Raw genomic sequence first — 72,089 nt, 5'->3', positions numbered from 1 at the left:
GTAAATCTAAAAAAATCATCAACAACTGTATATGCATACCTTTTTCCACCAAGAATTTCAACTTGCATAGGTCCCATCAGATCCATATGAAGAAGTTCTAGGACTTTTGTAATGGTATGATGTTGAAGATTTTGGTGTGACATCTTGGTTTGCTTTCCTATCTGAAATTCTCTACAGATTCTACCTTCTTCAATATTAAGACCAGGGATGCCTCTGATAGCTTCTTTTGACATAATTTTCTTCATACCCTTCAAGTGTAAGTGGCCAAGTTTTTGATGCCATAAGTTGATTTCATCTTGTTTAGTCATCATACAGGTAGAGGCATTAATGATTCCATGAGGTGTCCATAGATAGAAATTATCCTTAGATCTATCTCCTTTCATTAGTATTTCATTGTCTTTATCGGTGAACAAACGTTCAGAATTAGTAAAGTTTACCTTAAGACCTTGATCACATAGGTGACTGATGCTTATTAGGTTGACATCAAGACCTTCTACAAATAGAACTCTATCAAGCTTAGGAGATCCTTCACAAACTATTTGAAAATTCTAGTAACTCGCACTGGATGTCTTACCGGATGTTATGACATCCACAATTACACAACACAAAACGTTAAAATAGAAATGCGTAAAAACAATAAAGAACACACAAAATTGTTTACCCAGTTCGATTCAAACAACCTACTCTGGGGGCTACCAAGCCAGAAAGGGAATCTAATATAAGCAGAATTAATTTGGAGTTAAACTCCCCCGTTTACAACTCCTCACTTAAAACCTACCCAATGTAATTCCAATCTATTCCGAGACTTGAGTATCTCCACTCACTCCCCCTCAATCACAACAGTGATTACAAATACAGATTAAACAAATTCAGAGAGAAGACACACTTCAAAAACACACCTTGATCTTCTTAAAAGCTTCAATCAAGAGACACACACTCGTGCTTAAAAGCTTAGAGTGAAAATTAACAAATACAACCTATTCCAACGCAATCATCAAAGACAATTGCTTGGAGTACAAGAGACAGCTACAGAACTATGGTTCTTCATAATTAACAATCTTTCTCTCTGCGTTCCAAATTAGGATTGCAGACTTTTTATATGCAGCTCTTGGGCCTTGGGTTTTTTTTAGAAACACATTAGGGTTAACCAAGTTAACCTAATTTACATGCCATCTGGTTGTTAAAGTATGTGCTGTCAGCGAAATCTTTTGGACGAAATATTCAGCACACAATAAAAGGTTTCCTAAATTGTAGATTGAGAGAAATCAGGAAACACAATTAATAAGATATAACAGCTCCTGCTGTCACACAAGGATGTCATGACATCGGTCATGACATTCACTACAGAACATGTATTAACTCAACACATATGCAGCCTGCATAACACAATATCAAACATGTCATGACATCAGTCAAGACATTAAACACTCAGGTATGTTTTACCACAAATACAGCCAACATGAAAAACATCTTCAATCTCCCCCTTTGGCAAATTTTTGGCTAAAACAACCTGTCACACCATATTAGAGAAACACTTGCAGCAGAAACAAAGCAAACACAAAAAGAGCTAATACAATACAGACAACATACACCACCAGTATGCACACAGTGCTCAAACAAATCAAAACCAACCACACCACAAGAGCAGCACAAGCACAAACAGATCAACACAGAAATAAGCACATCAGATTTGTTGATCACACAACCACCATACTTGTTGTGCTGGGGTGACATTACTACTTCTCCCCCTGTTTGGCCACAAAAGTTGCCAAAGCAAACTATTGTCTTCTCCCCAAAATTCAAATAGGTTCAAACAAAACTTAAACAGAACTGAATCGAATAAAATGAAAACAAAACTAAACGAAAGAAAGCAAAACAAAACAAAAAAACAAAAGAAACAAACAGAACTCTAGCTTCATTTACTGCCCAGAGTCAGACCCACTTGAAGTGTTTGCATAACTTCTTTTCTCAGAGCCATCAGTAGGACTGGTACCCTCTTCTTCCATATCTTCTTCAGGTTCTACTTCCTTCTCTTGTTCATCTTCATCTGCCATCTCTACAGCATCTGCAAATTCCTCATTCTCATCCATTTCCAGAGTGCTTATCATCTTTTCAAGGGATATCTTCCTAGCTTCTAGCTCTTTGCATGTCTCTTTTAACATTGTTATGACTTCTGCTTTGATGGTTGATGCTCCAGACTTTGATGTTTCAGCCGATGTCATGACAATGTATGGAACATGCGTACCCTGAAACAATTTATAGTGGAAAGCCAAGGGGCTTTCTCTTTTGCATACTACATCATGTTCATTGAGAATGCTGGGATACTGAGTCAGAATTATGCCACACAGGAGGGATGGAAAGGCAATTGGACCCTTAACACTGAAGTTTCCAGCATGCTTCACAGTTTGGTCGAAAATATATGTTCTATAGTCAAACTTTGCCTTTGTTCCTACAGCATACAGAAATCTTCCAAGAACAGTTGAAATAGTGGACTTGTGATTCGTTGGTACCCAATTAGCTACTCCTATCTTGTGAAGCATTGCATACTTGATGCTCAGCTTACTTGCAGTTAGTTTCTCTTTTAAGGGCCATCTTTTTACCTTCTTGGTTGTGATCACTTGACAAACCTTGTTGTCTGTCACTTCAAGCTCAGGTTGAGCTTGATTTGTTCTTGCCAAGAAGTTATTAATCACATAAGGAGAGAACGAAACACACTTACCTCTCACAAACACTTTTCTGAAGTCCACACTCTTGATATTTCCACAATATTCAGTTAGGTTCACCACAAATTCTTTGACCAGCCTCTCATAACATTTGGGAAGGTTGCACACAGTTTTTAATAGTCCAGCTTCCTGAATTAGCTCTAAGATTTCCTTGTTCTCAAGAGCATTTGGAGCCAACTCCCTTTCAACAGCTAGTCTCTTTTGGAGCACATATTTCCACCTGCTGGAACTGGAGGCATAGTGGAATGACACATTATCAATAGGTATTTCAGGAATACTTGCAGCAAGCTTGCTAGTTGTAGGCGTCTTCATTGATGGAATGTTAGGGACATCCCCTTCAACATCAGACTCAGATTCAACAATTTCCCTCTCCTTTCTTTTCTTTGGAACAACCTTGCTCCAGGACTTTGAGGGACAAACCCCTACACTCTTAGCCACAACTCTGCTCTTGATAGGACCAGCAGAAGTACTCTTCTTCTTGATAGAGTATTTGACAGTGCTCTTAGCTTCTGCATTCTTTTCAGGGGAACTTTGGGAAATAACTTTGCCTTTTCTTCTAGTCATCAGCCTGTTGGCTACACTAGGATTCAATGAGGCAAGCAACTCGTCATCAGAATGCTCATCTAAGTCTACCATATTGGTACCTGTTTCAGTATTGACCTTAGTGTGCTTATTCTCTTCGATGTCATTGACATCCTCAGTAACATTGGTATTCTCAGCACCTCATTATCCATTCTTAATGATCTCCTCTTCAGCTGGGTCACAACCAGAGGTGTGAGCAACTTCAGCCTTACTGGTGTTCTTGAGGGGATCGGGCATTATGGTTTGAAGAGGGACAGATATCCCAGGCACTTGATGATTTCCCTTCAGAATGCGTGTAACAATTCTGGTAATTGCTTCATCGACATATCTGGTTCCTTCTTTAGTAAGTTCCTCTATGGTATTAGATGCAGAAGGTTTGGCGCCCTTGTTACGAATACCCTCCTTGGGCCGTTTTGCATGTGCTGTTTTAGGCTTTGTGGCCTTTACATCGTCATTGCTAATCGTCCTTAAAGGTACAACCTGCAGACTCCTATTAGGGTTAGAGGACTCATCTGGTGTTGCCGAGTCAGATACGGGAGATGCATCATACGATTGCTGAGACATTCTGAAACTCTTTGAGACAGAACTTGTGTCACGCTTGTGAGAAGAATCCGAGCAGTTCAACCTGAATAAGTAGCGAGAAGGACCAACAGGGATGTTTGCCGTTTATAGAATAATAGGAGAGCGACGAAGCTTTATATGCATACTGAGTGATGGAAGTTTCAAATTGTGGATATTTAAAAAGCCCAAAAAGTATCCCCCATATAGGTTAATTGCTATAATATGTTTTGGTTACAAATACCTAACATACCCTTTACCTTCATTATGTCTTCAGATGTTGTTAAAATATTCTCTGTGACATTAGTTTCAGATAGACTTTTAGAATCATTGCTCACATTTGACTTATCTAGTTTTCTTTCCCAATAAGTAATGTCTATCATAAGGCTTACTCTTTCTTCTAGCAGGAATCTATTGATACTTTTGCACTCCCTTACTTTTGCACACAGTTTCTCATTCATTAGACAGGTCTCAGTAAAACCAGCAGCTAGTTCACTTATGGTGAGCTCTCCAACATATGATTCTTCATCAGATTCTTCAGATTCATCAGATTCTTGGCAGTCAACTTTTATTTCCTCTCTGATCATGGAGTAGTCTGAGGGGTAGTTTGGGGTGTTAGGCTTCCATAGGTAGCAATTATCTTTAGACCTAAATCCCTTCATGACTTCTTAATTTGCTTCATTAGTGACAATACACTCCTCTTTAGTGAACCTGACATTGAATCCTTCATCACATAGCTGGCTGATGCTTATAAGATTTGCAGCCAGTCCTTGTACAAGTAAGACATTATTTAGATTAGGAACACCCTGACCTTCTGTCTTGACAACATCTTTGACTTCTCTTATTTCTCCATCACCAAGAGTCACATAGTTGGTTCCCTCAAGTTTGAGGTATGCTAGTGAATTCTTTCTCCCAGTCATATGATTTGAGCAACCACTGTCAAGGTACCAATCTTCTTTGGCAGGCATTCTTAGAGAAGTGTATGCTACTAGAGCAACATTCTTAGCCACCCACCGTTGCTTTCTGTTACAGGTATCATATTCAGGTTTGGCTTGATGAATTTGATTTGGATATCCAAATAGTCTGAAACAGAATGGCTTTATGTGACCAAATCTTCCACAGTGATGACACCTCCATTTTTGGAATTTCTTCTTTGAATGGCTCCTTCTTCTGTTTCCTTGATGTTCTGACATTGGAGCTGACATCTGGTTAGTCACGCAAGTTTTGGGCTTTGCTCTCCTGAACCCAAAGGTGAATTCCTCTTTAGCCACAAATCCTACCCCGGACATATCTCCCGTTCTTTGTCCAGACTCCAGAATTTCCTCTAGAGTATCAGTTCCATTATTCAGCATTTTGAAGGACTTGGTCATTTGATCAAGTTTGTAGTTCAACATGCTTACTTCACTACTGAGAGAGTCTATGGTTGCAAGAGTCTATTCTTATCAATTTCTAACTTTCTTATGATTATCTCTTGCTTCTCCACTTGTTTGCACACTTCAGCATTCTTGACACACAACTTCTTGCATGAGGCAGCAAGTTCATCAAATGTTAGCTCATCATCACTGGAATCATCATCAGATGCATAGACTCTTGTTGGAATTGTGACATGTCTTGCAGTTTCTTCTTCAGAATCGGAGTCTTCATCAGACCAAGTGACCGACAGTCCTTTCTTTTGCTCCTTGTGGTAGGTAGGACATTCAGCTCTAATGTGTCCAAATCCTTCACATCCATGACACTGAACCCCTTTCCCATGATTGGGCCTCTCTTCAGCTTTGAGTCTTCTGCTTGGATCATAGGTATTGTTGATGTCATTGGAAGTGTTCTTGACATTAGGTCTGGACTTCTGATCAACCCTTTTAATAAGTCTGTTGAATTGTTCTCCAAGCATGGCTATGGCTTCTGATAGATTTTCATCACTTCCACCATTGCTTTCTCTTGAATTATCATCTGTGTTGGAAACAAAAGCTATGCTTTTGTTCTTCTTTTCAACAGGCTCACAGATACTCAACTCAAAGGTTTGTAGAGAGCCAATGAGTTCGTCCAGCTTCATGTTGCTGATGTCTTGGGCTTCCTCTATGGCCGTCACCTTCATATCAGATCTCTTAGGCAGTGATCTGAGGATCTTTCTTACCAATTTTTCTTCAAACATTTTTTCTCCTAAGGCTCCTGAGTTATTTGAAATCTCAAGGGCATTCATATAGAATTCATAAATGGTTTCATCCTCTTTCATCTTGAGATTTTCAAACTTAGTGGTAAGCATTTAAAGTCTCGACATCTTTACCTTGGATGTGCCTTCATGTGCTGTTTTGAGAATATCCCAAGCTTCTTTAGCTAGTTCACAGTGTTGCACAAGCCTGAATATGTTCTTGTCTATTCCATTAAACAAGGCACTTAGGGCCTTGGAATTTCCCAAAGGTAGCTCTTCTTCAGTTTTGTTCCATTGTGCTTCAGGAAATAGAACAGTGGTTCCATCTTCCACAACCTTCTCAGGATGTTTCCATCCGCTTTCCACAGCTCTCTAGGCCTTGCTGTCCACAGACTTTATGACTGCTACCATACGAGGTTTTCAGTAGTCATAGTTAGAGCCATCCAAGATGGGTGGTCTATTCCCAAATACTAACAGTTCCTTCTCTGTAGTATAAGAATTTTGTTGTCCCTAGATCTCACCCAGACGTAAACAGGCAGGGTGCCTGCTCTGATGCCAATTGAAAATTCTAGTAACTCACGCTGGATGTCTTAAAGGATGTTATGACATCCACAATTACATAACACAAAATGTTAAAACAGAAACGCGTAAAAATAATAAAGAACACACAAAATTGTTTACCCAGTTCGGTTCAAACAACCTACTCTGGGGGCTACCAAGCCAGGGAGGGAATCCAATATAAGATGAATTAATTCGGAGTTAAACTCCCCCGTTTACAACTCCTCACTTAAAACCTACCCAATGTAATTCAAATCTATTCCTAGACCTGAGTATCTCCACTCACTCCCCCTCAATCACAGCAGTGATTGCAAATACACATTAAACAAATTTAGAGAGAAGAAACACTTCAAAAACACACCTTGATCTACTTAAAAGCTTCAATCATGAGACACACACTCGTGCTTAAAAGCTTAGAGTGACAATTAACAAACACAACCTATTCCAACGCAATCATCAAAGACAATTGCTTGGAGTACAAGAGACAGCTACAAAACTATGGTTCTTCACAATTAACAATTTTTCTCTCTGCGTTCCAAATTAGGATTGCAGACTTTTTATATGCAGCTCTTGGGCCTTGGGCTTTTTTTAGAAACACATTAGGGTTAACCAAGTTAACCTAATTTACACGCCATCTGGTTGTTACAGTATGTGCTGTCAGCGAAATCTTTTGGATGAAATATTCAGCACACAATAAAAGGTTTCCTAAATTGTAGATTGAGAGAAATCAGGAAACACAATTAATAAGATATAACAGCTCCTGCTGTCACACAAGGATGTCATGACATCGGTCATGACATTCACTACAGAACCCATATTAGCTTAACACATATGCAGTCTGCATAACACAATATCAAACATGTCATGATATCAGTTAAGACATTAAACACTCAGGTATGTTTTACCACAAATGTAGCCAACATGAAAAACATCTTCACTAGTCTTCTAATACCTTTGATTACACCCTTTACACCATCTCCAAAAGTAACATAGCTAGTAGCGTGAGGTTTCACATCTTCTAACAGATTTATTACTCCTGTCATGTGCCTGAAGCATCCATTGTCAAAACACCAATCTTCATTTGAGGAGACCTTAAGAGAGGTATGAGTAATAAGATTTCTTGCTCTCCAGATATAATTAGGATTAATCTACAATGAGCTTGCACTAGATTGAGATGAATATTTAGGATATCCATGAAGCTTGTGACAGATTTGCTCTGAGTGACCATTTCTACCACAAAACTGACATTTCAAGGACTGAAATTTGACTCTGATATGAGATCTGTCACAATGTTGTGACATTGGATGAGACATCTCTTGTCTTGTAGCTGGAACAAATTTTATTTCAGAGGTTATCTCTTTATTTTTCGAGAGTTGATGACTAAACCCAATTCTAGTATGTCTTTTTCCTTTCTTACATCTTGAAAATTTCATCCAACATATTAGATCCATTATTCAACATCCTTACACTCTTGATAATCTTGGGACAAAGATCTTCAAAAGGTATCCAACTACAGTCTCCATCACCAGAAGCATATGGAGGCGAATTGTGATCACACTAGAAAGAGATATACTTTCACAAAAACTCTTGAGATCTTGATGTTTATGAAGCTGCGTCAATAGGAGAATCCATATGGATAGCTCAAGAGTGACCACATTGCAATTTCTCTAACTTTTTTGTTACCTCGATTGTAATCTTCTCTTGAATGTGTTCCACGCCAAGGAGTCTTATGTTATGTTGTTATAGCAGATTTAAAATGTTCAATGAGAGTACGCCCATATTTAGCGTGTTGGAAATTTTTTGAAGTTGTTAGAGATCATGTAACAAGTGAAAAACTGAAGCACGATAAGGAGAAATGTGATGTTGCATTGGAGTTAGCAAAATGTGAGGTGGAGGAGAAATCTAGTAATGGGATGAAGTAAGTGGATGAGATATTTGAAATGTGAGGTGGAGGCGAAATCTAGTAATGGGATGAATAAGGGTGGAGGAATCATCATAAAAGCTTGAGGAATCACATCCACACGGGAAAGAATTGGTGGAGCATTATCTTGAAGAATCTGAATAATGGACCGGGATTATTAGTGCCGCTTCGAGTGAGAGTTGATTTTGAACCAACCTTCACGTCAATATATGAATGAGGTGAAAATTTGCAAGTGTAAGTGAAAGCTATATAGGTGTGACTCATAGTCACACACATATATATAGATGACCATTATAATAGTCTTTGGTCTATTTGGCATGTTACGCAGACAACTATTAAAGGAAAATCAACAATCTTGATGAAAATAGAGTAGTGTTCCTATGTGTTGTCTAGGGATGAGACACTACTACAGAAAACTCTTTTCACAATCGTTGGAAAAGAGGTACCATCATACAGGTTATATCATTGTTAAGTAAGGTGTGGTTGTAAGTTTGTTGTTTCTATCACGGTCTAAAAACCGTTATTGAAAGGCAGGGGACACGCCCCTTATCACAACAATTATAAGTATAAACCGTTATGATACTTACACATAGATACTCTTGAAAACCAACTTAAACAAACCATTTTTTTATTGCATGTGTCTCATCGTTCACTTCATGCTCTTTTACATATATATTGTGGTTTATTGGTCTAACTCCTTAGATTCATCGTTGTTTTTTATTATAGTTACATTTCTTGTAGTTAATGAAACTTAACTATAATCTAAGACAACGATGCATCTGAGGAGCCAGGCATTATACCATAATCTATATGTAAAAGAACATCAAATGAACGATGAGATGCATGTAATTCGAAAACAATAATTTGTTTAAGTTGGTTTTCAAATACAATTTAATTTTCAGATTATAGTATCTATGTCAATTTAAATGAATGTATTTTAAGTGAGGTGTATGGAAAACAAGCCATCTACATATTATATAATAAACTCAAACAACATACAACATAACCTTATATTATAAATTTGTAAGCAATGAAAAAGATATATTATAAATTTCTAGGACAAACCTTTTATTGAAACTACCGTGGAACAAGAATCAATTCTGAAGTTCATCTAGTTTGTGAAGCAATGAAGAAGAAATATAAGGAGGGAGAAGCCTACACAACAACTTCATACTTCTAATATTTCTTCTCATTGTATCTCAAACTAGATGAAGTTTGTTGCCGCTGTTGTTTCTTCATTAACTAAAATGTGTTGTTCTTGTTGAGTCCTACAATAACCATGAAAAACATCTTGTTTGTGAAGCTATAAAAAAATACAAGGTGGATGAAGTTTCCATCATAGCTTCATGCTTCTTCTACTTTTTACATAGCTACACAAGCAATATGTACCATAGCCAAAGTATGGTCTTTGTTAAGATAGTGAAGACGAATATGAAAAAATGAGAACAATTAATCAACAAAAACAACATGCAACAAATGAGATAATGGGGAACAATCTAACAATAAGATGTAAGAAGAAGAATACCTTAACGTATGAAGCACAAGATTTACGGCTAATGACGAAGAAAAAGAGAATAAAATGGTGCTAGAGTTTCACTGTGAAGGAAAGGACGCTACTGTCAATAAGTGAGAGTTAATTCGCTTATATATGGGTAAATTATTTCACAACGGTTGTCTACCAATCGTATTGATAGGTATTTATTTATTATAAATGTATCAAAATGGTGGAACGTACCAACCGTAGTCATATCCCTTTAAGTTTTTATATAAAAATAAATAAAAAAGAAAAGACGCGTCTTAACATGAAAGGAATAATATATATGATGGCGTTGTGGTTCAAACCCATGAAAGCTTGATGGTTTTGCCATGGTTGACTGCTCAAGCATTGTTATATACAATTAATTTTTAATCAAAAATAAAAAGTAATATGATAGCGCCTTATTTTTAGAGTTGTCACCACGGTGTAGTGAAGAACCATGGTGACCATGGCGTTGTTGCTTACGCGTTTTGTAGTAGTGAGAGTCTACTTTACATCCCTTATTACCTTGATTGATTTTGACCGATATATATGGGTCATTAACAAGCCCGAAACATCAAGTACAAGATATTTTTATATTCTTATAATTTAGTCGAAACCTTCTCTTTTTCAAGTGAAATTTGTCCGGATAGATTTATAATTTTGTTGGAATGTAAGTAAATTTTTATTAAAAAATTTTCAATTAAAGTTTACAATTGTTTAATTTTCACTAAATCTATTTAACCATGAATATAATCACTCGATTATTGGCTATTGTTATTTTTGAAAATTGGCTTAATTACAGTTTTGATCCCTCTATTTTCTCTAATTCACGAAATTGGTGCCCTTATTTTAAATTTAAACAGTTTTGGTTCCCCTATTTTAGATTTAGACAGTTTTGCCCCCTCTCTCATTCTTTTACACTTAAAATTAACTATGTCTTCACTTTTTAAATGACAAATTACTTGTAAAACATGACAAATCATCATATATAAACCTATTATTGAACTTTGTAGATAAAAATATAAATTAAAAAATGAAAAATCTCATCTATTTTCTATGAAAAACATGTGAGAGAGAGACTAAAGCTATTTGAATTTAAAATGGGGGACTAATTTCGTGAATCAAATAAAATAGGGGGACCAAAATTATTATTTAGCCTTGAGAATTTTATGCAAATAACCATCTTTTTCAATTTTATTTTCATAGTAACCATCATTTTCACCTATTTCCCAAAGTAACCCACTTTCAAACAGCAAAAAGAACTAAAAGGTGTCGCCAATTAAATTGGCGACTGTATGTGGTGTAGTCAATCTAATTGACGACTGCATGAAAGGTGTTGTCAATCGAATTGGCGACAGTGTACAAGATCTAAGTGGTGACCCATCTTATTTTTTAAATGGAGGCGCCAATTGAATTGACGACACGTCTTATGAAATACATACAGACGCTGATTAGATTGATTAAACTACATGTAATCGCCAATTCAATTGACAACATCTTTTAGCTCTTATTTTTTATTTAAAAGTGGGTTTCTCTAAAAAATAAATGAAAATGGTGATGATTATTATTATTATTATTATTATAAAAATAAAATTGAAAAAATGGTTATTTTTATAAAATTTTCGTTATTTTTCTTCCAGAAGAGATATCTAATTAAGAAAATATTATATTATATCTTTATTCTAGTACAAGTGGGTCACCAATATGACTTAGTCATGGTCATGTAAAAGTATTATGATTATGATTACATTATGAAGTGAATTTAACGCAAAGAAGAAAAATAAGATTGAGTTAATTACTTTATATTTACTAATATTATATTTGCATGATGTCATATATCACGGTAAGAAAAATAATTATTTTGTTTGACATGATGTACCTAAAGTTTGAAACACATGAGTATTATTTTTCCATTTGTTTTGACCTTTTTTGTCATAAAAGAACAACAGAGAAAGGAATAATTGCAGAGAAAAAAGGGTGAAAAATAATATTGACCCTACTCTATTTCATTGTGATGAGACGGTTCATTTAAAGCTTTCAGGATATATCCATTCTTTACCTTTATGAATATTTACACTCTTTTGCCTTTCACTAAGAATGATACTCTCTCTGTCACAGTGGTTTATTTATAAAATAAAAATATTTTAAAATTAATTAATTTTTTTAAAATATTTGATATAATATTAATTATGTTTTAAAATTTTACTATCTAATTAATATTACTTTCATTTTTTTTAACAATGAATAAAATATATCTTACTAAAAATAATATTCTCTCATTCATTTATAGATAGAAAGAGTAGTAAAATCTATGATAATCAAAATCAAATTGGATTGGCCACTTCGACCGGTCGAATTGAGAACAAAAACCATCTATTTGAACTTGAAAAATTGACATGCAGAAGAATTGATATTTAAACGGAAAACGAGTCAAAAACCGTTTAAAAAAAAATATAATTAAGGATTTTGTTTTGAATCAAAATGACACCTAATTTAATTTCTTTTTTCTTCTCCAATCACTCAAGTGCACATTAACGTAAAAAAAACAAGATAAAATTTATTCTTAATTCATTTGTTGTTTTCTATTTATTAAGTGTAATTATTATGAAATTATTAATAAAAATTTATACTATTTAAAAAATATAATTACTCTTTTATATATATATATATATATATATATATATATATATATATATATATATATATATATATATATATATATATATATATATATATATATATATATATATATATATATATATAACCGGTTCAACGGTTCAAATTCAGTAAACTATGAACCTATAGATGCACTTGTTCGATTTCTAGTGCAATTTTAGTTATCTTGGTAAAATTTTAATATCAACAAATAAATGTTCTTGACAAATACAAATTAATAAAGCTAATATTATTAATAACATAAATTCTAAATTGTTATTAGATGTATAGTTGGATGAGATGAGAAATATTTTTTTTTAAAAAAAATTAATGAGAAGTTTTGCGTTTGAATTCAATTTGAAAGTCATTGTTAAAAATTTCGAGTGAGAGGTTTATTGCTCATTAAGAAATTATTCTTAGTTGCACCTAAATTAATAATAATAAGTAGTGTAATGTATAGGGGTGTACATAAGTCGATTTAGGTTGAATTTAACCTAAACTATAATTCAATTTGTGCTGGTTTGAGTAAGGTAAAATAATCATATATTGTTGGAATAAAATCACAAATTTGTAGGTTGGATTGGTTTTAATAATGGGTCATCCAATTTTTTGTATCACATTTTTTCTCCATCAATAGTTTAACATATTACCGTTATTTTTAAAAAAAAAACATCAAATGTCTAAATACACGATAAAATTCATCATAAACATATTTGCAAAAACTCAAGTTACATTATAGTAATATTCTAGAGTTGCATAAAATACTTGCAATCTATAAGAATTAACATCAAAATAATCAAATAGTGACATCCTTAATAAATTAAAATCATTACTCACAAAATAAAAGAGGTTCAAAAGGTTGAAATTGAAGCAACCAAGATCAAAAACACCAAAATCATCATTTATCAAATTACAAAAAGAGTAAAAAAATAGTCACTCAATAATCCATGAATTAAAAACATCAAAATCATTACTCGTAACCAAATTATTTTGAATGAGTTTTAATTTATTAAAATCATATTTATCTAGTAACCTGATCCAACCCACTTTTTTGTGTCGGTTTGGGTGGGTTTATTGGGTTTATCCAACCCATGTACATGAATACATAACACATACCTGCAATTTAAAAAAATCTTCGTATCCGAATCCATATCTGCGTCGACACCAACATTTATACCCGTACCCATACTTAATGGGTAGTTAAGTACCCATACACATACATGTTTATCCATATTTCTAATATAAAATTATCGATCATTTATAATTTATCATATCATGTTAAGTTTTTAACAACAATAATATAAAAATGTCTGCAAGTTTATTATTGAGTTAAAAAATAAACAAACATTTATATTAAAATGCGCACAAATTTAACGGTGATGTATTTAATAAAATTGATAAATATACGTGAATATATAATAAAAAAAATAAAAATATATATACATATAGTACTTGTATGGGGTGGAGTGGATACTAAAGTACCCGTACATACACTCATACCAACATACACTCATACCCGCCTATTTTTATGGACAATTGCTTATGAATAACTAACATTTGTGTATGTAGTTTATGAGTAACTAAGTACTCATTCCCATATCTATTTAATCGTATTTTTAATACAAAATTATCAATTAATTATATTTTATCATGTCATTTTAATTTTTTAACGGCATTAAAAAATTCAAAGTGTTATTATTTAGTTAAAAATAAATAAACATTTACATTAAAATGCGTTTATGTTCAATAAATAATTTATTTAATAAAATTGATAATGTATATATTTATAAATATAATATATATATATATATATATATATATATATATATATATATATATATATATATATATATATATATATATATATATATATATATATATATATATATATATATATATATATATATATATATATATATATATATATATATATATATATATATATATATATATATATATATATATATATAGAGGAGGGATCAAATTACACCCGAAGAGTTACACCACGAGTTACACTCGTTCAAAAACTACATTTCAAATTAATATTTTTTAAATTCAACCGTTGGATTGAAATATAATATCATATAGATCATACCTATAAAGTTTGAGCTTAATCTATAATGATTTACTATATGATCAAGATATCCAAAGATCAACGTCAAAATGAGCTTTCATATAACGTTAATTTTGATGTAATTAAATGACATAGTAAATCATTATAGATTAAGCTCAAACTTTATAGGTATGATCTATATGATATTATGTTTCAATCCAACGGTTGAATTTAAAAAATATTAATTCAAAATGTAGTTATTGAATGAGTGTAACTCGTGGTGTAACTTTTCGGGTGTAATTTGATCCCTCCTCATATATATATATATATATATATATATATATATATATATATATATATATATATATATATATATATATATATATATATATATATATATATATATATATATATATATAGCATATATGAGACATAATGAATATTAAAATTGTATCCGTATCTGCATTCACACTCATTTATTTAGTGGATAATTATTCATGTCGATATTCATATTTATTTTTGCAGATTTCAATCATATCTATTATATATTTATTATGGATAATTTTTTAGGATAATCCATTTAAAAATGGGTCAAATTGTCAAATTTCACTCCCTATTTATAAAAGGAGACTGATGTTTAGAATTCAAGTCATAAGAATAGCGTAAATATATTAAGGAAATCAGATGTTGCAAACTTGCTTCCCAAAGAGAGACTCATCCAACAGTCAACTTTTGATAGTGATTTACATGCTTTGCTTTCACTATTCCTTTCTCTCATTTAAGGTTATTTTTTTTCATCCACAAGTATTCTTCTTATAATATTAATAAGACTATTCTTTTTAATTGAGATATAATATACTAAAATAGTTGAATTTTTTTTCACATAGAAAGTTAGTCCAATATCCAACAAAAATAGCTTCTAACTCATAAATGATAAGAAAATTGATTAAATTTTAAATATTTTATAAAATTAACAGTTGAGTTAACTAGTTGATATGTTAAATTATATAAAAATTATTTTTTATTAATATTTTATCCAACTAATATAATAAACATAAAATTTACAATAAAAAAATCAAATAAATTAATAAAAAATAATATAAACTCGTGAACAAAATTAATTCAAAAACATTTCTTTTTATCATATAAATTTATAAATTATAAATTATTTATTATAAGTTTGAAAATTGGTTTGTCCAACAAAGAAATATATTGAAGTTGAACTCAGTGCTTCCCATTCACTCTCTACATTAGTTAAAAATACCAAGAATCAAATTCAAAAATCTCAGTTTCTATTTTCCATTAGGCCCTAAATCACTTTTTTTAAAAATAATTATTTTGTTTATTTTTACCATGAAGGTGAACATAATTTTATTCTAAATAATTCAAGCTAAAAAAAAATATAGATCCACACACTCAAAATGACTAAAAAATATATACTAATCCTATGCATATAACCTATATGTGAAAGTACATAAATGCAGATCATAAATATGATATGGCATTTCAATCCATTCAAACTCAAACTTTTGAGACATGTACTAGCTAATAAAAAATCAACCACTTTTTTGCAGAAATTAACCAGCCTTTGTTGATGAGCATGACCACTCTTGAACCTATATGCACTTTCTTTGTTTAAAGACTGACCAAAATATGAAGCATTCATATCAATCTATACTTTACTTTCACCTTTTCATATAGATATAGATATACACACGTCACACAAACATATACTATCAAAATTAACCGACAAGAATAATAGAATAATATCATTACTTTGTTCTATCTTTCTAATATAAAAATAAAAATGTTGAACCAAATTGATGAAAAAAAGCACTGTTTTAAAATACATGCTTTATACAATTTTGGGTGTATTTGATGCAGGCGTGATGTAAGCCATGGAAGACAAGAATTTACAAGTTGTTGTATGATTAGAAATAGTAACTTTTGTAATCTCTGTGTCTTTTTTTTTTCTTCTGAAAAAAGAAGTTAGTGAGCCACAAAAAAAATATGGAGAATTATTTATCTACCTAGAAAGGAGACAATAGTAATTATAAGGATAATTTTTATACAAATTTTTGGTTAATAAGAAAGAAAAAAAAAAGTCTTTCCAAATGATATTCACCAAGGGTGGCTAACAGACATGTTCGTCCCGTTTAGATCAGATCCGTCCTACAAAAGTTTGCGAAAAAACGTGACGGACAGACATATTTAATTGTGCGGATCTATAACCTTGTCCCGTCCCGAAAAAAAATTGAGGGCGGAAAAAACACGCAGTAAAATTGTATGAAAAAACTAATGCTTACAAAAGCCCGCAAAAAACGGGGCAGAGCGAGACAGACACATTAAAGAAAGCGGACTTAAAAGTTAAAACCTTACCCTACCTGCGTAAAAGTGAGGGTAAAATGGATTTTTTCTGCGGGACGGACCTGTTTTGCGATAGTCACCGATATTCAACTCAACAAAATATTTAGTATGAGAATAATTAAAATGTGAAGCAATTTATATATATTCATAAGCAAGAATTTTAGGTATCTCTTTTTCTGGTAAGGAATATTATTTACCAATTAATTAATAGAATAGTATCTTAAGGTTGGCAATCAAATTAGTAATTATTCTCAGCAAAAGTTGTTTAAGTTCAATTCATGAAGGCCCCTATAAAAACAATACAGATTGTTAAGGAATATATGCTAGCATTAGTAATATTTAGTACATTTTTTTTATCAAACATATGAGAGAATTTTTAAGATCTTGTGTTGATATGGCAGATTTGGATTAGGTAACATTTTGTAACTGGGACAAGGATCCTCGGCAATTATATTTGCAGCCTAATAATAATCGGGGTGTTTGCGGTGCGTTTTGCATCGATTTTGAGTCAAAAACTAATTCGATTTAAAAAATAAATTTATTTACGATTTGATTCAGTTTTAGATGATGATTAAAAAAACTGATTCAATTCAATTTAATTTTATATGATTTAATTTGTATTTGTTTTTGAATATCCGAATTATGAATCATATTTTTATTAAGATTATAAAAATATAAATAATTAATATATTTGATAAACAAATGAAATAATAAAATAAATATACTAAACTAATATTTAAAAAATAAGTATCATCAAATAATAAATTAATACAACATATCATATTAACAAAAAATAAACAAGTACAAAAATATATATTGATTTTGAAAAATCAATATTAACGGAGCGGTTTTTATGAAATGACATCTAAACATATTCAATAATGATCAATTTTTTGTGATTTTTAATTTTCTTGATTTGATTTAAGATTTTTATTTGAATCAGTTTGGATTTGAACATCCCCAATAATAACTATTGAATTGATTATTTAGACTTTATAATAATTTCTATAAAAAAAATTGAAGTCAAACCTAATTCATTTAAATTTAATTATTTTATTTCTCATTAATAATTGTAGAGAGAAAATATTTTTTACACATATTTATATTCTAGTTTTACATTCTAATAAATACATTTTTGCTTTAAAAAGTATATGAGTTTTTATTTTTAGTTTATTTTGAAAACAATTCAAACTTTGATTTTTTTTTTTTTTTAAATTTAGCTATTAATTTTAATCTAATTTTTTTTTACAAAATTTCTTGATGCCTAGTTTTAATGACTTTTTTTATGCCATACCATTAATAAAGCTTTACTATATGTTTAGTTTACAATTTATAATTAATTTCTCAAAATATATGAATTTTATAAAATGTATGCTATTAATTTTAATCTATACATTTTATAAAATTAAATTTGTTAATCTATACATTTTATAAAATTTCACGATGCATGTGTCAAATGATTTTTTCATAACATATCGTTGATAAATTTTGTATTATATTTAGCTTATAATTTGATTAATAAATTTTTGTTATTTTATTACTTTTTGTTTTTTTTTATGATGATATGTTGATTTCTTAAAAAAAACTCTCTAGTAATTGATGATTGTCAAAGACTAGAATTTTTTTTAAGGTTTAGAGCTAATTCATGCATGGAGCTTAGAAGTCATGTGCATCTAGTATTTATGTAAGGTGAGATTGTCCCTTTCAACCTCTAGGTTGAGGTATTTATAGGAGACTTTTAGGCATGAGTCCCTAGTGCCTTAGAAGTAGCGACTATTTTTCAGAGGACATGAGAGCGGTCGGTTAATCTACTATTATTTAGGAAAGTATGGTTAATTTTTCCCTGACTTCTTCCAAATTGTTGTGGAATAGAAACACATCACTTCTCACTTCTTCTCGCTTCAGATGAGTTATCGTGTAATTGGACAACATATTTGAGGAAAGGGCATCACATTTCATAAATGAGCGTGTAACACCCCACACATAATTGACTAGTATATTATGCATGAAACGTTAAAAATCGGTATTTGAGTACATACAAAAGCTAAAGATACAAGATGATCCATATAAATACAACATGAAATAATATTAATAATTACAAAACATGTGTCTTCATGGATCTGCACAGCGGAAAATGAGATCTGACGAGGTCTCCGAGCCATCACCACTTTAAGTCGTCAATCCGAACCTGCTATCTGTCAAACGCTACTAAACTGCACCTGAAAAAATATAAGTTGATTGGGGTGAGATTACTAAATCTCAGTGAGTCCTCCTATCCTATGGGTCCACTCGGTTCTACAGGGTACATGCATCAACAAACCGAATCCACCATTGATTCGGGGTTATCCTCACATCCGGTACAAGTACGGAGAAAACAAGGAATCGTCCACCATAGGACTCATCATATACAAACACACAAGTATATCACAAACAAGTATGCAAAACCCGTATCCGTATACGGGGAATCAAGAAGTGTAATAAACCTCGGCTAGATTATGGAACGAACGCACCCTCGATGAGTCCACCCATGCCTAGTGTCAAGGGACTTGTACAAGCTCACTGCAAGATGGTTAAACGGGTTCGCACAAGCCTAAGTGGCCGCGAGATGACATTAGCCTAAATGGCGTCATTGTCCCATTAACCTTCTTCACGCAAGTGGGTTACACCGAGTACAAACCGCCACCTTGACGCATGGTCCCACCGGGCGAAAGCCTAGTATTAGTCTACATGACTTTACTAGAGGTGAGTTACAATCATTATGTAATAGCCTACATGGCCACATAACCCCACCATACCGAGCACACTAGTGTGTCAACGTCAATGAGTATAAGCCCCTCACGGCACTCACGAGCACACTACAACGGTAGCTCAGGTGCGCGACCTCTGATCATAACATCGGACTATTCCACGGACCACATGATCCAGGATAATACCTTACATCATAGTAAGAGGTATATCCCAACCTAGCCCCCGGCCACTTCGATTCAAGCATACGTACACGCATCGAGTGTAATATCATAATACAAACCAATCCGAATGTTCAACCAAAACATTGGACATCAACATAGATCCATACTTATCTCATCAAGGTAATCAAAAATCAATCACAATTGAATAGACAAGGAATTGATGAAATAAACTTATCCAACATTATGTATAATATTCCACATAAACAAAATGAATGGAATTATCGGTAATGTGTGTCATAAAACACCACTCTTCAGACATTCATATGCATATTAATAATTAAGGAGGGGTCCGATTACGATTAGAATCCGAAACTGCCCTCAGGGGAAGGAAAAATATAATTATGCCCAGCATTGGCCGCTTAGCGGCCTGTAAGCGGGCTTTCCAGGGGCGAACCTCAACTGTTTCCCCGCTTAGCGGTCTCACGTCCGCTTAGCGGGCTCGCGATTTTTATTTTCTTCACAAACAGCATTCTCCGCTCAGCGGGCAAACTGGGTCCGCTCAGCGGAACCGCGAATTTCTGGAAAAATGCTCAGCATCCGCTTAGCGGCCTTAGCCCGCTTAGCGGACCATAGCAGACACAGAAAAAATGCAGAACTCATCAGTTCTGTCCTGGGGTATTTTAACCCCGTGAATCCACCTGCATGCACGATTTAAAGATATATCCAGCCAACAAATAACAATAACAACCAACAAATAACACAATTATCATGTTAGTGTCATGGGTTTATAATTATTTCTCACAATCCCTAAACCCCAATCACTAACCCTTACATGCAAATCCCCAAGTTACTATCTAAGGACTCACCTTGGATTTAGGGAGGTTAGAAAGAAGTTCTTTGCTGCCATTGAACTCCCACCATAGCCAAAGTTTCACTACATCTTCATCAAACCCGTAGCCAATCTTTGACACACATTCAGCATGGATCTTCCAACTTCAAACTCGTTTTTCTCCACAAATAAACAAGCTATTAGAACAAAATAATATACCAAATCGAAGAGAATTCCGTGTAGAATCCAAATCTTCGAGAATCACCTGAATCGGAGTTGTGAGCAGAGAGTTATGATCAGATTAGTGAGAGCTGTCCATGGAATACGAAAATGGAGTTTGTGACAGAGAACATAAACTTCTCTTCTTTCTCTCTTCCTTCTTCCACTACTCTCTCCACTTCTCTTTCACAAAATCTGAATTGGAATAATGTGTCTCTAACTAACCAATCATGTGCCATGCAATATAAGGTTAAGGTCCATAATACCCTCTAACCAAGTCATTTTTACACCATTGCCACTTAGTTAGTGTCTAACCAATTCCTTTTGGTTCTAACTAATCCACTCACCATCTTAGTCACTTATAATGCATATAAATAATCATGCTTACACAAATATGGGGTATTACAGAGCGATTTATCTAAAATACAAAAGATCAGGAAGGTGTTGTCGGCGAGGCGTTGTATTACTTTTCTCCCACGTTGCCCCTTTTATGCCCTTCACAAATATACCAATATTCCCTCAGGCACGAGTGCTTGGAAAGGGAAAGTGATATAATATTGCCTTTTCTTCCCATTCTGTGCGGGACGAGTCCCTCTTTAATAAGGCGAGTCCCTGTTCTATACGACGAGTCCCTATTTAATAAGACGAGTTCCCCTTCTATGGGTTTTGGATATATCTCCAAATGTCAAAGAGGTGAATCCAATATCAGCAGAGGGAAATCTCCAAACGTTAGTGAGGAAAAAATGTGCAAGGTATTTAACGTTATCAATGATATTTAGCCTTGGGATACAAAATTGACATTAATCTCTCACACGTGTCAGAATGTCAAACCTTTCATGTCTGATGAGAAACCTATCAGACTCTTGATATCATCCCAAGTTTCCACTTACATTAAAGGGATTCAACCCTATCTCTTTAACCTTTTTGCACACTTTTTTGCTTAAGCTTTTAAAATTTTCCCCCATCTTCTTCAACAACTATTTCACCTTCTGAAGCTCAAGCCCCTTTTATTGGTACATATTCATTTTTCTTCCTTATCCTCTTTCCATTTATGGTGATAATTAGGGATTTAAACGATAATGGTAAATCGATAGAGACCTAGACTCGTGATGAACACATAACCTTATGAAACTACTATTATAGAAACGCCAAACATCGTAATGAGATGATTAATTGAAAATTAGTAGAACTAAACATGTTTGGTAGTTGCGAGTGTTCCATTAGCTCTGGTAGTGATAAATGCGGTGAAAGAGATGAAGATTCCTTTTTCCCTTTTATTTTCTTAGGAAAAAATGAAGATAATGGCCACCTTTGGAACAAAGCCCAAGAACATTAGGGAAATCAAGTCGTATTACACAAACAAGGGCAAATAGTTCCCTTTCAGCAACCGATTAACCTTTCCTCTTAATGTGATGAGGAAGAAGTCAACCTGGAGGCATGTTCCATGGCTGAGAGGGCTAATATGGTCATTTCAAACGACTCTCCCAGTCTCTATTTCTTATTTTATCTCCTTGTTGTTCGTGACATATATTTTATCCTCCTCTTTTCCCAGTTCGAGGTGAAGGTTTCAAAGGTGATCAACGTTTCCCCATCCCAGATCACATGTCGACGGCTAGGGGTTCACCCTACCATACATATGTTCTTCTCCTTCAATGGTACAAAGGTGGTTGTTTGTAGGGGTAGTGACCTTAGGCACCCCCTTTGCTACCCCGAGGTTTGAGCTTGGTTTAAGGTTAAGGTTTTTTGACTCCACCACTTATGCCCTTGGAGTGACTAGATGCTAAGGTGGGTGGGGGGGGGTAGTAGCTACAAATTAATACACTTTATTTCTTTAACTATATTTTTCAAAGAAATGGAGCAATTCACGCAATTTTGACATGGATTGTAACTTTATTCATATCATAAGATAATAAAAAATAATTCAAAATTGGATTGCCTTCCCTAAAGACTTAGCCTGAATATTGTTTGGAACCCTCCATCGATTGGGGGTAGATTCTTGGCCTATTGTTTCCCAATAACGGGATTGGGGTGGATGTCCTTCTAATCTGCTTTAGGGAATTTGGAACTCCTCTAATTGTAACCGCCTTATTTGCTAGGGTTGTTTAATGGTTATCCATCAATACTTTGCAGATGGTCGTCCAATTTAAGGCGTGTGACCCTTTTAGCGCTAATGTTTAGGTCGAACTCATGTTTATGCCACTATGCCTACGAGGTAATATTTGCTTTCTATCTGATGGTGTTGACGAAGACTTTTCACAAAATATGGTGACCATCTTCTATCTGTTTGTTGCGTGACCGACTTCGATGCACCCATATTCTCACAAATCTGATAATCTCCATGCACGCTGAACAACCACTATTTCTGTTGTTGTTAGGGTTGTGGTTTGGAAGAGGTCTTGTCGAGGCTTTCGTCGATCCTTTCATGATATTGGTGGTCCTTGCCTATTTTTATTGTTTTGTTTATGAAAATCATGAGGAATTCAACTAGGGAAAATTCTCCTTGCACGATGATTCTTTTTGGCCTCATCTATGCTTGAAATTGTAATGAGTGTTATTTCGGCGAACTGGCTTTCGCATCAGAAAAGACTTGATTGTGCAAACTTGCGAGAATCACTAGTTGATTCACACAGACGATACAATTGTTTTATATCAAAATCAAAATTATGTTTGGGTTCTTCTATTGGACTCCTGAAGTGTTGTTGCAAGTCTATGATGCTCTGAATCACAGAGGAGAACATGCATGGTTGGTACTCCAATGCACAAGTCAGTTAACGAGTACAAAAAAGAATAGTGAGTCCAAAAAGGAATAGAGTGAAGCATGAAAAATACGTGTGTACCTTAGATTTTACCCATGTAAAATTATTTATATCTTTAGACCGAGCTTGTTGTTGAACCTTCTTTAGAATAGTATATGGACCACCCTTTACTGAACATTTGTCCAGTCCATAACATTATTAAATTAGTTTATTTAATTTATTTTATTAGTAAAATATTTATGATTACTCAACTCACATAATTAATAAAAATAATTATAATATAATCATATAATAGTTTTATTTTTATTTTTGTAATCATATAAATAACTATGAGTTATTTATATCATCATATATTTTTTATAAATTTGAATTCATACATTAAATATTATACAGATTATTTCATATATGGTATTATCTATTTCATCAGAGTCGGTCTTGGACCAGGACAACCAGACTCACAGTCTAGAACCTCAAAAAATTAAGGATCCCATATTTTTGGAATTCAAACTTTAGAAATTTTAAATTAAAGAATTTATATAAACGACGAGTTTTACTATGATACAACAATTCAATTACGGTAGAGTGATTAAGGTGTATAATTTTAACCGTGGGTTTAATTCTTGTGCAACCTGCCAAAAATAAGTACAGTGGAGTGTTCTTTATTTATATAATATAATTCTTAATTGATTATTATATTTTATATAAAAATATATATTATTTTGTGTTATTTTATATTGATATCAATTTTTTAATAATATTAGCTTTATTTTTAATTAAATTATTATGACTAAGTATATATAAATTAAATTAATAAATTTAAAATATTTTTGAACAAGAGTTAATCTAGTCTACCGGAACAATTATCACGCTACTATATCAACTCTAATAAAGTCTTGAAACAATTATCACATTATCTCAAAATATTGAAAGTGTCATAACTTAAAAATATATATAAAATATATATTTTTTTATTGGAATGGGGCCTCAATTATTTGAGACGGCCCTACTACCAAATATTAATAAGAATAAAATATTTTTTATGTTGGTTATACGGATAAATGGCTAATTTTAATTTTGTTTGATATTATTTACGATTCAAATAAATGAAGTTCTTTTTCTAAAAAAAGTTATATTTTTTAAAAAAGTTTTATTTTTAACATTTGTCTTAGGTCTTCAAAATGTCGGGACCTATCTAATCATTTAGATATATTATAATATCATTTTATAAAACCCATATAGAAATATCTAAATAATAAAATATGTATTTCTAACCTTTATAAGAAAAAATTTATATGATGTTTATTCTTCTCTCTATTTTTCTTTATTATCTATCATCTTAAGATCTCAAGTATATTATATTTTCTAACGCTATCTATTTTTTCATAATGACTATACAATTTACAAATTGATTTAAAATAGAAATATATGAATATATGATTAACTATAAATTATTCATATTATCATATTATTTTAATACAATTTAATTCATACCAAATTTATCTATCTAACCAACTTATAGCAGTGCATTTCAATTAATATATACTACATACTGCATGCAAATACCTGAGTAAAAATGAAAATATATGCACATAAAAATACAAGTGACACATAAAATGTAAGTGATATGTAACATAATTTTGGGCTGGTTTGTTTTATTTTTTTAAAATGAATTTTATAATGTTACAAAATTTTATGTATGAAAAATCTACAAATTTTTTTTAAAAAAAAACTTTAAATAAAAGTTTAATTTGAATAATTATTTTTAAAATTTTATTCAACATTTCATCATTTTATTAAAAAAAATAAATTTCAAAATTTCAAAAAATTATTTAATTTTGAAAATAGTTCAAATAATTTTTATAAAAATTATTTTTGAAATACAATAATTTCGACTATGTTTTAATTTCCAATAATATATATTTATGTTATTCGATGCCAAAATTAATCTTATAATTTAAATAAATAAATAAATATATATATATATATATATATATATATATATATATATATAAATATATAAATTTATGATATTTTAAAAAAAATTTATAAAATTTATTTTCAAAAATATAAATATGTTTAGTTAATTTATTTTTAAGACTTTGAGTTAATATAACAAACATATCATTAGTTGCATTTGTTCTAGTAATATATATGATATCTTTAGTTAATTTGAAGACTTTAAGTATGATTTAAAGCTTAAAATAAAGAAATGAGGGAGGGGTTTAACATCACAAAACAATGCTTAATTAATTGGTGTAGAGGACAAAGAAAAAGTAGTACTTGATAGGTAGGAGAATGGAGTGACAAAAAGTAAAGAAATGAAAAAGAAAAATCACTTGCATCAAGGTTTGAAATTGGTAAGAAACAGAGATACAGAAAGAACAGATGAGGTTTTGATGTCCATTTTTGTGCCTTTTGATCGTGTAGGGCCGACAACAAGGACGCATTCAGCCGTCTATTACCAACAACTCCCTTATGCTAAAGCTGTCCTCTCTGTCCCCTTTACCTTTCTATTTTCTATATCTTTCTTTCTTCAATTTATCACTAAGCTAACTTTTATACCCAATATAAGTAAAAAGTTTATAGAACAACTTTGTTGAGGTATAAATTAAATTAATATAAATTAATACATGTTGAGAATTTACAGGTTGAATAAATATGATTTAAACATGTATGTATAAATAGTTAACAATTATAATCAAAATTGATATAATTATGAGTCAATTTTTCATGGATAAAACAAAGTTATTTAAATTCTTTAGGTTAACAATTTTGATCTATATATTAGTTTTTAATAAAAGTTAAATTTAGAAGAACTCAAATTTGAAAATAATATTAGAATAATCATGGTATATAGTTAAATCAATAAATCAAACTATAATGAAATAAAACATGATCCGAATCAAATTGATTTTTCTTTAATTTACTTATAAGTGAATCAAACTAAAATTATTAGTTAAATATATTAATTCGCAATGATAAACGGTAAAGAAACAGTTTATTTCTAACCAAACTAAATATATATATATATATATATATATATATATATATATATATATATATATATATATATATATATATATATATATATATATATATATATATATATATATATATATATATATATATATATATATATATATATATATATATGGGGGCGACTCAAGTGAGAACACTTGGTTATAATGAGAAATGAGAACAATCAGTTATAGCCCTTAGATTCTATTCAATGAAATTTGTGGTATAGATTATATCTTACTTAAAATAAACATGCAATTAAAAGTTACACACAATCATTTTTCTCAAATCTCAAAATTAATTAGAGAATCTCTTAGAAAAAAATTAAATATTTCTTTCTTAAATAATTTTAGTTTTAAATTATATAAAATTATTTAGAATTAAAATTTCATAATTTTTATAATAAAATATTTTTCAATAATGATTTTTATGAAAATATTTTAACTATAATTTCAAAAAAAAAAAAATTTAAAATTCATAGAAAAAAGATAAAAATATTTAAATTTAATTTTAATGATTATTTCTTTTAAATAAATTAAATTTTTTTCTGTGCCGAAGATATGTGATGCTAAAAAATTCGTAGTTTTTAAAAATTTTTATAACAAACAAATATATATCATAAAAATAGTGATATTGTTAAAATAATTTTATAACAAAATCTGATATAACTATCTCTATAATATTCATATTTACAAAATTTAAAATGCAGTACTATTAAAAATAAATAACACTATCAAAACTAGCATATATTAAAGATTTCTTATTTTAACTTTTTTTTGTAAAATATAATTTTTATAGCAATACAATATTTGGTTAGAAAAAAAATACGTGAATTGAATTTTTTTGATGATTATATGAATTGAAATTAAACCGAGATTGCAATTTAAATTTAAAATAAATAATTTAAATTGATACTTATTAAAATTTGAATAAGATATTTTAATCTTTTTTTCTATGCTTTTTCTCTTTAGATTTTTAAAAAATATTAAAATATCAAATGATAGTAAATAAATTTTTATAAACTCGTTATTGAGAATTTTATTTTGAAATTATGTAATTTTACTTTATTAAAAAAATTTATAATTAATATTTAACAAATTATAAATATAAATATCTTAGAGAAAGAAATATTAAATTTTATTCATAAGAGATTATTTAATTAATTGAGATTTGAGAAAAATGATTGTGTGTATCATTTAGTCGCATGTTTATTTTAAGTAAGATATAATCTATACCACAAATTTCATTTAATAAAATCTGAGGGCTATAACTGATTGTTTTCATTTCTCATTATAACCAAGTGTTCTCACTTGAGTCGCCCCCTATATATATATATATATATATATATATATATATATATATATATATATATATATATATATATATATATATATATATATATATATATATATATATATATATATAGGGAGCATATCAAGTGAGAGCATTTTTAAATGAGAGATGAGAGGAAGAAATATCAAGCATATCAAGTGAGAGCATTTTTAAATGAGAGATGAGAGGAAGAAATATCAACCATTGGATTCATCAAGAGAGAGAATGTTAATACATTAATGATGCTATTAATTTCTCTCTCTTGATGAATCCAATGATTGATATTTCTTCCTCTCATCTCTCATTTAAAAATGCTCTCACTTGATATGCTTATATATATATATATATATATATATATATATATATATATATATATATATATATATATATATATATATATATATATATATATATATATATATATATATATATATATATATATATATATATATATATATATATATATATAAATTAAAATTTTCAATTTATTTTTAATATTTTTTATTTTTAGTTTTGATTCGGTTTAATTTCAATTTAATTCATTTGTTATTTAATTTGATACAAAAATGATTTGTGCAAGACAAGTTTTTTTATTGAACATAATAGTTTATAGGGATGACAAAACCGTGGCACATGTTTGTTTGGCTCACAATTTTTTTAAGATGAACTAAAGCTTTAGGCTTCTACACTCTAATGTGATTATTTCGTCTCGTCCCTTTTTATACGGGGTTCGCATTAATATAAATTTTATATTTTTAAATTTAAAAAATTCAATGTTTATGGGTCTGCCTCGCTCTACGGGCATTCGCATTAACATAAATTTTATATTTTTAAATTTAAAATATTTAATGTTAATGGGTCTGCCTCGCCCCACCCTCATTTTTTTCGAGATCAGTGAAGATTTTTTAGTACACCCTTAATTATGTCGGTATGTCACATTTACACGCGTGTTGTTGAATGACAAACCAAAATAAATTAGACAGATATATCTGTTTACCACTCTTAATAATCGATGTTTTTAGTAGAACCTCAAATATTAAGTCCCGCATTGAATTACATCTACTCAAATTTTAAAAATAGATTAGAACCTCCTTATATATGTAATTATTGACACAACCCTTTTTCCTAACATAATCATCTTGCCCAAGAAGAACTCCATGTCTCATGCTTAACCAAATAAACACATTCCATTATTACATACTGCCTAAAACTGATAAATAAATAACTCCATAAAAAATGTTTCTCACATAATCCTCTCCTTGTCTCTCTCACACATATATGAGCTAGAGTGTGACCAACTTTATGTACTTTTTCTACATCATATTGTTATAATATTATAGAATAGAGAAAAAGAAAGAAAACATAGCACACCCCATGATTTTAAGAGAATAAAAAAATAAGATAAAAACACAATCCATAATCCACTCACATATAGCCTTAAGATGTGATATATTCTCTTATTCTCTCTTACATCCTATAAACAAAACCTCTCTATAAATATCAACTCTCACCTCAACCATTTCTCACACATTCACATTCTTCTCATTCTCAACAACCTCATACACAATCCATTCTTCTATTTTCATCTTCTCAAAAAATGCATTACCAAACAGAATCATGGGGAACCTATCACATGAACCCAACAACAATGATGGGAGACCCATTAGAACGAATAGAAAGACTAGCATCAGAAAATGCTGTTGTGATATTCAGCATAAGCACATGCTGCATGTGTCATGCAATCAAGAGATTGTTCTGTGGAATGGGAGTGAATCCAGCCGTTCATGAACTCGATGAAGATCCAAGAGGCAAAGAACTTGAAAGGGCACTCATGAGACTACTTGGTACCTCAAATGTTGTCCCTGTTGTCTTCATCGGTGGGAAACTCATTGGTACTATGGATAGAGTCATGGGATGTCATATTAATGGCTCTCTTGTTCCTCTTCTCAAACAAGCTGGTGCTCTTTGGCTTTGAAAAATGAAACTCTTCATTATACTATTAGTGCTATTTTATCATCAAAAGTAAACAAGGTTGAGGAAGAGGATCAAGTAGGTTTTTTATGAGACTCTTCAAATTCCATTTTGGATTTTTTTTTTAGTTAATTAAACAACCTTTGTAGTACTTTTGAGTCTTGTTGTGTTTTTTATTTTATAGTTTAGGGTTTTTTTTTCTTGGTTGGAATTTGGGTTTGTTATGGTTTTCTTTATGGTTTCCTTCCTATGTAAAGACAAAAAGCATATTGGAAGAACAAAATATGAACTAATTTTACTATTTATTTTTGTCTTGGAATATTTTATGCTATCATACATTGTTTGAATTTAGCACCTTATGGTATTAATCTCAGTTAAAAATAATTATTATTATCTTTGGTCTCATTTATAACAGAAAATTAATTGAATAATTAATGTATTTGCAAGGTATCATATATCAGATATATTAATCATTCAATAAATTTAAAAAGTCAATTTTCTCTTATAAATAGGATCGAATCATATTATGTTTTGGGAGGATGTGGAACATGAAAATTGAGCTTGTGGACGGTGGTTGAAACGGTGTCGTGTTTGACAAAATTGTCGCTTTCAATGTGTACTTCTTTCTTGCTCCCTTTGGCGTGTTCAGGCTAGACATAAAGTGACGTCAATGCCCTTTTACTTTGACCACTTTATAGTCTTTATTTATGTTTTATTGGGAAAATGTTACTATGTTCGCATTATATATGTTCTGAAAAGTTTTTATTTAAATCGCATAAATAAAGGGTGATTAAATTTTATGAATGAAAAAAACAATCGAAAAGTTCCTATGTAGTCGGACAGAAGCTAATGAGAATACTCATTTAAATTTATTAAAAATAGCTAATGTAATGATAAAGTTTGAAGTGTACAAATTAGAACTCGAAACTCAAAGAAAAATGGTAAGGCAGATAGAAAAACTTGAGAGTTTTGGAGACAATGTTTTATTTGTTGGATACTCAAAAAAGCTAATGAGAATATTAACGGGGAAGATTATGACATGATTATGAATATTAACCACAGTTTATAGTCTAAATTAGGGATGTAAATGGGGGCGAGAATGTGTGGAGAATGTTTTCCATCACCCTGCCCCTTTTCAATATGTTCCTTATTCCTATCTCCGATTTCCATCACAAAAAAATATTTTCCCCCATTCTCATTTTCATAGATTTCACGGAAAATCGAAGATCCATGGAGATTGAATTTTAAAAGAATTTCTATAATTTTCGATCAAAACTATAACAATAGTGTTTCGTTATTATACACACACACACACATATATATATATATATATATATATATATATATATATATATATATATATATATATATATATATATATATATTGTATTTTTTTAAAATTAAATAAAAATACACCTTGTATCTATAACAAAAAATTGCAAAAGCACTTGCAATTACTACAACATAACCACTAAGTTACTAATTTAATGAAAAATAGGTTATTAATTGAAGTATCGTGAAGTTGAAGAATATTTACCTTAAACACAATAAAAAAAAAAGGAGTGTTTGTTGTGATGATGCATGAGAATAGAGGAGATGAGAAATGGAGGTGACAAAGATAATTGAGAAAAGAAGAAGAAACGGTGTGTACATTGTACGTAATTGGTGTACTTTTTTAGGGTTGAGTACTTGGCAATGAAACAATACATTATATAATGAATAAATAAATAAATAAAATGATCCACTAACGACTATTCATTTCTTAATATATTATTTATATTATGGTCGGAGTCAAGGAATCCGCGAGGCGTAGGGTATTTTCCTGATCCCCGCCACAAAGTGTTATCGGGGGAACTTTTCCCTCTATCTCCACGGAATAAAAAATCTTCGACTTCAGAGCTCCGAACAGATAATTCCTACGGAGATCTCCGTTAACAGATGCAAGTTGACATTCCTAGTCTAGACAGAGATAAACAATGTTGTAAAATCAATGCCAAAAATAAAGTATAATAGGTTTCTTTTCTTGGTAAGAAACCCACAAGAGTATGGTTAAGTTTTTTGCTTGGGAATGGTTTCTTTCATCCTATAATGGGGTAGAATCCATCTTTTGAGGTGATTGGTGTGTCAATCTGATTTTATGTATTAGATGATGGGTGTTAGGGGGTTGGGGGAGTTTCTTTACTCTCCTTTTTTGTAATTGTTGGTTAGCACTTCTTGTGCTTTTTTATAATACCATCTTTGCTTATTAAAAAAAAAAAGAAAACAGGAAAACAAGAAGAACATAATGAAATTGGTTATAGACTGCTATTCTTTACTTTCTCTTTGAAACAAGATTACTAGCATGTTTGGTTTGGCTTTTAGAAGGGCCAAAAGCACTTCTATAAATGTAGAATTGATTTTGAGTGATTTTAAGATGTTTGTTTAGGTAAAAGTAGAATTGATTCTGTCTCTAGAATTGATTCTACTTGAAGCTAGAATTTGTAGCTTCTGCGTCTAGAATTGATTCTGGATGTTTTTTACACTGAAATTTATTATTCAACTCACTTTTACATAAATGTATCCAAACATAAATCAATTCTGCTAAACTCAATTCTGATAGAATCAGTTCTATCAAACTCAATTCTACTAGAATCAATTCTGTCCACCGCCAATCCAAACACATCCTACAAATGTCACAGAATAACAAATAACCGCTCCCACCTTAATTAAGATTTGCAGTGTGCAATGATATGCGATAATATGTTATTTATAATAAAACTAACACATTAAACTAATAGTATTTTACACATAGACTCATTACACAAGCTAACTTAGGGAACAAACTAACTTAAACAATTAAGCTTAACAAACAGGCTCAATTCGACATGCTAACAATCCTAGCATTTTGACTACTGCATACTTGATAATACTTCGACTACTACTTGCAGGCCTTCGACTACAGTATGTGATTAGACTTCGACAGCATGCTAAGATCATGTCAAATTGTCGAACCAAGTAGCTACCCTTCAACCATATTAGAGTTCGATTTAATATCTCTGAAACAAAATCTAAAAAAAATATTGTAATGATTATTCATGTGATACGAAATAGTAATTATTTAATCTGAACGGTATTTAAATATGTAATTCGAAGTTCGTTTTCAAACCATCATTAATCTCATCATATATTAAAACTAAACCTCTTAATCTGATGGTAAAAACAACTTAACAAGACTTTGAAGGTTTAAAATACATCTTAGTTTATCCCCTAAGGCATCTCGTTTCTATATTTTTTATGTTTGAGAGACTGTGTACACATTTTTATCAAACATATTGTCTCTACAAACTTCATGCTTGAGAGACTGTGTATACTCTATTTCATTAAAAGAATTTAGATTGGAATCGAACCACGACATGACAGAACTTGCGCCGCGCAAGTCCAATCATAGTAAAAGACTAAGCCAATTTACTCTTAATAGAAAAAGGTTGTCCCAAGATCAAATACAACTCACTTCTAATAATTATTTGTTTTACATATAAACAAAACATTTTAAGCCATTAAATAGCCTTAAAAGGTTAACCTCATACATAGGAGTAGTCGACTTAACTCCCGCTTATTGCTTTCAGTCAAACAATGTGACATGTATTATAATGACAATTAAATCAACATAAAAGTCTCGGAGAGATTAGTCACTATAAAAACAAGCAACCATCACGCATAAATGACATACCTTTTTCATACGACAAACACAGAGATAAACACTATGACTCTAACTTGCCTAACATCAGTTGAGTTATTAAATAGTGCACCCAACGTGTACAATTTGAATTTATTTAGACACAAAATAGAAAAGATAAAATACATTTTGATAGATGCAATCAATTACTACAAATTAAAGAATCTAGTTAGATGCATGCACAGTTTTATACGAGAATTTGTAGTGTATTAAGGAAATTCTAAGAGATTTTGAGTTGGCTTCATATCTTTCGGTTAATTTTTTTAAGGGTAGTCTTATATGGGTTAGTAAGGATTTTGTATTTTTTGATTCTGCACGTGATTTCCTTCACTATATAATTAAAACTCTCTCTTTTAAGTACATATGATTACCTATGGGAGGGGGGCCGCAAGCCAACCATCCCGAGTATAAAACTATGTAGTAAAAAGGAAATTATCTCACGATGATTGACGTAACAATTAGAGTGTATATTATTTGCTACCAAGTAGTTAATATACACTCTGAATGGCTCTTTCGCCTGGTTCCCTCTGAGCAGGAAGAATGTAGAAGCACGTGGCATATCCTTAGTATAAGTCGGTAGACATGAACAACCGTAGATGCGTGGGAAGTGCTGAAGGATCCAAGGTTGAAAAGTGTTATTAGTAACGACGTTACAATAATTTAATGAAACACAAGCACTAAAAGACCAATAAATATTACCATCCAAAGTGTGATACTTTCTGTCACCTGCTTCGTCTTCCACATACAACCTTCAGATAACTTAGAGTACAAGTATACCAAACAAACGGCCCCCACTTGTACTCATGGATTCGCTCAAAGTCCTCGAAGTACCGCAATTAGACGACGTCCACACAAGAGGCACTCTTATCCACAAAAATGACAGTTCCAACCAAATACAACAGGCATGCTCTCATAGCATACGCTCTATGATGCCGTACCTGCTCGTTATCACCAACAACCTGATGTGTTCTTAGTATCTCGTATGTAAACACCTTCTTCAAGAAGCTAAACCTTGCATGTGCCCCTCGGGTGAAATCAAACTCCTCCATGGAAGCCTCTGGGTCAATTTCTAGATAGTCTACCATCAACTCCAGTGCCTCATCTTTGGTAACCTTCCCATAATCTAAAAGTTTCTCCCGAACCGGAAAATGCTATTAAAAAGAAAAAGAGAATATGGGGAAATAACATTAAACACCAAATTAAGTATAATCACTCGACCACCCAAACTACCAGACATGTGCTTCATGTAATGGAGCCTCTCATCAACAAACTGACTAAGGGTTCCAAGTAGTATCAAGTCGAAGATCCCCCCTCACGTTTGACGTTTCCTCATCTGCCTAAGCGCGTCATGCATCAGCTCGGCTACATGCAGTACATTTCCAAAGATCCTTTTGTGTTTGCTCCTCCCACTGTGAAACATAGAGATATGGATGTTATGTTTGATGATTATGTTAATTATCTGGTACTAGAGGAGGCACGGAGTACCATAGCTGAGAGCGGCTGGAGCTACGTAGACGGTTATATCTAACGACTCTTCCAAGTGTCACATCCTTATAAGGTACAAGATGCTCCAGGAGATCCACCTAAGCCAGCTCATCAGGAGATATTAAAAGAGGAGCATGCTAGGGCAGGTCATATTTTTGATGTGTTGCATAGATATTGTTGTATCAAGGAGATTGGGCAGACAAGTATTGACTAAGGATTCTTTCATGATGGTTCTGAGGCGAAGGGCGTTGTAGATGTCATGATGACGAGGCTCGGGAGGCATTGCAGTATAAGAGGCAGCGTAGAAACAAGGGGGCACGTGGCCGAGACCAAATCCGAGTTCATCATACGCAGTAGATTATAGTACTTGTACTCTTGATATATTGAGTTGTATTTTATTTATCAACTCTGTTATAACTTTTTGATTGGGTTTATGTACTTTTGATTCATAACTTTATATATATCATTTTCTTCATAATCTTAGTATTATTGAATCATAGTATACCTTCTAACTATTTGATCTGAGAATCACTTAAAAATACTTACAATTTACTGACTGCGCTGGATACAAAGTTACATCTTTAAATGTTTTACGTATATGTATCTCCAAAATAATCTAACGCTTAGCAAATAAAGGTCCGTCGAAGATGCATTTCCGAAACAATCTAACATTTAACAACTAAAAGTACTTTCAAAGATACATCTCCAAAAACTGAGGGCCATTTTTAAAATTACATAGGATGTTTGTTAAGAAATCCTCTTAAAGAAATACTATAAGTTTTAATCATAAAAAAACATTTTTAAAATTACATAGGATGCTTGTTAAGAAATCCCCTTAATGAAATACTATAAGTTTTAATCATAAAAAAAATTTAACACTACTTATCTATGTCTATTAGACTTTATTTTTTAATGGCAATGGCCATTATACTAATGAGTGGCTAAAATTCGTCCAGGAGTATTCATTCCATGAGGTTGTATCCAACCCATTTATAGGATAGATATGATCAATTACGTTGCACCAATACTTCTGTAAAAAGATGTGTTTCTGGAGAAACCGACACTGATATTGATAATTATGTTTAATTTATTCAATTTTTATCTATGTCGCTGTGTAAGTATCGATGCCATGATGCCATGTTCAGAGTGTATGTGCTTCATAGTTCTGAAAATGATTATGAATATATAAGTTTTCCTTAGTTACTCCAACATCATCTTGCAATTGAATCGATAAATAATGAAAAATATGGAATCTATACAAATGACAAAATGTCTCTTTCGACGGTACAAAAGACCATGATGATAAAAAAATAGAGACAATAATATTGTTAAGGTATTTCACACCAAACGCTTGAAAAGTATTTCTGTTGTCACCAATGCACAAGAAACGGGTATATGATCATTCCAGCAGGGAATATTGTTCAAAATCCTTAGGAATAGTGACTGAACCTTTCTTTCTATATAATATATTTGATGTTGTGATATTATAGACTGCATTTACTAACACATACATTAAACATTCATTTTATAAAACATGAGAAAATAATCACTGACAAGCACTGCTGAACAGGATTGATCTCCAGCAACATTCAACTGAGGGGATGTGTCCAACAGATTATTGCCTTCCCAGCTACATATTTCCATAACTTCAGATCAGCAGCTTTACATCCATGCTAATGGGTTTTCACAATATTGTACACCCACAAAAATGTTTTCTGGGTGTATCATCAACTTTGTCTGTTCAGGTCAACAAGAAAATTTTAACATTCGGTCATAATCCATAAAACACCGACACAGTATTAATTAAGGACAGGAGATAGTACTAATTAAGGAAATATAATGTGTTAAGTGCCAAACACTGTCATGTTTCAGACACCAAACACGCATTTGATAAGTGTTGGTGCTACATAGGTCACAGTACTTGAACCTAATAGCTTACAACCAACATTGAACCGTCTCTTTGAGACTTTGCTGTAACAAAAACAAATGCTATCAAGAAGTCTATTGAGAACGCATTTATAATGTTGCTGCAGGGGTACTAACTAAGGATTCTAAAACCAAACTACAGATTCTAAAATGATTCAAATTGTATACATTTCTTCACCCTAACAATTACCAGCGCTCCATAGTTACAATAAAACGTGCCAAGGAGTCATGATAACAAAACCATAAATGCCTAATTTGGTCCTAAAATTGTAAGACTATGAACTTAAAACCCCTATTAATATTCTAAAATGATAATTGAAATCGTAAATATTTAATCACGTCTGTCACTCCATTCATATATGAAAGGATTATGATGACAATGAATTAGTAATGTCAGAGATGCATCACATAGCAGATCCAGACCGAGGACCGAGGAACAAACCTAACTATGTTTTGCAATTCTACGGATCATTTTGGAATAATGAAAACATGGAGACTAGGTTGATACAATCTTACAGCTTCAGGGACCAAATTGGATACTTACTTGATAAGAAAACGATGGGGTACCCTAATCAATAAAAGCGACTATGATAATGAGATGAGGTTGAGGTGTAATCAGGCAAAGGAACCCCACCAGAGATGCATAGATATTACAGGAACACCCAAATCACAAAACAATGTCCCACCATTTTTAAAAACATCGGTGAATCCTTTGAGAGTAGTATTCTGTTTTGGGAAGCTACTGGTGGGAGTGAAACAAGAACTGAATGGCACTTATAAATTAGAATCCATATATTCAAAATGAAGAATATGGCCCTATAAGTAAAGTGCAACTAAATAGCCGAATAAAACGTCTCTGTAAGCACAGACAAAAACCAATTAACTAGGCCTCATTTAATAAGCTAGCACCTTTTAGAATATCTACAAAATACCCCATATGTTTCTTAATAAGGAAGATAATAAACACAGTCATGGGTCAGTACTTTGTCCTTAGCATCAAATCCCTCACATCATAATAATACCAATATAATTGCATTAACTTCTGAAACAAACTAATTGATTATCCAAATAGTAATAAATAATCACACAATATACTTTGGATTTGGGAGTAAAATCTACCTGATTTTGCTTTTGCCAAAGATGGCTGGACGACAACATGCATGGTGATGACCCCCTTAGGAAGCTCACCAAAAGGCACTCTACACTGGCCAACCGTCTTGTTGTTCTCCAAAATTTTCCCAGCATTTATGAGCTTTATATCATTTGCTGCCTTCGGTATGATTTTCTTGTCTATGGACAACCAGAGCAAAAGACAAATTTGTAAAAATAAAATGATTAGAAAAAGAAAACTGTTCAAAAATAAAGGACAAGAATATAGCACTACAACAACACAAATTATGGTTGGATAGTAAATGAAGAGTGGAGCATAATAGAATGGAATGAAATGAAAAATAATGGAACAGAAAGGAATGAGAGGGAGAAAGGAATGAGAGGGAATACACTCAGCATTCCATTGTTAGAGAAAAAACTCATTACATCCCCTCCACCAAAGTTGAAAAAATAGTGGAAATTTGATGGAATGAGATAGAATCATTCCATCATACTCCATTTGATTCGATCCTATTTCGAACTATTCAAACTATGCCACATTCAATGATGATTCAATCATTCCTTTCCATTAATCCAATCCAATCATGGCCTAAGGAAAAAATGCAGGAGCACATGTCCATAATAAAATAAGTACACAACAGCCATCCCTTATACAAAGTGGAATATGACTTTGCTGATGGCAGCATCCACTGGAAGTATTCTATCAAATATAATTGGTTCCTAAAGGCTAAAACTTTTAGAAGACAATACAGAGAGTTACTACTTCATATGTTGCATATATGTATGTCTAAGAGATTTTAGTAACCGAAACTGCTGTCCAGTTAATCGTTATGATCAAAACCAGAATATCATGATACAGAAATCTTGATCATTATAAGAGAAATTTAACAAAGAGGATATCCCAAACCATAATTGCAAGTTGCCAATCAGTTGGAATAGAAATTTTGACCCAATTAACTCTGATGATGCTGAGTCTAAGTCTACTTCTAAAATCATAAATCTTTATCTAAAGAGTATCATTTTCAACAACAACAACCAAGCCTTATCTCACTAAGTGGGGTTGGCTACATGAATCAAAATACGCCAAAATGTTCTATCCAAGACCGTGTTTCTATCCAATTCGTTAATCTCGAAATCTTTGTTGATAGTTTCTCTTAGTGTTTATAAGTCTTCCTCTATCTCTAATTGTTTGAATCTTCTTCATTTGATCTACTCTCCTTACAATAAAATCTACAAGTCTTTTATATACAAGCTCAAACCACATATTTTTATTTTCCACCATGTATTCTCCTATAGGTCTTACGTCAAGACTCTCTAATATTATCATTTCTAACTCTATCTCGTCTAATCTTACCACACATTCAACACAACATCTCCATCTCGGCTACACTAACTTTATCCTCGAGTTAATTCTTAACCACCCAACATTCTCCATCGTTTTGTATTACGGATGGGATATTAAAACCATGTGACTTGTAGTATGATATGGTCTCCAACTTTCACCTCTAGGTTAGAATTTAGAAACGTTTCTCCTTTTACTAAATTTCCATTCCATACACTCCGTTTGTCTTACTTCTGCTTAGGCGTAAGCCATATGTTTCTAATGCTCGTCTTCAACCTCTCATTTAAATACTCCTTTGACTCTTCAAGTAGGACTAAATCATCTACAAAAAAGCATACATCTTGGTGCTAACTCTTGGATGTGTCTTATGAGAGTACATTTAAAAATAAAATGAGACTTCTGGTCAACAGCCCTAACTGGTGCTCCTACTGGTCTTTTAAATGCCTAAACCACCTAACTATATTGCCAATAGCGTGCTAAGCGGAATAGCATAGCAGTGAAAGGGTTTGGCACAGCGCTTTGGGCCTACGAGCTGCCGTCAGCAATAACCGTAGTCGCAACTGCTAATTGCCGCAAAATTGCGGCCCCAAACCGCTATGGCGTTTGATATTAGAATTTCAAGGATAAATTCGTCAAATTCTTTTTTTCAGATTATGTTTTTCATTATGTTATGTCGTTGCTCACAAACCCTTGTTTTCTTCTTCTTCCTACTTCTAGTTGATACTTTAGTTTAGTTCAGTTCTTCTTCTTTGCTCAAGTTTTATTGTTTTAAAATTCAGGTTTCTTACCTATTAAGTATTATGGTCTTTTTAATTTTGTGTATTTTCTATTTTTGAATATTTATGTTTATTTTGAATATCTTTTTTGTCTTTGCAACGCTATCAGAGCTTTAAACACATAGCCACCTAAGATGAAAGAGCCAAAATAGCCAATTGCATGACCACAACAACTACAAGAAAGTGATGACAAATAAAAGCTCCTCAATGACCTTTATTAACCATTACCAACAACCAAACCAAATCGCTTATTTATAGCAAAATGTAGCATACACACTTTCCTTTTTTTAGCAAATAGAATTTTAGACAATATCTGACATCTTAAGCTTTCAGAGTAAGAACACTCCAACATAAATGACTTCCCTTCAAACTCAATTTGAACCAAATCAATTAACAAAATCAAATTAATAATAATCACAATAATCAAAATGCTCACCCAAACAATTAATCACCATTTGCTTTTTGTATTTATTTTGCATATCCAACTCCCAAAACTATTAATTCACATACCTAAAAATGCATGTTGCTAAAAAAAACACCGTTGAACCATTTCAAGATAAAACCTATCAAGTGCTTTCCTTTACCGATCCAACCAATATCAATATTTATCAGTGTTTCCCAAACAAAAAAGACAGAATTTTCTTCTCTTTGAAAACAAGACAACAAACAAAAACTTACCCAGAAAAACTAAACTTATGACATCATAGTCACTAATTTTTCTAATCTAATAAAAGCAAAGAATCTTATGCCTTCACCTAATTCAACCACCCAATTGAATCCAAAAGCATTTTTATTCAAAGCAAATTTATCCAACATCTAACAATGTACACATATAGAACTGCAAAACAAAAATAAATTAACACACCACTTGCCCCATTTGGGTATCAACAAACATAATAAAAACATTATCCTCAAAGTAGAAGAATCCATTAACACCTTCACAAAAGAGCATCAAACACAATAAAATTAAATTAAATAAAAAAACCCTAATTCGGCTAAATAACACCAACAATTCAATTCAAACACAACATCGATCACACCAAAAACACGACACTGATACGCCGACACCAATCTATGAAGCACGGACACCACGAATACAACTCCGGCCCTGACGCGACGACACCAGTAATAATTTGAAAAAATGAATAAATTTAATGTAATCACAAGTGTCACTGCAGATGTCCGATACCGACACGGACAAGCCTTTTTTCAGAGGTGTCACTGCAACATAGCCGGTAATAATTTGAAAAAATAATAAATTAAACGTAATCACAAATGTCAATTTCTGTTTCAGACATCTAAACAGACACAGACACGTCTTTTACATTCAATCACTTTTATTTTCTCAAAACAGCTTGCAAAAAAAAAAAAAAACAGCTGTTATGAAGAGAAAAAAATTGCAAGGGAACCTCACACCAACAGAGCAAAATCATTGACTTCATTCAAGCTGAAGAACTGAAAGCCCTAATACGTCAAAATCACAATCAGAATTTCAAAAATAAAAAAACACACCAAACAAACACTAAACAAAGATCAAAACAAAAATGAAGCACAAATTAACACAATTGAAAATCAAACAAAAATCAAAAGTGCTTAATTGATTAACCTTTAGGCCATTCAGCGAAAATCCTTTCCTTGAGCATAGAAACAGTTGAAGTCGGCGAATACCGAAACGGTCCAATATCCGATCCATCGTATAATCGGAACTTGAGCTCCACCAAATCTTCTTCCGGCATCTCGAATCACAAAAAAATTACAACAAAAATACAAAATCAATCAATCAAGTTTATAATCTCACAATATACAATAGCACTGTTTCAGAGCAATTGGTAGCGTTTTGAGGTGGCTTTTGGTGGTGAATGATCAATTGAAAGTGGTGGTTTTGTTTTCTTCGTAACTATACATGGTGCTGATTTTAGAGAGAGAAAGAGTTGAATTGAAATTGAAATGAATGAGATATTTAGGAAGTGGAGGAGAGAGAATCTAAAGGTGTAAGAAAATTGTAAGAGAATCTAACAAAGATAAATAAAAATGAAAATGGAAATTTTGATACATCATCACTCTCAGACAAACCCTATCTATCTTCCGATCTTGACGCTTTCTCTTTTTATTTTTATTTTTTTTCATTTTTGTTTATTTATTGATTTGTTCTGGTTATGTTTGGGAGTTTGGAGGGGAGGGGAGGGGAAGGCTTCCGAAATCGATTTTTTAAAATAATATAGAAAAATATTTGATATTTTTTTAAAAGATGATTTTGTTTAGAATGATAAAAGACTCATTATTATTACAAAATTTTTATTTTTCAAAATACTATAACAACCTAAACGATATTTGCAAAATTTATGGAAGCCCTCCAAAACCCTCCAAAACCCTCCTTCAATACAATTTTTGAGTTCCCCATTTTATGGGGTTTTTGGTGTTATGAATAAAATCAAATCCTCCAAAACCCTCCTACCCAAAATCTTTTTATTCTTTTCACTCAATTCTTCCTATTTTTCAAAGCCCTCCCCTCCCTTCCCCTCCAAACTCCCAAACATAGCCTAAGATTTTATTTATGAAGTTAATTTATTTTTTTATCCAACAAAAAAAATTAAAATAAAATAACAAAATAATGAATTTAATTTATATGTAATTTAACAGTCTTGCTAACGAGTATACTAAGTGTGTGTTTGGTTCGAGGTAAATGGAGGGACGGGATATTTATAATAAGGGTTAAATAAGTTTTTGGTCCTTGTAAATATCTCAAATTTCGTTTTTAGTCCCTATAAAAAAAATGTCGACTTTTAGTCCCTATAAAATTACTTTTTCATTCACTTTTGGTCCCTGTAGAGGGACTAAAAGTGAATGAAAAAGTAATTTTATAGGGACTAAAAGTCGACATTTTTTTTATAGGGACTAAAAACGAAATTTGAGATATTTACAGGGACCAAAAACTTATTTAACCCTTATAATAAAATGTGTTTGTGTTTGGTTCAATTTTTAAGAGGGGAGGAAAGGGGAGCAAAATCCCTCCAAATCACACTTTTTGCGTCTCCCAAATCGGGGAATTCGAAGGGGAGAGGAGAGAATGTGACTATTAATATGTAATAAATTAATATATTTACTAAAATACCCTCAATTTTATTTTATTATTTCAAAATTATTATTTTCTTTCGTCTATTTCTTTTTTTCTGTGATTTTTCTCGATTGCTTATATTGATTTATTATAATTATTTTTTATCTTTAAATTATTATTTTTAATTAATAAAAATTATAATCACTATAATTTTTTATTTTTTATTATTACTATTATTTTTATGTTTATTTATATTAATTTTTTTCTAATTTTGTTATGTATTCTATTATATATTTTTTATATAAAATTTAAACCATTCATTTATTTTATTTAATATACATATATATATTTAACAATAAGTTATTTTATGTATTCAAAAGTTGTTATCAACAGATCTATAATTTTGCGACGAAAGTTATATTATGCATTAAGTGTATTCAATTTTTTTAACGTTATGTGGCAAGTTACAAATTTTTAATCACTCAATATTACAAATATTATTTCGAAAAAATTATTTATAAAATTTCCCCTAGGATAAAAATGTAAATTATTAATAAAACCCCTCCTCTCGTGAACCAAACATATTTTTAATCAAAATCCCTTCCCTCTCCTCCTCTCCCATCGTTTGAACCAAACATAATATAATTAATAAAAATCTCTCCCCTCCCCTTCCCTCCATTAAAATCCTCCCCCTCGTTTGAACCAAACAGACCCTAAGGATCCGTTTGGTTGGAGGTAAATGGAGGGGAGGGGAGGGAAGTAGATTTTTAATAGTGTATATGTTTGATTTAAATTTTAAGAGGGGAGAGAAGGTAGATGGAGAGCTGTCAAAATGGGCTAGCGCATATGGACCGGCCCACCAGGCCCGATAAATCATAGGGCTTGGGCCTTAAAATTAGAGCCCATATTTTTCAGGGCCTTTTTAGCCCAACCCTGAAAAGCCCGCTACCCAATAGCGTTAGCCCATATGGGCCGTGGATAGCCCATTAGGCCCGCATACTTATAAATTTTTTAAAAATATTAATATTTATATTATCTTACTCCAAAATAGCATATTGATTTTTCTCACTTCACTAAATTTTATCTATATTTTATTCAATCATTCTCTTTTAAATATTATACATTCATATGATCAATATTTTTTTCATCGTATTATATTAGTTTTTCTCTTATAATAAATATTCAAGTATTATTTTATACATTTTAGACATATATTATATTTAGAAATACATTATAGTGTCTATAAGAGATAATATAGTACTTAAAAATTGTATTATGTTTAAAATAACATAGTTTTTAATTTTATTTATAATAAATATTATGGAGTTTTTATTTTAATTTTTTTAAATAAAAAAGCCCATTTAGGGTCGAGTAGCCCGAAGCCCATCTAGGGCCGGGCTCGGGTAGTAAATCTCGAGCCCATATTACACAGGGCTTTTTTGGATCAGCCCTAAAATGCGTAGGGTCCACCAGGGCCAACCCGTTTAGGGCCGGGTAGTCCATATTGACAACTCTAGATGGAGGGGATCAAATTCCCTCTTGAGCCACTTTTTGCTTCCCCCGATTTGAGGGGATTCGGATGGGAGGTGATTCATATTAATTATAATTATATTTACATATTTATCCTTGTTATAATTATAATTAAAAAAAATTTATTTTATTTTTTATATTTTTATGTTACTTTTTAACTGTTGCAATATTTTTGTTTCAAAAATATTTGTTAGATTGTATTGTATTCGATAGTTTTTTTAAATTATATATTATAATGTTACGTTTTTATAATTTTTTTTATGTTATCGAATTGAATATTTATAAATAGTTACTATATCGTGAATCTTATAGTAAAATTACAAGATTAAAAATGTAAATTAATTTTATAATACCCCCTCCCCTTGTGAACCAAACATATTTGTAAATAAAATTCCTCTCCTCCTCTCCCCCTTCATATTTTGAACCAAACATATATGTAATTAAATCCCTCGCCTCCCTTCCCCTCCCCTCCCCTCCCCTCCCCTGGATAAAAATCTCCCTCCTCCCCTCGATTGAACCAAACGGACCCTAAGGGCACTCTTTAAACATACTAAATAAAGAAAATATTTTTTTATAAAAGTCAATATTTTAATTTTCAATATATTAAATACACACATTTTAAAAAAAAACTATCACTTTAATCAGTTAAAGAGTGTCTCAAGGGCACTAATTAGCATTTCCCATAATTTAATATAGGCTTTGTTTGGTAAGCCATATTTTGAGCTTATGACTTATAGCTTATAGCTTATAAGCTCGTATGATAAAAAAAAAGACCTGTTTCGTAATAGTATTTACATCACGAGCTTATAGCTTATTTTACTAGTTTATAGCTTATTTTTCAGATGCTATTTTAAATAGCGTTTTAGCTTATAGCTTTTGGCTTATTATTTTTTCTTCCATTATTACCCTTATAAATTTTAATTATTTTAAATATACATTTAATTATTAATTAATAAATGTCTTTTTATGTCATTTTACCTTTATGAGCTAGTTAAATCGCTAATTTCACCAAATACTTTAATTAGCTTATCAGCTATCAGTCACCAACCATCAGTTATAAGCTATAAGCTATCAGCTACCAGTCATCAGTCATAAGCTTTAAGCTATCAACTAACTTATCATTCAACCGCTAATTTTACCAAACAGAGCCATAAGCTCTTTTAATAAAAATAGTAGATGACTTGAAAATTTAACTAATAGTTTATATATTTTATAATTTATAATTTATGACTGATGATTGATAGCTAATAAATTAATTGAGCGGTTTGATAAATTAATTATTTAAATAATTGATAAATATAAAGTGACATAAGTATTTAATACTCTTTGCATTTATTACATATTTATTTTATTTTAAATTTAAATAAATTATGAAGAGTAAAAGTTAGTTTTTTTTTTTTGCTATTCAAGTAAAAGTTAGTTTTAGTTACAATAATAAAGATAAAAAAATAGAAGAAAAATAATCAAGTATAAACTATAAACTAAAATGATATTTGATATAGTGGCTATAAAACAAGCTATAAAATAGTAAAATAAATTATAAACTCGTGATGAAATTACCGTTACCAATTATTTTTTTTTATTATATAAAGTTATAAATTATAAACTAAAAATTCAAAAATATTGTAATCCCAATAAATAGATAGATAAAGTAAATTTTTTTACAATACTTTTCAAAAAAAAAGTTTTGCACTGTTAATAAATTGTGTATGTAATTAATTGAATAACTTTTGTGAAATCTCTTTATGATGCTTACTCTTTCACTTGCAGAACCCAACCTTCGCCTTGGACCAAGCTTATTTGGAATTCAATTTTTCCCCTTTACCACTCCACTTTCATCTAGAGGATTATCTATATGAAGATGCCTACTAATGACAATCTTGCAATCAGAGGTTTGCAGTTGCCCTCTATGTGTTCCTTGTGTAACAAGGCTCTTATCTTCTAGACATCTTTATGTGGACTGCTCTTTTGCCAAAAAAGTTGTGGAATTGGCTGCAAAATATCTTAAACCATACCATTGATTTTACCTTCTTCCCCACTTCTATTAATATTGGTAAAAAAAGGGCGGGGTCCTCAATGTGTTTTGGTTTTCACTACAGCTGTCATTGTTTCTTATAGAGCAATCTGGTACTGCAGAAATTAGTTAAGATTCAAGGGTGCATACTCAGCTCATAACTCCATCATTTCTAACAATATTGCTTCAGTTGCTCTCATAGGAAATTCTACTGATCTTGCAATGGGTCCTTCCATCACTGACTTCACTATTCTTAAAGCTTTCAATGTGCAAACTCACCACCCCAAAGCTCCTCAAATCAAATAAATCATTTGGCGTCCCCTTTGTTGGTCAATGGCTAAAGTGCAACACAGACGGCTCAGCCTTAAGTAGCCCTGAGTCACATTGTATAATTCAATATCATATTTCATGATACCTGCGTTGACTCAATAACTATAAATAAGTTCAAAATCTCAAATTGACTTATCTTAACAAGGTCATGTATTTTAAAATCACATTGTATTTAGAGTTCGTACATTACTCTTGTTATATAAAATTAGCAAATTCACATCTTGGTCACTCATGCCCTTTCACGTGAGTCGTGGAGTTCTCAATTAACCAACTTTATAATCGCCTTTTATAAACAATATTTGACACGACTAAAATAATCGACTCATCATGTTGAGACCATAATGATTTCAAGTTGAAGGATCAGTTACACCATCATTAGTATGAGAATATCATATGACACTTACACAATATACACTATGTAGTACTCTCGTATTGGGCCAACCTATTATAAATATTACTCCTAATATATATACCTATGTGAAAACTTGATGTTTCATATATGTGACCTTCAAGATATGATCATCAGTCTACTTACATAATAGTCTATATGTTACCCAAGTGATTTCAAACACAAGAGTAAGGGTGAATTATGATAAAAAAGGTCAAAAACTTAAACAAATTAAATTGATTTTTAAGTAGATATTAAGTGAGGAGAAGAAGAAAATAATAATTGGAGAAATATAAAGAACAATGAAATAAAATATAAGTAAAAAGGAATGAACGCACTAGAATTATACTAGTTCGGGCCAAAACTACGAGGCCTACTTCAATCCCAGCGAATTTCTCACTAAAATTTCTACTACCATAGAGCTTTTAACACATGATCAACCATCAATCTTCTTATAGGTCGATTTTTGCTACATAATTGATTATAAAGACTTCCTAATGCATTATGATTCGGTTTGAAAGTGATTTTCATTTGAGGTTTTGAAAAAAAGATGAAGTTTTGAAAAGGAATTTGTGTGTGTGTGTGTGTGTGTGTGTGTGTGTGTGTGTGTGTGTGTGTGAATTAATACTTTGATAGTAACACACTCAAATTACAAATTTGATCATAGTAAAGATAATACAGTTGAGCACAAAATCGAATCACAGGCTTTTAGTGTATACATTTGTTTCTTGATGTTGTTCTTTAGCATTCAATTCTTTTTTAAATAATCATAAATTTCTCGATTTTTAATTTAATTCAATATTTATTATTCATTTGATGATGTTTATGCCATCTTATTTTAATCCCCTTTGTCACTATCAAAATTTTTTGTTCCCTCTTTGGCATCATTAAAATTTGTAAAGCACATAGAACTGTATTATCCCCCTTTTTTGATGATGATAAAGCATCTCTCTAATAGGTGGTTTAGAAAAATATGAAGAGAAATTTGAGTTTTAACCCCCTAACTAAATTGCAAGTATATTCTCCATGAGATTATATTTTTATCCCTTTATCATTGTCAAAGACAGGGAGAAAAATAAATTATCTAATAGAAGCGCAACTTTGAGAATCACATCCAAAAAACATAAGGTCATACTTCTCTCTGCAATGGGCAACATCCAACTTAGAGACCAATTTAATGAGTGGAGTTATTTGCTAGCCTTTGGACTTGGATTAAGGTTGTACTTTTGCATGCATTTAGATCGTTTTTACCCTTTAGCTTAACTCATATTTTATGAATATGAAATATCCATTAATTTGTTAGCCCACTCAATAGGAATCACCAGTGGTAGGATAAAGATGAAGATGAACATGTTTAAATTTACTTACAAAAAATACCAACAAGATACATTTTCAAATAAATGGAAAAGGTAAGGTGGAGAGTTTATCATACCTTGATTCTTTCTTATTCTACCTACTTACCTTCCTCATCTTTGTAGATGTAGCATGAGCTGAGATTACGTTTTGAATATCAATTTTTTTCTATGCTCTAGAACATACCTCACATTATGTAGAAGAAACTCATATTGCATTTTAAGTATGATAGTACCAATATTATGAACCTTTAAAGCCTTATTGTTACCTAGACAAACTACTACACTTTCCTCCTATATCAAAGTCTCAAAGTATTTTTTTTCATGGACACATATGATATGATCAACCTCAGTCCATGACTCAACTCGCTCTGCTCTCCAAACTTTGTACCATTAGTGCATTATCACTCTCATAAGTATCCTTATCTGATGCGACGATAATTTGAATACAATCATTATTGCCCCGTGTAACACCCTTCTAACCCACATACGTTTTCACATATAATTTTAATGAACAACAAAACGAACAACCACAAGGGTGTCACATCTTCATAATAAGTTCATTTAACAAATAGCACTGCTCCGTAACACGGGTTGCAAAAACACTTAATCACAAATAGCTTATTTAACATTGATGATACAATTATTTCAAACTTCGCAACGGAATAAATAGTTCTTAAAACTTCTTCTTAAAGTGTTCAATACCATGAAAGGTAGTCTCAACTTCAACCAAACTTAATACATCATGTTTATAACTTCATTATTATAAAAGAAATACAAAATCCTTCAAAATAACAAAAGTATTCAAAATTCACAATCCTTCGATCCTAACCCCGATGTTACATATCAGAGCAAGACCCACTGGACTCAAGGGAAATTAAACAAGCGCACTCTGAAGCTAGCTCATAAGCTTCCTGCACTAATATTTATCACCTGTAATTTACCCATGTTTCGAGGTAACATTTTCAAGCAGAAAGGGTGAGTAAATCGCAATCATTATAAAAAGCATTAGTAGTAGACATAGTAGTCATAACATAGGGAAAATAACAACAAGATATCATCTATTGCGTCCATAGCAAAATCAACAATCTCCAATTCTTCACATTAAACACTCCAACTCAAGAATCACATCAAATACATCACTTAATTCAAGTATTAGGAAATGCCACAAATAATGAAATGCAACATCATTAGACTCATGCATGTGTTACCAAACATCACTGATGACTTAGTCATTGTTATCTCTAAAGGTCCCCACCAATAGGATCGATTACCGCTTGGAACTAGAGCACATCACAAGTTGCACTCAATCACCACCATAGGATTGAGGCCATCACTGGACCAAACATCCTAACATCATTGGATAAATATCTTGAAAACTTCATTGAACAAAAGTTCTACAAATGCTATGAATGCATGATGCGCAACAACATACAATACGACCAATGCTAGAAAAAAATGCATCATCATTCATCATATTAATTATACCTCATCACATGCTTCATAATCACAGATACATCACGACATCCTCAAAAACATCATAGAACGTAAGTCACGTAATAAGACATGGTTAATTCAATTTCATAATAGAAAGCATATTTACTATTATTCATCACAAGTTATGATACAACAAACGGAGTCTGGAAACTCAAGTTACGACCTTTACAAAATTTTTAGTCTAGGCATCTCTTGCCCGACGAGTTCCCTCGTTCGCCTGACGACTGAAGGCAGTAGCCAACCTCTCCAATTTCTCAAGTCTCTCGCTCGGCAAGCCCTTTCACTCGCCCGACGCGTCATTTTCCAATCGGCTCGCCCAACGACGGGGTTGCACCGCCTAACGAAACCACACGATTAGAGAAATTCTGATGCCATTTTCTGCATAACACAGCCCAAACCTTATGCGTTTTCTACATATTATAGGTCCTAGAACTCCCACTAAACACCAGGTTTTATCATATAGCAACAACACAATTCATCCTACTCTCTGGGCATCATTATATTGCAAATCAATACCCCTAATTCGTCAAATTTCACCACATCATCACCTATTCATCATAAGCCAAAAACCCCAAAATCAATCCCACAATTATCTAACACTTAGGCCAAATATAATAATCAAGATAAACTCCTCTTACCTTATATTGAAGCTTTGATCCTAATTCCTCTTCACATTTCACCAAGCCTTCAAAGTTCTCCCTAGCCCTAGCTCTCCTTTCTTTCACGCTTCTCAAATTCTACGACTGAATGAATACTGTTGAAAGTATTTGTGGGTAAATATTTTCGGTATATATCGTATCCACAGGGATTGGTTTAATATTACTGCCGTTCTATAGTTGGTTATTTTGAGTGAGAAAAAGTAGTTGAATTTGTTTTGTGGTTATAACTATGCTATTAAATCTAAACAATAATTTAAATGCAAATTCTGAAAGTTTGTTAACGATTAAAGAGATATGTTGAGTTTTAGGGTTCATTAACCTATTCCTATACAATTTCTTAATTAAATCACAATTGAACAATCATTTGAATTATTATCTTCACTTATCCTCAAATATGATTCCATGTCTGCAAATCAAATTAGATAAACTTTTACCGTTATGAGATTCGATCTCTCAGGATATCAATATCGATAATAGTAATAAAGAACGATAATTATGAAAACTCAATCAGAATTCCATCTCTGCAAATTGGGACTGAATCAATATAGTAACCTAGGGCAAAAGTTAGAATCTTTTCTTTCGATAAAAGACTCCATAATAATTTAATATAAAAACAAGGTTTCTTATTGATAATAAATTCAAACAATTGTTCATAGGAATTAATCAATGGTATTGCATATTCATAGGCTAACTACTACCTTAAACTCAACAAGAGGAATTTAGCTCTCCATAGACATGAAGAACACACAAGATTTAATGGAGGGATTCATCTTCATCAAAGGAATGTCTTCAATTGGTAAAGAATCCACCTTCAATTATTGTTCTCAGCTTCAGAATCAGAATGCTCTCCTAATTTCGCTCACAAAAAGTCAGTCCCTTTACTTGAAGACTAGGGCTTCTATTTATAATTTTTGGGCCTGAAACGTCGCGTCCGCGCCTCGGCAACGGATTACCGTGGCGCGGTCAAAAATAGTGAGTTTGGCGCGGCGCGGTCTTGGACTCCCGCGGCGCGCCCTTGCTAAAACTTCTTCTTTTTGCTTTGCCTTTGAGACTTTCAGCTTTCTTTCCTCTTCATGTTCTTATAAAGCTCCTTTTCAGCTCCAAACCTGCATCAATAGTACCCATAAGTGATTCGATTTGCTTTACAACATGAACTAAACTTATTCAGTTCAATTCTTACTAAAAACCTATGGATCTATCACAATTTGCATTAGTTTAGAAAAGAAATTACTTATATTAACACATGAATTTACCATTAATTCTCTCCTAACAAACTCTCCCAACTTAGAGTTTTGTTTGTCCCCAAACAAAATTACTTACCTCCAACAAAACATACCGACAATCATGCAACAAGTTTTTCAAAAAGGTTTTCAAGTGGTTCAATTCAGTAACCAAGTCAAATACTCCTCTTCTTCCTGCAAGCTCAGAACATACACACGAAACAAATTTTGAAAGCAAGTTACCTCCAGAAGTTCAAAACATTACACAATTGTAATTGAATCAGCACTAATCACTCTCATCAAAAAGTATGATGAATAACATAGGGGTTAAACACTCATCCAAACAATTAAATCAACAAGAATCCATATCATACGTTCACTAAATTGTTAGCATCAAGTCCTGTGGAATCTGAGAATCAGAAGGTCTTTCTAAGGTTGTAATGTGGTTTAGATTCAAAGAAAAGAAGATACTCAAGGGTTGTTCCTAATCTAGGGAAGCATCCAAATCATAACTCATTCCTTCTTCTCTATACTTTAACTTTCTCACCCGTTCATCTTTTTCCATTCGTAGCTCGGTGTTTCTTTTTCTCCTTTTTTTTTCAACAACTGTTTAGATTCAAACGTTGTTCTTTTTCCATTTTTTTTCAAGCTACGAATTTCTTTCATTCTTTGCAAATCACCACCTACAGACTTACTCTTCTTTTTGTATGACTCTCCCCAACTTGGAGATCAACCTGTATTCAGATTCTTATGAATGCTCCCCTACTTTCTATGAAGGTGAAAGAGAAAACACATCACCAAATTTTGTGGTTGATGGTCCAAAACAAAACTTTTTATTGAGATCAAAACTCACTAGGTGTTTCCTTGGTGCATATGATGGAATTTATCTTGACCTTAGGCTCAAAGAATGGTTAGCAAAGGATCACACTCTCACAGAAGAAAATAAGTTTTAAGATGGAATTGGCTTAAAGAAACTCTCAGATTCAAACAAGTGCCTAAATCACTTTCACAGATTTCCACAAGCGATGCGACAAACGGTTTAGCATGATACAAACAAGTCAAAATAATTGATGGTCTCCTGCATATAGTAAACAATGGAAAGCTTTCCTCACAATGGTTAAGGCTAAGCCGATCCAATCAAAAATTGAGTACCATAAAGAACTTCTGTCAAGTATTTACTAACAACCTAAGTTTCATGCACACATTAGGAGTTTGAGTTCGAAAATTCATACCTGCCTTGTCACTTATTGAAAAAGAAAGTGAAAACTTAATTTTTTTCAAAAAAATTCACTCACTACCACTTTCACGCATGTTGCTCCATTGTTGGTACTTTGCTTGAGATTTTCATTATGCTGTGGAACTACTCACTCTAAATTGAGACAAACACAAAAACAAAACAATTGCAATACTTAACATAAACTTCAATACCAAAAAGAAAAACAAGTCATAGTGACCCTAAGGTTCACCAGAGTACAGGTTAGCCATTCATAAAACAACTAAAACAGGATCAACAATAAACAAAAATTATCATCTCATCAGTTATCATAAACAAACTATTCTCACTCCTTTCTCACATTACCACATCAAAACATCGAATCAATATCGGCATCAATATCTGCATCCTCCCCCATATTCTCTTGCTCCTGGTTATTAGTCTCAACACCTGCCCCCCCCCCCCCCCCACAGGAAAAGGGTTGGACTCCGGCCAACCACAATATGTGAAATAGCTTTCCCGGGTCGGGAAAGTTCTCTCCTCAGGGGCAGCCGAAAGGTTCTTGTACTGCTGCTGCATAGCATCATGCAAGAAGATATGGGACCTCTTGTTAGCCTCAAACATGGCTGAATAATAGTGATGAGCCACCAGAGGATCAAATGTAGATGCACTACTAGTAGGTGGTGCTGTAGATGCAGATGGTCCAGCCTGAGAAGCGGCAGCTGCAGCCTTTTGGTCCCTGTAGAATGGCTTTGCACAAAACCTGTTAATAAAAACATCATTAATAAAAGTGTTAATCACATGGTGCCCTTGTCCCGAGCACTCTACCCCTGCCTCTTTGCATAATCCCATAATTAGACCGGGTAGGGGAAGCACACATTTGGCATTAATGCCATGTTGTGTGTCACTCAATGTTGCTCGGCGCAATTCATTCGAAAGAAAGAATACGACATCAACGGTATGCTCAGACATGATGACGCTCATCAGGAATGCCACATCTAAAGGAATCGTGGTCACATGCGTCCTCAGCCTGATATTGTACAAAATCACAGACAGAATTCCCCTCGCATGGATGTTCAGATCCTTCCTGTTGTAGTTGGTCGGATTTCCTTGCTTACTAAGTTCTGGTCCTCTTCCTGGAATGCATATTCTTTCAGACATCTGGTCCACAAGGTCAGCACATTTAAGCACATGTTGCCTATAGAAACACTTCTCATCCTCTGCTAATTGGAGTGGTTCACCCAAGAATTCATTAATTGAATCTCTATCAAATGCCACGGTTTTTCCTCTCACAAATGACTGATATGTATAGGCTACCGTTTCATCCATGGTTTTGATAGCATTCGCATAAAATTCCTTCACTATGTCATAGTCAATGACTGTGTGTGGTTCAAACACACGCTGCCAGTTTCTATGCTCAAGGTAATCCCACATAGTAGAGTAAGGACCTCCTCCTTGTCCTAAGGTGGTAACCAACTTCTCAGTTAAGATGGTTCGGGAACCCAAATCTTTGAATCTGTCTGCTTGAGCCCGACCCAAAAATCGATCAGCCTGATCGGTCGAAACACGTGCTCCCCTAGGACCAGAACTTGTTGTCTTGGTGCGTCCTCTTTTGGAAGGGTTCATCTGCAATTAACACAACAAATAGCAACACACAGCAGATAATATGTTAGGATGAGAAAAAAACAATGTGGAAATTCCTCACCCAGTCGCGGCGCGACTGCAGTTACCCGCGGCGCGGCTGCGGCGCAACTGCTAGGGTTTGACTGCAATGGCCATTTCTGAGGCTCCCAATACCCTCAATCACACATACAGTCTCAATTGAACACCAGATCATTGTCATCTACCCTAGGGTTTCCAAAAATTTTCATGAATCCTTCATATATTCCTACTATCTAAAGATTAGGGTTGCAAATTGACATACTTGGTAATTAACACAAGAATAAAGGAAGGGATACATACCTTGCTTCTGATTTAAGTCAGAATGAACAAGATTTTTGGATGAAAACTGCAAATCTAAGATTTTCGCTCTGAGGAGTGTTGGAGTTTTGAAACAAAGAATGAGGGGGAAATGTACAGTTTCCAAATAAAAGCTGAAGTTTGCATTACCGCGGCGTGCACATCTACAACCGCGCCGCGCCAAAATTTCTGTTTGGCCTCACGGCGTGCCCCTTATACTCGCGGTGCGGCTTTGCGAATTAAAGCATATTTGCAGTTTTCTATATTAACAAATTGTTACACCTTCCTCACTTAATGTTTGATTCACACTCCTCCCTACTCTCATTGCACTGATTTGATGATATAAATAAATAATAAAATAAAAACAAAAGAACTTACTCCGTTGAGTTGCCTCCCAACAAGCGCTTCGTTTAACGTCACTTGGCTCGACGGTCGAAATCCTTCTATTATGTGCTCAAAAGTGAGATTGTGCACACTTCTCTATCAAACTCTCCCCCAAGGTAGTTCTTTAACCGTTCTCTATTAACGGTCCAACTTTTTTTAGTCTTACTATCCTCAATAGTAATGGCACCATATGGTTTGACTTCCTTAATTACGAACGGTCCTGACCACTTAGACTTTAGTTTTCCTGGGAAGATCTTTAATCTAGAATTGAATAGTAGAACAAGGTCTCCCACCTTGAACTCTTTCTTCTTGATTCTCTTATCATGGTACCTTTTCATATTTTCCTTGTACATTTTATTATAATCATATGCTAGGTACCTAAATTCCTCAAGCTCATGGAGTTGATTCTTCCTTTTCTTATAAGCCAAACTATCATCTCTATTGAAGAATCGTAAGGCCCATAATGCTTTGTGTTCCACCCCCACCGGGAGATGACATGCCTTACCATAAACCATTTGAAAAGGAGATGCACCAGTCGGTGCTTTGTATGATGTCCTATATGCCCACAAGGCATCATCAATCCTTACCGACCAGTCTTTTCGGGATTCTGACACAGTCTTCTCTAGAATATTCTTGATTGCCCTGTTTGAGATCTCTGCTTGCCCGTTGGTTTGGGTATGATAAGGTGATGCTATCTTGTGGTTGATATGATACTTGTCCAGCACTTTCGCTACCTGCTCGTTAACAAAGTGAGATCCACCATCGCTTATGATCACTCTAGGCATGCCAAAACGTGTGAATATGTTTCGATTTAAAAATTTTAGCACAGTTTTGGCATCCGCTTTTGATGTGGCGATGGCTTCTACCCACTTGGAGACATAATCCACTGCAACTAGAATATATTCATTAGCAAACGAAGGAATAAATGGCCCCATGAAATCGATGCCCCAACAATCAAAAACTTCTACTTCAATAATGGTCTGAAGTGGCATCTCATCTCGTTTACTTATCCCACCAACTCTTTGACATTTGTCACAATTCTTTGCATGGTGATGGGCGTCTTTGAAAATAGTTGGCCAGAAAACCCGGATTGGAGAACTTTTGTTGCCGTCCTCCATCCGTTAAAATGCCCACCACTAGGCGAATTATGACAGTGCCACAAGATTTGTTGGGCTTCTTCTTCAGTAACACATCTTCTTAAAATTCCATCCTTACCTATATTGAACAAATATGGGTCGTCCCACACATAGTATTTTGCATCGGCTAACAACTTTTTCTTTTTGTTCCAGTCAAAGTCCTCCGGTATCATACCGGTTGCTTTATGATTAGCAAGATCGGAGAAACAAGGTCTTATTTGGATTTGAAAAAGTTGTTCATCCGGAAACTCATCATTTATTTCAGCTTCTTGGTTGGTGACATTTACATTGACCAAACGGGATAAATGATCTGCTACCACATTTTCTGAACCCTTTTTATCCCGGATTTCTATGTCAAATTCTTGCAAAAGAAGAACCCAACGAATGAGTCTTTGCTTCGAATCCGGTTTAGTAAGTAGATATTTAATGGCCGCATGGTCTGTGTAAATCACCACCTTTGACCCAATGAGATAGGATCTAAATTTTTCAAGGGCATACACTATAGCTAACAATTCTTTTTTTGTGGTAGCATAATTGACTTGAGCATCATTTAGCACCTTGCTTGCATATAGTGTATGACATGAAATATTTTTCCTTTTCGTTGGCTTAATACCGCACCTATGGCATAATCGCTAGCATCACACATAAGTTCAAAATGGTTTTTCCAATCGGGTGCTACGATCACAGGTGCGGTGGCTAGCCGTTCTTTTAGGTCATTGAAAGCTTGTACACAAGATTCATCAAAATTAAAACATGTACCTTGGTTGAGTAAATTACTCAAAGGCTTGGCAATCTTTGAAAAATCTTTTACGAACCTTCTATAGAATCCCGCATTACCCTAAAAAACTTCTTACTCCTTTGACATTTATTGGAGGTGGAAGCTTTGAAATTACCTCCACCTTGGCTTGGTCCACTTCAAGTCCTCTTGAAGATACTTTGTGTCCGAGTACAATTCCTTCAGTTACCATGAAATGGAACTTCTCCCAATTTAAAATCAAATTGGTCTCAATACACCTTCCAAGCGCCACATCCAGATTATTCAAGCATGTATCAAAAGTTTTTCCAAATACCGATAAGTCATCCATGAATACTTCAATACTTTTTTCAATGAGGTCTAAGAATATGGCTTGCATACACCATTGGAAAGTAGCTGGAGCATTACATAATCCAAATGGCATCCTCCTATATGCGAAAATTCCAAATGGACATGTAAAAACTGTCTTCTCATGATCTTCTGGGTTTACCACAATCTGATTGTACCCGGAATACCCATCCAAGAAGTAATAGTAATTCTGCCCCGATAACCTCTCAAGCATTTGATCCATGAATGGTAGAGAGAAGTGATCTTTTCTCGTAGCTTTGTTGAGTCTACGATAATCGATGCACATTCTCCACCCGGTTACAGTTCTTGTTGGTATAAGTTCATTCTTTTCATTACAGATTACCGTCATACCTCCCTTCTTCGGCACAACTTGTACTGGACTTACCCATGCACTATCAGAAATTGGGTAAATCATACATGCTTCTAGGAGTTTGATCACCTCTTTTCTTACTACCTCTTTCATTGTTGGATTTAGTCTTCTTTGCGGTTGAGCTACCGGTTTGAATTCTTCCTCTAACATGATCTTGTGCATGCAATATGCAGGACTTATACCTTTCAGATCCGCCAACACCCATCCAATTACAGCTTTATTCTTTTGGAGAATTTGGATGAGTCTTGCCTCTTCTTTTGTATTCAACTTAGAGCTAATAACGACCGGTTTATTTCCCTCTTCATCTAAAAAGACATATTTCAAATAAGGTGGGAGTAGATTTAATTCCATCTTTGACTCTTTCACTTCTTTTTTCAGCCCCAAATCTTCTACCTTGTCCTCCTTTGTGGTCGTGTTTCCACCTTTCTCTAATTCCTTTAAAAACAACTCAATTTCTTTTTCTTCTTCTTGAGTAAGTACATTAAAAGAATCAACAAGAGATCTCTCTTAAGGGCTAGAAAGATGAATTTGGTTTGCCACTTCTACTACAATCTCTTCAGTAACATCCATGCAAAAACAATCATTCTTGTCCTTGGGTTGTTTCATGGCATCGAAAAGATTAAAACATACCTCTTCCTCTTGGAATCTTAACTTCATTATACCATCATCAATATCGATCATCATTCGGGCTGTTTTCATGAACGGTCTTCCAAGAATGATAGGTGACTCCTTGTCTTCTTCCATGTCAATCACAACGAAATCTACCGGAAACAAAAATTTGTCAACTTTCACTAACATGTCTTGTGCAACTCCATAAGGAAGAGTGGTTGATTTATCTGCTAATTGTAAAGTCACTCTTGTTGACTTCATCTCAATATTTCCCAACCGCTTCACTATTGATAAAGGAATTAAATTGATACTTGATCCTAAATCGATTAATCCATTCCCAATATTTTGATTGCCAATTGTAACCGGCAATGTGACTCTTCCAGGATCTCTCGCCTTTTGAGGAAGGCGTGATATTATAGCACTACATTGTGCATCAAGTATAACAACCTCTTCTTCTTCTTCCGGTCTTTTCTTCTTTGTCAAGACATCTTTCATGAATTTCGCATATTTTGGCATTTGAGCAATTGCTTCGGAGAATGGAATATTAATTTGTAGTTGCTTAAAAATTTCCATAAACCTTGCATATTGCCTAGCATTGTCCTTCTTTGATGGAGCATGGGGATATGGCAAATGTTGACTTGGTATCACGTTGCTTGCCATCTTTTCTCTAACACTCTTTCTTTTTAGTTTTTCTTTTTTTTCAACTTCTTTATTCAAATTTTTTCTTCAGCCTCATTATTAATAATTTCATATTCTTCATCCTCTCCATCATGTTTTTCTTCTTTCTTTTCTGTATCATCCTTAAAATCGTTCTTTTCAACTTCGTCCTTACTTCCTTTTTGCCCAGTCCTTGTCACCACCGCTTTGCAATGCTCTTTTGGATTCTCTTGAGTGTTGGCAGAGAATGTTGCATTTGATTGATTAGCTGCAATCTGCTTAGCAAGTTGGCCCACTTGAGTTTCCAACTTCTTTATAGCTGCCTCTTGATTCTTTTGATTTGTCATTGACATTTGCATAAATTGTGTCAGAGTTTCTGTCATACCCCAAAATTTGCCCGGTCAACTCATGTCTTTTAATTCATCAAGGATCAAAATTAAGAATCATGGGGTTTGACATTCCTATTGTCAAACCTGCGTTCTTATAAGATATCCTGAGTCAAAATGGGGGTTAAAATCAGAAAGTGCTTGAGCTCAGTCATCTAGCTCATCTATTCCGTCGTCTTGAGGTTTTTTAGTCCTTTCTCACAAATTATTCACATGGTTTATTATTTATAATTAGTTTAATTATTTTATTATTATAACTAACTATTATTAATTAGTAGTGGTTTTAATAATATTATTATTAAGATTATTATAATTATTTTTAACTATTATTGTTATAATATACCATGGATTAATGGGTTAGTGATTCATTTGGGCTAAAATTAATTAGAATATAGGTCCATTAAGGAAAAAACCTAAATAACCAATATAAAAGAAAATATTTTTAACAAAGAGAAGGGGGGAGAACCCTATTCCAAAAAAACAGGTACAGACAAGACAAAGACAAATATTGGAGGAGGAGGGGCTGCGCAGAAACCTGCATCTTATGCAGAGGTGAAGAAATCGTGAATCAAGAGGGGAGAAAGAATAAAAACTGCAGGCCCATTCAGATCACCCCAAACCTCCAAAACGAATCCTCATGGCCTCTTGGACGTGAACCAACCCTTTGCCATCGACCAAACTGACTCGCAGCGTGTTGTTTGATGTCAAATATTTTTGAATCTAAAATCGTTTATGAACACATCTTTAATCGTATTTAAGTGCATAATTGTGATTACAGCATAGTTTACAAGCTATCTGGACTGTTTAATTGAAGTTTCACTGCAGGTTGAAAGATCCACCATTGTTAGGTTTTTCGGAGCTTCAAATTAGGAACCCTGGAATTTGCACGAATTGGCCAAAATTGAGGCTTCCATTGGATTCAGGGGTTTAATTATAATCGATCTGGGTTATTGTTCAGAATTTATTGGTGAATATTTGCAGGTTTTGAGGTTGGGGAGTTGCGGCCACACAACAAAATTGTTGCCATAGGCCTGTGTTTTGATTTCACGAAGAGGAAGAAAGGGCTGTGTGCACTGTTTGCGTTTTAAAAGTTTATGGTTATTATATTTTCATATATTGGTTGAGAAATAAATCATGAACAGCTAGTGGCCCCTGGGTTTATTTTCTTTATTTTCTTTGAATTAACATGCTGCAGGATTCGGTGTTCCATGCCTATGAAGGGTCTTCGTGCACCTGCGCACTAAAGCCGCTGGATCCTCATCATCTTAGATCTGACGCATACAAGACTGGAGGTGCACCATGCACCATCAATAAGCCACCGCACAGGATCTATACTAGGTTTCTCTATTTGTTTTATTTATTTAATTATTTAGATTAGAAACTAATTAATAATGATTAGTTTAATTGATTTATTTGATTAGAGATAAATTAGGATTAGAACAAGGAATTAGGATTTGGGGTTATGGTTATTCAGATTTATTTTCTTGATTATCTCGATTATTCGAGTTAATTTATTTCAATTAGCATTAAATCACAAAAAAACCTATAAAGGTTTAATCGTCCATTAGGGTTCGTTCAATCCCATTGGCCCTTGGCCAAATATTAGGATTTAAATTATTATTCGTTTCGACTAAATCTATTGGTCGCGATGATTAATGATCGATTAATTTAATTAATCAAATCCTATAAAATCCTATAAATTCAAATAAACTTATTTTGCTAAATGGTTTTAACCATCTTATTGGTTATGATGATTAGCATATTTCCCCTTATCAATTCGTTATTATTTGTAATCGAATCTATCGATTATGAGGGGTAACGATAAATTAATAAATTAATAATTAAAATACTTTAATTTGCTAAAAGTGATAATCGAATCAATCGATTAGAATTGCCAGCAATCCTTTACTAATCTGTTAACTATGGCGATCGAATCTATTGATCGTTGCGGTTAATAGTGCAATATCAAATCAGGGTTGTACGCCCAAATCTAAAACACACTAAACCACGATACTACGGATTTTCATCCTTTCCAATCAGGCAATTCAAAATGCCTTTCAAATCGCAAACTACGATAGGCAACTCAAATGCCTTCAAACAATCTCAAATCAAATTTCAATTCTAAGGGCGTACAACCCTTCCCCGAACTACGTTGACTCTGATTCTCCATAAGGAGATACGTAGGTACTTGGCAACAAGGCGAGTCCCCCTTCCCTAAAATCTCAATTTTTCGCCTATTCACTTCCTTAGCTATAAACCTCAATTTTAGCCATAAACCTTTGTCCTTAGATTCAAAGCCAATAGGAAAGGGTTGAGGGTGCCTAACACCTTCCCTCGACCCGAATATAGTATCTTACCCTGATCTCTTAACTGCGCGAGGTTTCCTATTCGCCTTGGTAGAATAGGTGGCGACTCTAAACCTTTAATTTTAGGGCAGGTTGCTACAGCTGGCGACTCTGCTGGGGACACTTAACAGTGAATTACTATGCTCCTAAGGCTTGAGAGGGTTTAGGTTTAGGTTTGTGGCAAACGGTTTAGGTTTTTGGCGAAATTGTCAGGGTTTGGCTAATTAGCCATTTTTAGGGTTTATTTATTTTTGTAAATATTTAAATTTTTATTTATTCATTTATTCCTTCCAACTATTTATGTTAGTTAAATAAATATATTTATTTAAATAATCGCTGCTTTAATGCATTCTCAAAACTGCAAGCGGGCGGATTCCAAGGTTAGTTCTTAAATATTTAAATTTTATTTATTTATTTATTTATTTTCCTTCGCAATTTCATCACCGCAATTTAATTAAATATTTATTTAAATGAATATATTTTTTCCTACTATATCTGTTGGGTTATATAAAATTGTTGTTAAACCTTAAGTGTGGGAGTTAACTTTGAGACCAAAAGGGGACATGAATCGCCTTACGAGTCTCACTGATAACTCCACTCGGAGTGGGTTAGGTATTTGGAAAGGTCTGAAACGAAGCTTGACTTTGTGGAGGGCTGGACTGGATACTTAGCTGATCTCTCCGGGAACCTACCCCAAAAATTCGAACCTCATGGATAAAATGAGTTGTTCTAAAATCCGAAGAGACAAAAAGTCTCGGAGGCTACGAACGATCCCATGAGACCTTCTAGAACACTCCCATAAAAAGGTTGGCTCCCTAGAGCCCCCTACGTCGAACCTATGAACCTAGGACTTTCGTGCTCATGTGCTTATTATATGTTTGCAACTTATTTGCTTTGGATATCTATGCGTTTGGATTTTGCAGGTATCCCTACGTGGTCCCTAGCCTGTAGGGACTCTAATTTCTAAAAGACCGTGTCTTTCCCACGGAAGACATCACCATCTATGCATCCCCTAGCCTGTGGGGATTTTATTTTTATATCCTTGTATTCTTACAACTACGCGTCCTTCCCACGAAGGACATTTCCATTAACGCACGTCAATTGGCCTCTCGATGGCCATGCGATTCGGTGATTGTCGTGAACGGTCACCCCGTGCTTGCCACTACGTACTCCCTAGCATACAGGGATTTTCTGTTACATCCACGTGTTTCCACAATGACGCGTCCTTCCCCGAAGGACAACTTCACTAACATGCGTTCGATTGGCCTCTCGATGGCTATGAAATCTAGTGACTGTCCTGAACGGTCACTCCATGCTTATTCCCGCGCACCCTCTAACTTGTTGAGTTTGGGATCTCCATTTACACATCACATCCCTAGCCTGTAGGGATTTCTCTTCGTCCATATCGTCCTTAGATAGGTTGTGTTCCGCATAGAGAACCTTCCCACGAGGGACAAATTCATTGGTACACATCGATTGGCCTCTCGATGACCATGAGATTTAGTGACTGTCTTGAACGGTCACTAGCCTCTATCTTCTGCATACTCTCGAATCCAAGGGATTTCCCTTAGCGTGTCATAACATTTACCCTGTAAAGATTCCAAGAGGGTCTAATGTCGCCTCTAAGGCTATCCCTAGGATCATATGTTACGCGTCTGCATTGCATACACGGAGTTACAATATAAGGAGTCTCTCGCTTACGCGTGCATTTGCATTTTCATGCATTCATACATTCACATTTGCATCTTCGCCCGCATCCATACCAACCATGCTAGCCGGTTTCCCGAAACTCCCAAAAAATAAAGGATCGTAGACTACGGAGCAAGGAGAATAAAAGATCTTAGTCTTGCTAAAGAAAAAAAAGATGCCTTTCGCCATGCCAGCCGCATGTCCATGCCTTGTCATAACAGGATTATGAGTACAATGAAGGTTGTCATCGAGCAAGGATTAGTTCAACAAAGAGTTCCCTCATAGATACACTCAAGATGTATCTAGTTATAAAAGGGTTCATCTTAGAACATATCAAACTTTCGAGGACGCTCTACGATAACCTGGGGGCAAGGATTAGTCCAACTGGGGCAATATCCTGAACAAAGAGGCATAACTACGATGGAGGGAATTCGACATATGTCAGCCCCACACCAAGAAAAAAGGGTCATAGGTGATACTATCCTTAGGAAAAGCAAAAGAGGTTCAGTCAAAGGAAACTCATGAAGTTCCGATACGACGAAAACCCACCGCTAACGATTTATTCCCGCCAGGTTTGACATGTCCAAAGAACATTCGAGGTTGCCCTCACTTCTACAAGTTTAAGAATCTAAGGAGTGAAACAAGATCAGTGGATCTACAAAGGAGATTATCCCTAGGATCAATAGGTGTTTACCGTGCTCACAATTTCAACTCTACAATCGCTAAGTGTTACTCAAGATAAAAGTTGTACCTTCGGATTAGTAATTCTAATGGGACAACCATGCAGGTTTTGGAGTCAGCTCATTCACTCACTACCATGACTTTCCAGTCACACACTTCTATTTTTAGGGTTATTGACAAACTTGAGGGAGAATGACGAATACAATAACTAAGTCCAGCTAAACATATGCTTTCAAGGTAAGACCGAGCCGAGGATGTACAGGCATTGTTTCCATTCCCAAACAGTGGAGATATAAGGATGTTAATCCCTCGTCACCCCCTCGAGCCAGGAGTTGGAGTTTGTTTCTACTTTTCAAAAGAACCTTGATTTTAACCAGGGGCAGGGTAGATTTCAACTAACTCAATGATGTATTTTGGTTGTCAAGAGAATCAGTCAATCCAAGCATAAGGTTCAAGCATATCTTCTTCCTCGCATCCACCCAAGATTGAGGAAGCAATGGAGATAACATTCGTAACAATCCTCTTCCTCATTACACCATTCAAGATCGAGGAAGTATCAAAGGTGAAGCTTGCAAATCAAAATCAACATAGCAGTCACAACATTCAATATCCAAAGATTAATCTCAAAAGGAGTATTCAAAAGCAAAAAGGAGAAAAGCGCCCGCTAAGTCAAAATGAAAAATTCCACGAAAGAGAAAAACGACTTAGGCAAAATTTAGGGCATCCCGATGGACCAAATTCAAAAGGAATTGGTTCATGCAAAAATAAGGGATAAAAACAAAGGCGACATACCAAGGATAATCCTGTGATTGCTAAATCGTCAAAGCTTTGCATCAATGCTTGGATCTCTACAACATTTTCGTCAATGCTTGGATCTCTACTAAGGCTTCTGCGTAACATCAGGACTGAAACAATTCTCTTGCAAACAAAGCACATCCATTGGATTAGGCGAATTTTTAGGACCTGGAGAACATCAAGGAGAAAGGGGTGGGATAAATAAAATTTTGAGCCTTATATCCATTGTTTCTTAAAACATGAACCAGGCCAAGTTACAACATTTAAAAGTCCTAATTGAGGCAAGGTTAACTACGAAAGCATATTAAGCAGGAATCTGTTATACTGACTCCTATGTTTGTTAAAACTACTTCTAATCACTATGCTTCTTCAAGCATTCTTTTCAAAACCATCCAGTCCTAATTCATAACAGACTTCGATTTCAAAACTTGCATACGCATCGCATTGGAGTTACTTCTCGAAGGGTACAACGTCATTTACGAGTATACACTTAGCATTGAGGAAATCTCGAAATTGGTTTAATCAAAGGTGATCATTTCTAATAAAGACCCTGGATTCGGGGGAACCACATCTAGGGGGTTCTCCTAAACAGGGGCAAAAATTTCAAGGAGCACAGGGGCATACAATCGAACATCCTATTAACTAGGGGCAGTCTTCCTAAGGTTCAATCGACTTGGGGCACATCTCAAAGCAATCTCAAACAGGGGCATGTCAGACATGGGAAGAATTCAAATTCAAAGGATAGAACACTATGGATAACCTTCCATGACCTGGAGATCAGGGGCACACCCTTCAATCTAAACATCGAAGCATACGACAAGGCTATTCCCTGGGGCACTTCCTTCATAAGCATCTTTCTCCATGAAAATACTGGGGCAATGGATATCAAATCCGCAAGACACACAACAAAAGGGAAAAAGGCGTTTTCGCACTTTACAACATCGAACAAATCTTTCTCCTAACTACGATCTTCCAAGCTCAAACAAAACAGGTATTGGGAAATCGCGCTAGCATCACACCCCACCTTATCAAACAAACCTACAACTCCAGCGAGCTATATACGCTTTGGTTATTAACAACCTACCATTGGAGCATCACACAAATACATACAAATCACGCATTACATACATTGGTTGATACATTACACCGTAACTCTTTATGTGGTCTTCTTTAAGACGAATCTCACGATCCTTTCTAGGAGTTTCCTCAAGCTGTCTTATGCAAGACAAATTATCACCATTTCCAAGAACCTCTTTAGGTAGTCTTTTTTTAAGACATTTCTTTTCTAAGTTCCTTTTCAGGCAGTCTTCTTCAGGACATTACCTTTCTAAGTACCTCTTGAGGTAGTCTTCTTCAAGACATTCTTTTTCTAAGCACCTTTTCAGGTAGTCTTTCTAAGACATTTCTTTTTCCAAGTATCTTTTGAGGCAGTCTTCTTCAAGACAAATTTCTATCCATTCTAGGGACCCCTTCGGGTAGTCTTCTTCAAGACAAATTTTCATATCCATTCAAAAGACCTTTTCAGGTAGTCTTATAGAAGACATTACTTCGTCTCATTCGTTACATCAGTCCACATATACATGAGCATAAGCATTATCCACCCACTTTCCGGTAACCTTACCGATGCCAGTAACCTTACTGAGGTATTACTTCCAATCACCTGATTGATGCTTCCGGTAACCTTACCGATGCCAGTAACCTTACTGAGGTATTACTTCCAATCACCTGATTGATGCTTCCGGTAACCTTACCGATGCCAGTAACCTTACTGAGGTATTATTTCCAATCACCTGATTGATGCTTCCGGTAACCTTACCGATGCCAGTAACCTTACTGAGATATTATTTCCAATCACCTGATTGATGCTCCCGGTAACCTTACCGATGATAGCAACCTTGTTGTTCATTCACCCATAAACATGCATATATACGCATGAGCATTAGCATATCACAAAAAACCCAATTTTTATTGGCCATCCAAATCATTTTCAAAGTCAGTTCCCGTCTGACTGTTACATGAAAATCCAGTTCCCGTCTGGTAGTCAGTTCCCGTCTGGCTGTGACAACAGCCCAGTCTCCGACCCTCGAGTCGTGAGTCTAAAAACAGGTGAATCGTTTTCATGCAGGTGAACTTGCTAGAACTATAGCAAGCAATCCTATTGGGGTCCAAACTGCGATGTAACTTGCCAGAACTATGGTAAGTGAGAAGTTCACAAACTGCGATGTAACTTGCCAGAACTATGGTAAGTGAGAGGTACAAACTGCGACGTAGCTTGCCAGAACTATGGTAAGTGAGAGGTTCACAAACTGCGAATAGCTTACCAGCACTATGGTAAGTGAGGGGTTCAAACCGCGATAGCTTACTAGAACTATAGTAAGTGAGGGGTTCACAAACTGCGATAGCTTACTGGAACTACAGTAAGTAGAGGTTCACAAACTGCGGAGGCTTGCTGACCATAGCAAGCCAATTACACAACCAACAGAAGGTCCTCGCTATTCCTTTTCAGGAGCCTTTTTCAGGCAGTCTTCTTTAAAGCGTATTCCATCCTTTCTAGGAGCTTTTTCAGGCACACAAGATTTTTAAACCGTTCTTCAATTGGGTTTATCACGTTAGTCCCTCGGCAGTGATATCTTCCAAAACATCATCAACAAACAATTAAAGGTGCTATCTTTCTTTTCAGAATTACTAACACACTTCGATTTACATAAACTAACAATCATGCATCATTTCAACTTACATACTTCATTCATACATATTGCATATACATACACCGCTCTCATTTATTTTGAGAAGCTCACTGCATCATGCATCGCATGCATCGTAACATAGCATAAAGTTCAGGTTGCCTTTTTAGGCCGTGCTACAATCAAAATCATCTGGTTCCTTCCAAAAAGGCGCTTGCCTCACACTTAGAAGAATGGTATTCACCTTGGGTGGCATCTTTAAGCCTATCTCCCACGGAATTCTTTCCCGATAAAGGCAAATTTCAGGGCATTTCAGTGTCCAATCATCTTCTACCTTCAGATCACGATAGGCAGACGTGCTTATCTGACTCTTCAGGTTTAAGAAGATTGAACAGGGGCAGCTGTCATACCCCAAAATTTGCCCGGTCAACTCATGTCTTTTAATTCATCAAGGATCAAAATTAAGAATCATGGGGTTTGACATTCCTATTGTCAAACCTGCGTTCTTATAAGATATCCTGAGTCAAAATGGGGGTTAAAATCAGAAAGTGCTTGAGCTCAGTCATCTAGCTCATCTATTCCGTCGTCTTGAGGTTTTTTAGTCCTTTCTCACAAATTATTCACATGGTTTATTATTTATAATTAGTTTAATTATTTTATTATTATAACTAACTATTATTAATTAGTAGTGGTTTTAATAATATTATTATTAAGATTATTATAATTATTTTTAACTATTATTGTTATAATATACCATGGATTAATGGGTTAGTGATTCATTTGGGCTAAAATTAATTAGAATATAGGTCCATTAAGGAAAAAACCTAAATAACCAATATAAAAGAAAATATTTTTAACAAAGAGAAGGGGGGAGAACCCTATTCCAAAAAAACAGGTACAGACAAGACAAAGACAAATATTGGAGGAGGAGGGGCTGCGCAGAAACCTGCATCTTATGCAGAGGTGAAGAAATCGTGAATCAAGAGGGGAGAAAGAATAAAAACTGCAGGCCCATTCAGATCACCCCAAACCTCCAAAACGAATCCTCATGGCCTCTTGGACGTGAACCAACCCTTTGCCATCGACCAAACTGACTCGCAGCGTGTTGTTTGATGTCAAATATTTTTGAATCTAAAATCGTTTATGAACACATCTTTAATCGTATTTAAGTGCATAATTGTGATTACAGCATAGTTTACAAGCTATCTGGACTGTTTAATTGAAGTTTCACTGCAGGTTGAAAGATCCACCATTGTTAGGTTTTTCGGAGCTTCAAATTAGGAACCCTGGAATTTGCACGAATTGGCCAAAATTGAGGCTTCCATTGGATTCAGGGGTTTAATTATAATCGATCTGGGTTATTGTTCAGAATTTATTGGTGAATATTTGCAGGTTTTGAGGTTGGGGAGTTGCGGCCACACAACAAAATTGTTGCCATAGGCCTGTGTTTTGATTTCACGAAGAGGAAGAAAGGGCTGTGTGCACTGTTTGCGTTTTAAAAGTTTATGGTTATTATATTTTCATATATTGGTTGAGAAATAAATCATGAACAGCTAGTGGCCCCTGGGTTTATTTTCTTTATTTTCTTTGAATTAACATGCTGCAGGATTCGGTGTTCCATGCCTATGAAGGGTCTTCGTGCACCTGCGCACTAAAGCCGCTGGATCCTCATCATCTTAGATCTGACGCATACAAGACTGGAGGTGCACCATGCACCATCAATAAGCCACCGCACAGGATCTATACCAGGTTTCTCTATTTGTTTTATTTATTTAATTATTTAGATTAGAAACTAATTAATAATGATTAGTTTAATTGATTTATTTGATTAGAGATAAATTAGGATTAGAACAAGGAATTAGGATTTGGGGTTATGGTTATTCAGATTTATTTTCTTGATTATCTCGATTATTCGAGTTAATTTATTTCAATTAGCATTAAATCACAAAAAAACCTATAAAGGTTTAATCGTCCATTAGGGTTCGCTCAATCCCATTGGCCCTTGGCCAAATATTAGGATTTAAATTATCATTCGTTTCGACTAAATCTATTGGTCGCGATGATTAATGATCGATTAATTTAATTAATCAAATCCTATAAAATCCTATAAATTCAAATAAACTTATTTTGCTAAATGGTTTTAACCATCTTATTGGTTATGATGATTAGCATATTTCCCCTTATCAATTCGTTATTATTTGTAATCGAATCTATCGATTATGAGGGGTAACGATAAATTAATAAATTAATAATTAAAATACTTTAATTTGCTAAAAGTGATAATCGAATCAATCGATTAGAATTGCCAGCAATCCTTTACTAATCTGTTAACTATGGCGATCGAATCTATTGATCGTTGCGGTTAATAGTGCCATATCAAATCAGGGTTGTACGCCCAAATCTAAAACACACTAAACCACGATACTACGGATTTTCATCCTTTCCAATCAGGCAATTCAAAATGCCTTTCAAATCGCAAACTACGATAGGCAACTCAAATGCCTTCAAACCATCTCAAATCAAATTTCAATTCTAAGGGCGTACAACCCTTCCCCGAACTACGTTGACTCTGATTCTCCATAAGGAGATACGTAGGCACTTGGCAACAAGGCGAGTCCCCCTTCCCTAAAATCTCAATTTTCCCCCTATTCACTTCCTTAGCTATAAACCTCAATTTTAGCCATAAACCTCTGTCCTTAGATTCAAAGCCAATAGGAAAGGGTTGAGGGTGCCTAACACCTTCCCTCGACCCGAATATAGTATCTTACCCTGATCTCTTAACTGCGCGTGGTTTCCTATTCGCTTTGGTAGAATAGGTGGCGACTCTAAACCTTTAATTTTAGGGCAGGTTGCTATAGTTTCTTCTAACTTTGACGGTCCTCCTTGTTATTGTGGTGGTGGTTGAGTGTAAGGTTGGAAGGCTTGTTGTTGATACCCTTGATTATGCGGCCTTTGTTGATAACCTTGATTGTTATTCCTTGGTGGATAACCTTGTTGATACGGAGGATTTTGATATTGATTCTGCCTTTGTCCTTGGTTGTTGTTCATGTAATTCACCTCTTCTTCCAAAACTGGTGGGCAAAATCCTATTTGATGACCTCCCTTGCATAACTCACACTTTGCAACTTGAGAATAATTAGATACACCATTCAGCTCCTTGAGTTGTTGTTAGTAACTTATTTTGGGCCAGCAAAGCATCACTTTTATTCAATTCCAAAATTCCGGGTTTCTTATCTCTGACAGTTCGATCATGGTTACCCTGACGATCATTCAGAGCCATTCGCTTAATTATCTGAGTAGCTTCAGCAGGTGTCTTGGACATAAGTGAACCACCAGCTGTGGCATCCAAGAGTGTCTTATTTGTAGGTGTGAGACCATTACGGAACATGTGGATTTGGTCAACTTCTGCAAAACCGTGTCCTTTGCACTTTCTCAACATAGCTTTATACCTTTCCCATGCTTCATTCAATGATTCATTACTGCCTTGAGAGAATACTGCTATTGCTGTTTTTGCTTCAAAGAATCGGTTTTGAGAGTAAAACCTTTCCAAAAAATTTTCCTCTA

General features: G+C 33.6%; 3 protein-coding genes and 1 long non-coding RNA gene across 4 annotated transcripts; 1 reads left to right on the top strand and 3 right to left on the bottom strand.

Annotated features, from left to right (window-relative positions):
• Positions 1–1,919: 1,919 nt before the first annotated feature.
• Positions 1,920–3,359, bottom strand: LOC131633707 (uncharacterized). The gene has a single exon (XM_058904396.1). The coding sequence runs from the start codon at positions 3,357–3,359 to the stop codon at positions 1,920–1,922; it is 1,440 nt and encodes a 479-aa protein (XP_058760379.1).
• Positions 3,360–19,079: 15,720 nt separating this feature from the next.
• Positions 19,080–21,180, bottom strand: LOC131633714 (uncharacterized). The gene is made up of 3 exons (XR_009293389.1): positions 21,086–21,180; positions 20,858–21,000; positions 19,080–19,301 (listed from the first exon to the last, which is right to left on the bottom strand). It is a non-coding gene; the product is annotated as an uncharacterized LOC131633714 (long non-coding RNA).
• An 8,442-nt stretch (positions 21,181–29,622) lies between these two features.
• Positions 29,623–30,393, top strand: LOC131633713 (glutaredoxin-C3-like). The gene has a single exon (XM_058904403.1). It carries the CDS (start codon positions 29,743–29,745, stop codon positions 30,118–30,120), a length of 378 nt encoding a protein of 125 aa, XP_058760386.1. The 5' UTR covers positions 29,623–29,742; the 3' UTR covers positions 30,121–30,393.
• Positions 30,394–36,616: 6,223 nt separating this feature from the next.
• LOC131633717 (membrane-anchored ubiquitin-fold protein 4-like) lies at positions 36,617–42,526 on the bottom strand. Its single transcript, XM_058904406.1, has 3 exons — positions 42,077–42,526; positions 38,362–38,532; positions 36,617–37,053 (listed from the first exon to the last, which is right to left on the bottom strand). Exons 1-3 carry the CDS (start codon positions 42,204–42,206, stop codon positions 37,001–37,003), a joined length of 354 nt encoding a protein of 117 aa, XP_058760389.1. The 5' UTR covers positions 42,207–42,526; the 3' UTR covers positions 36,617–37,000.
• Between the last annotated feature and the right edge of the window lie 29,563 nt (positions 42,527–72,089).

This window comes from Vicia villosa, unplaced genomic scaffold, assembly GCF_029867415.1.
Source record: "Vicia villosa cultivar HV-30 ecotype Madison, WI unplaced genomic scaffold, Vvil1.0 ctg.001168F_1_1, whole genome shotgun sequence".
Classification (NCBI taxonomy): domain Eukaryota; kingdom Viridiplantae; phylum Streptophyta; class Magnoliopsida; order Fabales; family Fabaceae; genus Vicia; species Vicia villosa.
This window is presented reverse-complemented; position numbering and strand designations above follow the sequence as displayed.

What these genes read in the sequence shown, in the direction of transcription:
- LOC131633707 (XM_058904396.1), bottom strand. Translation starts at nt 3,359, where the DNA reads ATGGTAGACTTAGATGAGCATTCTGATGACGAGTTGCTTGCCTCATTG.
- LOC131633713 (XM_058904403.1), top strand. Translation starts at nt 29,743, where the DNA reads ATGCATTACCAAACAGAATCATGGGGAACCTATCACATGAACCCAACA.
- LOC131633717 (XM_058904406.1), bottom strand. Translation starts at nt 42,206, where the DNA reads ATGCCGGAAGAAGATTTGGTGGAGCTCAAGTTCCGATTATACGATGGA. An exon ending in TTTCGCTGAATGGCCTAAAG is followed by an intron (nt 38,533 to 42,076) that starts GTTAATCAATTA and finishes GGTTGTCCATAG; the next exon opens with ACAAGAAAATCATACCGAAG. An exon ending in TTTGGCAAAAGCAAAATCAG is followed by an intron (nt 37,054 to 38,361) that starts GTAGATTTTACT and finishes TGACCTGAACAG; the next exon opens with ACAAAGTTGATGATACACCC.